Source organism: Amaranthus tricolor, chromosome 15 (genome assembly GCF_026212465.1).
Source record: "Amaranthus tricolor cultivar Red isolate AtriRed21 chromosome 15, ASM2621246v1, whole genome shotgun sequence".
NCBI lineage: Eukaryota > Viridiplantae > Streptophyta > Magnoliopsida > Caryophyllales > Amaranthaceae > Amaranthus > Amaranthus tricolor.
The window spans coordinates 1,225,592-1,296,200 of record NC_080061.1 but is presented as its reverse complement, the minus strand read 5'-3'; the positions used below and the strand labels follow the sequence as shown (position 1 = coordinate 1,296,200).

The 70,609-nt window shown below is 32.5% G+C and overlaps 9 protein-coding genes and 1 pseudogene across 18 annotated transcripts in view; 6 read left to right on the top strand and 4 right to left on the bottom strand.

Annotated features, from left to right (window-relative positions):
* Positions 1-3,680, bottom strand: part of LOC130800879 (probable inactive ATP-dependent zinc metalloprotease FTSHI 1, chloroplastic) — a 6,874-nt gene extending 3,194 nt beyond the window's left edge. Inside the window, exons 1-8 of the mRNA XM_057664598.1 lie at positions 2,842-3,680; positions 2,674-2,761; positions 1,423-1,845; positions 1,279-1,332; positions 1,125-1,190; positions 472-567; positions 267-395; positions 103-155 (exon numbers count right to left, since the gene is read on the bottom strand). Coding sequence (XP_057520581.1) covers positions 103-155; positions 267-395; positions 472-567; positions 1,125-1,190; positions 1,279-1,332; positions 1,423-1,845; positions 2,674-2,761; positions 2,842-3,548 — 1,616 coding nt within the window. The 5' untranslated portion in view covers positions 3,549-3,680. The remainder of the gene's footprint in view (positions 1-102; positions 156-266; positions 396-471; positions 568-1,124; positions 1,191-1,278; positions 1,333-1,422; positions 1,846-2,673; positions 2,762-2,841) is intronic.
* A 9,098-nt stretch (positions 3,681-12,778) lies between these two features.
* On the top strand, positions 12,779-16,348 carry LOC130800877 (E3 ubiquitin-protein ligase SINAT3-like). The gene is made up of 3 exons (XM_057664596.1): positions 12,779-13,343; positions 14,583-14,969; positions 15,559-16,348. The coding sequence occupies exons 1-3, from the start codon at positions 13,137-13,139 to the stop codon at positions 15,901-15,903; spliced, it is 939 nt and encodes a 312-aa protein (XP_057520579.1). The 5' UTR covers positions 12,779-13,136; the 3' UTR covers positions 15,904-16,348.
* Positions 16,349-17,231: 883 nt separating this feature from the next.
* LOC130800878 (PHD and RING finger domain-containing protein C126.07c-like) lies at positions 17,232-22,777 on the bottom strand. Its single transcript, XM_057664597.1, has 10 exons — positions 22,414-22,777; positions 22,119-22,234; positions 20,966-21,051; positions 20,791-20,881; positions 20,636-20,685; positions 20,493-20,562; positions 19,780-19,889; positions 18,912-18,977; positions 17,884-18,474; positions 17,232-17,713 (listed from the first exon to the last, which is right to left on the bottom strand). Exons 2-9 carry the CDS (start codon positions 22,185-22,187, stop codon positions 18,384-18,386), a joined length of 633 nt encoding a protein of 210 aa, XP_057520580.1. The 5' UTR covers positions 22,188-22,234; positions 22,414-22,777; the 3' UTR covers positions 17,232-17,713; positions 17,884-18,383.
* A 1,165-nt stretch (positions 22,778-23,942) lies between these two features.
* Positions 23,943-37,079, top strand: LOC130800873 (calcineurin B-like protein 4). 10 transcript variants are annotated; one of them, XM_057664589.1, is made up of 11 exons: positions 30,327-31,914; positions 32,064-32,225; positions 32,410-32,561; positions 32,693-32,775; positions 33,041-33,100; positions 33,851-33,959; positions 34,103-34,155; positions 34,515-34,595; positions 34,706-34,818; positions 35,473-36,117; positions 36,941-37,079. In XM_057664589.1, exons 3-10 carry the CDS (start codon positions 32,483-32,485, stop codon positions 35,531-35,533), a joined length of 639 nt encoding a protein of 212 aa, XP_057520572.1. In that variant the 5' UTR covers positions 30,327-31,914; positions 32,064-32,225; positions 32,410-32,482; the 3' UTR covers positions 35,534-36,117; positions 36,941-37,079. The 10 variants fall into 10 exon arrangements, with proteins under 10 accessions (XP_057520574.1, XP_057520575.1, XP_057520570.1 ...); XM_057664590.1 differs by lacking the exon at positions 32,064-32,225; XM_057664591.1 differs by lacking the exons at positions 32,410-32,561; positions 32,693-32,775; positions 33,041-33,100; ... (4 more) ...; positions 35,473-36,117; positions 36,941-37,079 and adding exons at positions 23,943-26,274; positions 26,722-26,804; positions 27,079-27,138; ... (2 more) ...; positions 29,765-29,845; positions 29,932-30,044 and having other exon boundaries at positions 31,831-31,914; positions 32,064-32,396.
* Positions 36,127-37,983, top strand: LOC130800876 (putative lipid-transfer protein DIR1). The gene is made up of 2 exons (XM_057664595.1): positions 36,127-37,189; positions 37,560-37,983. The coding sequence occupies exons 1-2, from the start codon at positions 36,895-36,897 to the stop codon at positions 37,577-37,579; spliced, it is 315 nt and encodes a 104-aa protein (XP_057520578.1). The 5' UTR covers positions 36,127-36,894; the 3' UTR covers positions 37,580-37,983.
* A 929-nt stretch (positions 37,984-38,912) lies between these two features.
* Positions 38,913-42,258, top strand: LOC130800875 (calcineurin B-like protein 7). Its single transcript, XM_057664593.1, has 9 exons — positions 38,913-39,196; positions 39,281-39,363; positions 39,838-39,897; positions 39,994-40,102; positions 40,444-40,496; positions 40,706-40,786; positions 41,055-41,167; positions 41,257-41,363; positions 41,765-42,258. The coding sequence occupies exons 1-8, from the start codon at positions 39,127-39,129 to the stop codon at positions 41,315-41,317; spliced, it is 630 nt and encodes a 209-aa protein (XP_057520576.1). The 5' UTR covers positions 38,913-39,126; the 3' UTR covers positions 41,318-41,363; positions 41,765-42,258.
* A 4,328-nt stretch (positions 42,259-46,586) lies between these two features.
* Positions 46,587-50,008, top strand: LOC130800872 (phosphatidylinositol 4-kinase gamma 4-like). Its single transcript, XM_057664581.1, has 2 exons — positions 46,587-48,884; positions 49,330-50,008. The coding sequence occupies exons 1-2, from the start codon at positions 47,517-47,519 to the stop codon at positions 49,705-49,707; spliced, it is 1,746 nt and encodes a 581-aa protein (XP_057520564.1). The 5' UTR covers positions 46,587-47,516; the 3' UTR covers positions 49,708-50,008.
* Positions 50,009-52,254: 2,246 nt separating this feature from the next.
* On the top strand, positions 52,255-53,378 carry LOC130800871 (uncharacterized). The gene has a single exon (XM_057664580.1). It carries the CDS (start codon positions 52,438-52,440, stop codon positions 53,200-53,202), a length of 765 nt encoding a protein of 254 aa, XP_057520563.1. The 5' UTR covers positions 52,255-52,437; the 3' UTR covers positions 53,203-53,378.
* Positions 53,379-55,358: 1,980 nt separating this feature from the next.
* LOC130800869 (GDSL esterase/lipase At4g10955-like) lies at positions 55,359-61,379 on the bottom strand (annotated as a pseudogene).
* Positions 61,380-61,523: 144 nt separating this feature from the next.
* On the bottom strand, positions 61,524-67,536 carry LOC130800868 (UDP-glucose 4-epimerase GEPI48-like). Its single transcript, XM_057664579.1, has 9 exons — positions 67,026-67,536; positions 64,969-65,018; positions 64,543-64,678; positions 64,236-64,337; positions 63,906-64,133; positions 63,630-63,708; positions 63,267-63,349; positions 62,568-62,659; positions 61,524-61,907 (listed from the first exon to the last, which is right to left on the bottom strand). Exons 1-9 carry the CDS (start codon positions 67,206-67,208, stop codon positions 61,814-61,816), a joined length of 1,047 nt encoding a protein of 348 aa, XP_057520562.1. The 5' UTR covers positions 67,209-67,536; the 3' UTR covers positions 61,524-61,813.
* Between the last annotated feature and the right edge of the window lie 3,073 nt (positions 67,537-70,609).

The window sequence follows — 70,609 nt, the reverse complement described above, 5'->3', positions numbered from 1 at the left end:
ATCCTCATATACATAAGCTTATCAATAAACATCAATGCCAAAGCCTTAATCCAAACTAGAAGGAGAAATATTTGATAACTAAAACGACATAAGAATACATACCGCGTAGCTAATGCATCAATTTCATCGATAAATATGACTGATGGCTTATTGACCTGCACAAAGAAAGTATTATTACCACAGTCCACGTGGATTCTCATACTAAGCAGAAAAGTTTTCACTAGTACATGCAGTACACATTATGAGAAACATTACACGCCTTTTACCTTGGCCCTCTTGAATAAATCCCTAATACGTGCAGAACCAACACCAACAAGAACTTCAACAAATTCTGACCCGGCCATTTGGTAAAATGGGACGCCAGCTTCACCAGCAATAGCTTTTGCAACTAGGGTCTGCCAGCCACAAGATTAAAATTTAGTCATTTAGACACTGCAAGTTTCAACAAAACGCTGAAAAATTTTCTATTACCTTTCCACAACCAGGTGGACCTTCCAAAAGGACTCCATGTGGAGGTTTTATACCCAATTTATCAAATAGCTCTGGGTTCTTCAGGTAATTCACTAACTACACATCATAAAAAGTAACTAATTCAGTAACAATTACTAGAGCTTCAGCTTACAAAATTGTCAAAAAGATGAAAATAATTGGTTGTCAAAATTAGGAGAAATTGGCCAAGCTTCAGTTTCAAAAGATATTGTAAGTAGGCATTAAGAATGATGTAAGTAGACATTTAAGATATTGAAAGTAGGCATTAAGCATACGGTAAGTAAGCATTAAGGATAAGGTGAGTAGGCATTAAGAATACGGTAAGTAGGTATTAATCTTAAATGGGCTGGACTTGAGATACGTCTCTGAAAGAGACGGCCTCTCAAGAGACTAGCTGATTCCATTAACAAAAGAGAAGACACTAAGCACAAGTGCTAGAACTACTCCCATCAACAACAAATTGAAATACGAGAGTGCGTTTGCTAATCATATTGTGCATCGTTCAGTAGACACAGAAAAAGCAACTTGGCATCGCTAATCACATTGTGAATCTATTAGGGTTTGCTAAACCCAATACAAATGATTATGCAAATGAATTCCTAACTAGCATTATAGTGCAATTCTGATTCATTTACCTCTTGAAGTTCTTCAACTGCTTCTTCAATGCCAGCAACATCAGCAAAAGTGACCCCAGTTGAACCCTACGAGAATTTTCAGTAAGTATTGAATATAAGGACATACAATTAAGAAAAATAAGATTCATAAATTACAATCTTGAAGGATACTTACATCGACTCGGGCCTGAGGCTTGGATTGTGAAAAATCTATACCTTGCCATATATCCTACATGATACACAAATCATAATAGTTAGTGTGCAAATATACCAGCTGAAATACATTTAAAACTCATTGAATATAGAGATCGTAACGTACCCACTTCCTGAAATTTTTTGGCCTTCTTGAAAGAGTAAATCGGACAAGGAGAACCATGGTCAAAAGGACCAGCAGCATTGGTCTTAGTAATGCAAGACTGGCAGATACACCACCAATAGTATAAATTTCTTTCAACTTGGTAATTATCCATCCATCACTAAAAATGTCCGACACGCCCTCTAAAATAGAAAATATGATGCCTTTGGACATTTTGAGGCAATGCTTGACTATAGGCAAGACAACGTATAAAGTGGCAACAAAGACAAAACTAGTGACTGCAAAAACAGCTGAAGCAAGGAAGCTTCCAACAACAGCCGCAGCTGCCGCCATGGCCACAGTAACCATTCCAAATTCCACCATGATTCTCCTTGATATTGAGGACGCAACAGGATTAGGATACTCGGGCACTTTTGCAATTGATGTCTGTAAAACATGGAATCAACAAGAACTCTAAAGATTCATGGAAGGCACTAATTCTGATCTGAAATTGCACCACTTGTTCAACCTAAATTCATTTGCTTCTTAAGGGGGAGAAAATAGGTAGCAAAAGGTTCAGCTCATCCAAAAACAAGTAATATATCAGTCAAAACTAAACTTTTTTGAGCATAATAGGAAATCATGCAAAAGATGTTTAATATTCGTTGAAGAAAGGAGAAAAACTAGAATATGGTGTATGAAAAAAAGAATAGGCTTTATCTCGTATTTCAGATATCACATAACAATCCACTATCCCAACAACGTTTTTATAAGGCATACAGCACTTATATTCACAAAACTGGCCAACACATGACAAAAGAAAACACTTAAAAGTTAAAACAAAAGGAACAACCTCTATATGACCTATAATAATGAGAATTTGTCATAACAAAAGTACACTACAATAGTAATATGTGATTCCATAACAAAATTCCTGAAGCCCCACGCAATAATCGCTTGCGTAACTTGATTGTTACAGCATTATCAAATCTCATAAAATTGAACCATACTAGCAGAACTAGTCTATATATGAAGCTGAAACAGATAAAAATCGAGGACTAATAGTTCCACTTACACTACATAATTTTATAAGACAGATATCACATAACCCAAGTCCATTCAGAATTTCGAAAAAATCATTAAACCATAAAAAACAGGCAGCTCATCAAACAACTTATCACTACAAGGATTTCCTGTATCAAACATGAAAACACACTGTCGAATTTTCAATAATCCAACAACCTATCTATCAAGTATAGATTCAAGAATGTCTACCGAGGTCATTTGAGTCTCTATTTCATACTGAGGACCAGTATATTCAGCCAAGACCACCTTAGCTTGATCATCACCCAACTGAATTGCCCTGCCACAAAACTGCCAAAAATTATCATCAAAATCATTTAATCTACAATCTTAAACTTGTATAAGAAAAAAGAATCTCACCATTCATTTCTATGTAAGCTCTTATCTCCAACACTTTCTTTAAGCTCAACAATAAAATCTCTCATCCCATCCTCAGATTCCAATCCATTATTCTCCTTTAAGACCAACAGTTTTACCTTATCCCTCCTCAAAAAATTCATGAACTCTTCATAACTCAATTTAGGCAAAGTTTCAAACTTTTTATCAAATTCCTCTTCTTCAGACAAATCCACCCCAAAAATTTGTTCAGGAACATAAAGTTTCCCTCTAAATTCCCTCAAAATATCCTTCAAATAAACATTACCCACCATTTTTTCACCTCCATTTTCCTCAAATTTCTCATTTACTCTTGCCTTATCCTTCAAATTTAACCTCCTTAACACCTCTAAACTTCTAAACCCAGTTTTTTTATTCTTTAATTTTTGCACTTCAGTTGAAGTATACACTTCTCCACCAACTAAAAATCTGGGTTCTACTTGACTAGGGTTTTCCTTCAAAACCCTAGTCACAAAATCTTCACTATTCGAATTTGCTGTATCCGCAATAGAATTACATGAAAATGTAGGTCTGTTACGAATTAACTTAACTCCATTTGTTAGCAGTTTCAAAGAATTTAGTTGTTGCGTGTGTTTACGAACTCGAATCAAGGGCGTGCCAGATTTGCTTAGGTTTTTGATTGGAAATGGTTGATAAACCCTAACAAATAGAAGACTATCTCGTGTGCACATAATTGGGATTGGAGATTTGAAGTGAACTGGAGTTCATCAAATTTGGATGTAAAATGCAAATTGAGTTCAATTGCTATATGATAATGCTGTGCATTCCTGAATTTACCCTTGTGTCTTACTATTTCAAGTTCCAAGTTCCAACTCATAATTTTTGTTTTAAAGAAAAAAATAATATTAATAATCTAATTTTTTACTTATTTACCGTTAATAATTTAAATTTTAAATTATTTTTTAATTAATTAACATTTATCTTTAATTAGCATATTATAGGAATATGCTGATAGCAAACTAAATTAGAGACAAATATTAAATTATTATAAAATAAAAGGTTATTTTGATAACAAATTAGGGGCAAAGGCTAAATTATTAAGAAATAATTCAAATATGTATTATGCACAGCGAATGAATAAAAGGTTGAATTATTAATATTAATTGTTCTTTTTTTTATTACAAGGCAAGTTGAAGACGATAAAAAGCTAAAGTAAAATTCGAATTCAAACTTCTGTCTAAAAATTGATATAAAATTCGATTTTTTATCTCTCCATCACACTATTTTTGTTCCATCCGCTTATGTTTTATTTTATTTTCTCAATACAAATAAAATATTTTTTTTCTTGCGTTGTAACAAAACTAAAACACACAAAATGATAAGTATAATGAATACTTTTGTTGTCCATCTCAATTTGAGGAGTATACTGTATATGTTCGTGATCAATAAATACATTTAAGAATCAATTTTTACCACATAAAGACACATTTATGAGTGTATACTTAGTTTTTATTTAATTGCACTAAAGACACTATTTATCGTTCAGTACTATTTTATGTTTTGCGACTATTAAAAAAGAAAAAAACAAAGTCATATGGGATTTTGTTTTATTCGTCTCGTCGTATATTTTCATATGAATAAATTTTTATAATTTTTAGTTGAGTATAATTTTAGGCCTAACAAAACGCATTATACTGCTTAAAAATGTGTTTAGGTGCAACTAAAAAAATGGAGGAAGTATTTTATACTTAATTTATATAAGTTAAAATAGTCATATTGAATCTTGTTGGGTACATCTCAGCATAAATCTTGTTTGGTACGTCTCAGCATAAGAATTATTAATTAATATTATTTTTTTTGTAATTTTTAGTAATGTACAATTAGATATATTAAGATTTCAACAATTATCTCGACAAATATGTCAAAACCAAAAGACACAAAGTCATTCAAACGGAGGGAGTGTGATTTGATAAAGAAAAATTGACATTAATAATCCAACTTTTCACACATCCGCTCTCAATAATCTCAATTTTGGATAATCTTTTAATAAACCTACCTTTGGTCTTAGTTTGTTGTCAACATACTAATTAAAAAATAAAAGGCTTCGCTGATAACAAACTAAGAATAGATGTTGGATTATTAAAAAATAATATAAAAATAAAATTATTTACAGCAAATAACTAAAAGTTCAAATTAATAATATCAAATTTTGTTTATTAAAAATAAAATGCTATTGGAAATCTTATGAGTGCTCAAATTATAGTAATCAACAACATTCTCAATATTAATAATAGTCTTTCCATTATTACATGGGTTTTATAATCTAAATACACATTATTTTCGTGATCTACTTACCTTCTAAAATATCACCTTTTTTACAACTTCTTATTTTTTCTTTTACTAACAATACTAGATAATCCTCGTGCATACGGCTTTTTTTGTTTTATTGTTTTTTATTATTCTAAAAAAAAAGAATTATAAATTATTCGTTATTGATTTTCAATGAAGTAATAATTGCATATAATAGCTAATATTTAATTCATTTTAAATTTTAAAAATACTATTTTATAAGTTATGAATGATGTTATTGATATTGAAACAGTCGTATTATTATGAGATTTCATTAGTCGTTTTTAGCGCCTAATTTTCCTTATATATTTATTCGTTACTAATAATAATTTAATTAGTGATGGTAGTAATTTGAAAAATCTCTACAATGGTAAGAAACTTGTTAATTCGTAAGGTGATTATAAATCGTAACAAGTAACATAAACTTTGAAGGTAAAACTTAAAGTTGAGCAACTACCCATAACAGTTCGAGAAAATTTTAATTATTACTCAAGCATATTATATAACCATGATGGGAGTAAATTAAACATTTCACACATTTCACACATGTACAACAATTTTTACCCAAACTTTAAACTATCTTAGATAAACCTTTCCTACACTATAATAGATCAAATGATGGACAAAAATCACCAAAAAAACCCCAATCAGCCATGCTAAAGCTGTCCTACTCCCCCTTATAGCCCTTTGTATACTTACATACACAAGCTAAAAACTCTACCCAAGAACCCCTTTTGTTCTACCCAAAGCTTGTGCATCATTACAAGCATGCAAGAGGCAAATATTTGAAGCAAAAACACTCTATTTTCTGAATAATTATTCAGCCATAAACCCCAACACATTGCTCCCAAATTCATCCATTAACAAACACTAGACTCCTTCAAACTTTCAATAACTAAAATACCTTCTTTTCTCATCAAATCTCCTTCAAAAACCCATCTAAAACTTCTGAAAATTTATGTTTATAAACTCAAATCTCCCATAAAAATAATCTTCATCTTAAGAGCTTTCCATAGACAGCAAACTTGAAGAAAAATCCACCAAGTATAGAGTAAATTATGTTCATTTCTTTATTCCACTAGTTTTTGTTAAAACTTGTTCATGTAAAACTTTTTTTTTACATGAATCCTTCTATAAACTAAGATCATTATAAAATGAGTATTTTATCTCTAAACTAAGAAAATCATCACTTATAAATCTATAAAAATAGGCCATAATAGAGAGTAAGAAGATGTATTTGCACAAACATATAAATTTTGTTACTTAAAGGATTCAAGTAAAATTATGAGACTTAACTAAGTATGTTACTCAACATAATAAGTATACTCCAAATATGTTAAAATCATCACAAGTATTAGTCTAACAACTCTAACTAGGGAAAGTTAAGTGCATGTTAGAAATTCAAAATTATTACTCCCTCCGTTCCTTTTTGATCTTCCACATTACTATAACGGGTAGTTTCAAAAGTTCTTCCACTTTAGAATACTTTCTATTTTTAAAAAGTTTTTATCTCACTTTTACCCCTTAAAATCCCCCTTTTCTTTTAATGTACCCATTTTCTTTTATTTATAATTATTTTCTCTCTCATACTTCCAATACAATCATTACTTCACACTACTATTTAATTAAAATAATACCCACTACAACCTCATACTTCCAATACAATCATTACTTCCCACTATTATATAATTAAAATAATACCCACTACCACCAAAGATTCTCTTTTTCTTAATCTTTGTGAAATACCCAAATAGGAAGAACAAATAGGAACGGAGGGAGTATTGATTTTTGGATGAATGCAATATATTTAGTTGAAGAGTTGGAGTTGAGACTTGAAGGGCAAGGACCCGAAGTTAAAACCACTTCTAAGAACGCGTAGGAGCTTACGGAATAATTATATAGGCTTGGAGTCGAGGTATGTCACATGGGGTGATTTTTAAGGATTTAAGAACATGTTGGGAAAGTTTGTGTATAAACTTGTTTTTTAAAAAAAAATAAATTCCCAAAGAGAAGTTCTTAAATCTTGAAAAATGATGTCAAAATGATAAATTTGAATATGGAATAATTTATTACATGTATTATTATTGTGGGCATCATGCATGTTGATTTTATAAATTATTGTATATTTAAAGGCATGTTTAACACTACTTTGTGAAAATTATTGTGATGGAAATAATTATATGAATTTGAAAATATTTGAAATTCATTTTAAAAGAAATTTTCAGTAGCTATATGTTAAGAAAATTTCTTTGATACTTTTTGTTGAGATTATTCGTTAAATTGATATTTTAATGGATTTTAAGGTGTTAAATACTCTTATTATAAAACATGGTATTAGATGAACTCTTCATCATCAAAAATAATTAATAAAAACATATTATAATGTCTCCAACAAGATTTGGCCAGAATATATTTAGTTTGGATTTTTTTTTATTATTTTTGAATAAATTGTAAAACGGTAAATTGTAAAATGGTAAAATATAAAATAATTACCAAAAAAAGACATATGGACTTGAAATTTTTATTACATACTCATATGGACAGCAGGTAAAATTGGTAAAAGCTTGGGAAGATTTCGTTGACATTTAAGGACCTTAATAATTTTTACTATGTTACTAATAATCGGTAAGTTGGAAAACGGTAAAATATAAAATAAATACTAAATGACTTCTTTTGGACATGAAAATGTTATGAGACACTTATATAAATAATAGATACATGTTTAAAAATTTATATGGATTTTAGTGACCATATATGGACTTAAATAAATTTTATTCTGTTTATCGGTAAAATAATGATATTAATTATTAAAAATACCCCACATGATTTTTAATGGTTATTTAAAATTTTATACCCCTTAAAATAGCTTCTAGAATATCATATAATTTTTATAATATTTTATTCGGACTCAAATAATTTTAAACCTATTTTATTCTATTTATCGATAAAATGTCTATACAAAATAATAAAATATCATACATGATTTTTATAAGTTCAAATGGCCTAATAAACATGTTATATGACTTTTAAAACTTTGGTATAATTTTAAAAAATAAATTATTAATTATTTACTAATTTATCAAATTAATAGAAAATATTTATTTATTATTGTTAATTAAATTTGGGTAAAAATAGACCTATATAAAAAAATTTATAATTATATTAATAACCTACCGCCTCATAGTATAAATTAAGTTTAAATTAGATGGTTTATAAATTTTAGGATTTAAGACACCATTTAAATAACGGTAAATACCCAAATTGTCGAAAATAATTGTAAGATCGTTATAAATTCACATAACCAATTATAATCTGATGGGACAACCTTAAATTCATTTTAAATAAGGTATTATAATGACTTGATTAATTTGGACCTTGTTGGAGAATTAATATGTACTTTGTAAATCAATTATCGATTTTATTACCGGCAAAACTATCTCGTATTTAAGAAAATAGCCTTATATGAAATCTTCTGTCATAATGATTTTATAGACTTATGAATCATATTCTAGTTTCTTTGAATGAATATCAAAACTCTTTTAAGTTATATTTACTTTAAGAAAGATTGAAACGAAACATTTTAATGGTTTCCTTAAAAAATCGTATCGAACTTTAATCACTTTTTGTTACGATGCATTTCCATACATGCTAGTGATGCCCCAATATTAATACAAAGGTTATGTTTAATGATATGATTATGCTAAGCATGTTTTACCTATGTGGAAAATATTATGATTTGATTTTGCTAAATGCTATTAAAATTACAAGATATATATTATGTACAGAAAATATTTTAGCCCAAATGGCGGGTACATATGCCACAACAAATGTTGTGTGCATGATTAAATGGTTCACCAATGCTGAGCGCGTATTGTTCACAATATCATTGTGTTACACTTGCCGGACATGTCGCGGACGGTAGACCGACTACCAAATGAGTCACAAGATGACTCACAAGTACCCATGTAAACTTATGATATGAGTTTGAAATTGATTTGGATCCATTGAGATCTTATGATTTATGATGAAAAATGAGAATTTGAAATGACTATAGAGCCATTGAACTGGATTTGAATAATAATATGATTTATCAAATGAAAAGGCATATTTCAAAATGAATTTACTCAAATAAAAAAAGGTTTTAATAACTTGTTTGACGGACACCAGTGTGTTTATACTCAGCCTTTTTGCTAATACTATGCTTTGTATGTTTTTCCAATGGTTTTGTTTTTAGAGTAAACCCCTCTGGCACCTCAACGGAGAATGGATATGCGAGCGGAAGATAAACCCGAGTTGGAGTATGACTCCCCTTTTGTTTAGATCTCTTTATTGTATTTGAGAGACTATTAGTTTAGATTTAGACTAATTTAAGGATGTAATTTGAACTTTAGATTTATTTCGATTTGGTTGTAATTTTTCTATATTTTGGACAGTTAAGACTTCTGTTATATTGCTTTGGTTTGGTTTAAGTATTATACTTGGATATTGGTTTGACCTTTAAGTAACCCCTTAATTGTGTTGACAAAAGTAAGCTTCCGCTTGATTAATACTAAATTCCAGTTAGTGTTTGCCTTCATAATTCGAGGCGGTTATGGATATTATTTTAATATTTACTAAGTAACCATAACAAACTATATTAAAAAAAAATTTCAATATTAATAAATTATTTTGAACATATATTAAAATGTTAAAATAAATAAAATATTTTAAATAACAATAACATTTATATACAAAAATAAATTTAAATAATAATACAAATATAAAATTAAAAATAGCTTGTCTTGTATAAGACTATTTAAATAATTGAATGTTGAGACGGATCTATGTAAGTAGCTCAATTATCTTATTGATCACTATAAGATTGTAATTGACACTTTAAGAATTTATGAATAAAAAAACATTTAAAGTAATTGTGTCTATTTAAATCAATAAATAATAAAACAAATTTAGAGTATAAAATTAAAGCAAATGTCAGATGATTGCGAAAATGAAATTGTTTGCTTTACAAATGCAAATATTCGTTTTCTTCTTTGTTTGACCTTTGATCTTTATTCACCAATTTATCTTTCCCCTTACCTCTAGATACATTAAGTTGATTATTGAAACGTTGATTGCATTAACCAATTCCAATAGTGTATTTACATATTGTTATTAAATAAACCAATTCCAATGCATTTAGGCATTGTTGAGAAAATTCACCATTTTCAATGTATTGATTATGATAATATTTATTAGAATTAATCAATACCAACGGAAAATCCAATTCCATTATATAATAGACTGACATCATCATTTTATATTGAAGGGAAAATTTTATTCCCACAAGTTTAACACCTCATAAGTTTTAAGGTAAAATAATATCAGAGTTTTTTATTTTATTTATAGGTATAAATAACATTATAAAAATGAAGAAACAATAAATATAACAAATTTAATTTCTTCATTGTTGTAGGTAAAATTAAATACACAAGAGTTAAAATACTTAAAATTTAAATTCAAATAGTACATAGTACTATAGTAGCATAGAGTAATAATATCACTCGTAGTTGTTACTCCACTGGAAGAGGACATTATCATTTAAGTATTGGTTGTGTGAGGGTCATTGGGTCATGATTCATAACTCCAATGGTGATTGGAGAAGACAAAGCCAAAAAAAATTCATTAAATAACAATATTTTCTGATAAGTTGACTCATGTGTCCCTCTCCCATTTCTTCTTACCCTGCCTGAACATTTATTACTCCATACTTCTATCTTCTATCTATTTAGTATTTAGAGCATGTAGAACATATTCAAAGGCTTAAGACATGCATTAAGACATAGACTAAGCAAAACACGTAACAAAAAAGCAAAATAGAGCTGCTCGACCCATGTTCTCGTTCGAGCACTATGTTGCTCGTTTGAGCATGTCCTCTTTGGTTAAAGAGTTTGTTCCAAAACCTTATGTTTGATGTTTTGGTGTTTTGCTTGTTCGAGCACTTTGAGATTTTCGCGTCAGAAAGTTTATGGAAAAAGATTTTGCATATGCTCGTTCGAGCACCTCAGAACAGTGCTTTTGTTCGTGAAACGAAACTTTGTTTCATGTAGTAAAGTGTTGTTATGAATGAATGTTCAGTTATCATTGATGTATGATTTTGGATGAATTTATATGTCACTTCAACTCTATAAATAAAAGTGAATGCTTGAAAATCATTTACATCTTTCAAAATCAATTTCTGACATTTTTCTTTCAACCTCTTGAAACATAGAAGAGAGTAATTAACTCTTTTATTGTTTTCTGATTTTAATCTCTACAAAAACACATAATCATTTAGTTTAATCGGTTCGTACTAAATCGGTTGATGTAATTGATTGTATATCGTTGTGAATTTTTGGTCTCATGACCCAAGTGCCTTTGTGGGGAAAATATCACAAAAGGAAAGTATCGTAGTCGCCTTCAATCTGTATCAAAATTTCTGGTGACGTTCATCGTCGCAAACTAAACTTCTCTACGGTGTTTTGTTCAATTCGTGGTTCATTAAAGTAAGGAGTCCGTTGCCATACACAAAAAAAACACTACAAACAACATATTGCATTTATAGTTTTATTACCGCATTATTATTTGTAATACTATCTACTCTAATACTTTACCCTTACCATCTTCATTTCTTATCAAAAACACTTTAAATAATTTATTTAATCAAAGAAAACAGAAATTGGTGGGTCATATGAAATGGAGTAGTAACATATAAAGAAAGACTTTATAGTATCATAATTAAGCATATTGCAAATTTATAAAAAAAACTAATTTTTTTATCTTTTTAAATTCACTTTATCATGGTCATAATTATGTATTGACTGTTATACTAAGAAATAGAGAATTATGTTACAAAATTGAGAAAGCATACAATACAAGTAAAATACTCACTTGTGTTGGCTATTTTGCTGTAGAAAATTTTTATGAAATATAAACATTACTAATAAAATAACGATTTGTCTAATTTATGCTTTATTTACCAATTTTATTTAAAGATTTTCTTATTTATTCTCTTTTTTTATACTTACTTTAATTAATGTATATATGAAATTATTATTCTCAATGACATATTTAAGAGAATAAAGTAAGCTCATAAAATAATTTAATATTCTTAACCAATGCTATTGTGACGTAGGTTAGAAAAACCCATAAAATAAAGGAATTTTTTTTGAAATATAGCAAATTTAAAAATATAAATATGATATTATAATTCAATCATCAAAATCTCTATATGAATCCTATGTACAAATGCACACAAATGCATTCGTTATTGATGATATAAATTAATTTTAAACAATATATACATAAAAATATATTAATATTTGAATTATAAAAATATTAAAAATCCTTGTGTTTCCCTTAAGTTAATCATGGTAATTTGTAAATTACTATAAAAATACAAAAGAAAAACTAATAAAAAATCAGAATAAAAAAAAAACAAAATCATTAAAATCATAAACCAATATATACTTACTACCTAAGAATAATTTACTAAATTGATAAATAATAATTATTAACCTAAGAAATCTCCTTAGTTTTATCTTGTATTAAAAAAAAAATTCATTCATTAGCCTTTGCCTTCATATAATTGGTAGGAGTACTTTCAACAAGTTTCAAGTTTCAATCAAACACCCTCTCTATTTTTTTCCATAAAATATTGAAGAAAAAACCAACAAAAGAAAGCAAAGCACCTTCCCTCTCCATCCTCCCCTTCATTACTTTCTCTCTCCTCCAACATTGAAAAACACAAAGGCTATCATCCAATATCCAGGCCGACAATACCAACCAAAACTTGTCTAATCCCAATTAATTGATTGTAAAGTTTCAATCTTTTTTCACCTCAAAATAATAATTTTTCAATCTTTTTGAGTTTTGAATTGATGGGTATATAAAATTTTCTATAATTTGGATCAGAAAAGGGAAAGTTGATACAAGGAGAGAGAGAGAAAGGAAGAATGGAGGAAGATAGGATTGAATGTATTACAACTTCTGTAGAGAGATTGTATGAAGCAGATGTCAATTACCCTCAAAATCATAATCAAAATCAATCTTCAAAATCCAGGAGAAAAGCTGCATCTCCTTTGATTTCTTCAGCAAATAGTGTTGTTGAAATCTTTGAATGTCCAGTTTGTGCTAATTCTATGTACCCTCCTATACACCAGGTTAATTTTTGTTCTTTCATCTTTTTTTAGGAATTTAATTGTTGGGATTAGATTTATTTGTTTTATTGATGTAGTAACTAAAATGTGATTTTATAATATATTTTGTGATTCATAGATTTCATTAATCAACTTTTGGGTATTAACTATTTCATTGAATTGTTATTTTTTTGGGGTATAATGTTGCTGTATTGGGTATGATTATGAAGATACTTCTATGTTTTAAGGATTTGGCTATAAGTTTTTTGGTGTTATTTATGGAAGCGAAAGAGAGATGAAAACCCATTGATTGAATGTAATCAGGGAGAAAAGTAGACTTACCAGGATTGGTATGTTGTTTTTGGTTGTAATTTGTTGTATTTATAGGCTGATAGCCTGATATATGTTGAAGTCAACTGTGATATAGTAGTTTTTGAGAATTGTGATAAAGTTGAATGGATCTCTAAAAGTTCTTTTATCTTGTATGGTTTGCAAATTTTCATGGTTTTTGTTGGATGGTTTATTGCATATTGATTATTGAGCTTATTGAGAAGATGGGTGTTATTCAAAAAATAAAGTTGAAGCAGAAGAAATGAAAATGGGCTAATGAGTTTTGACTTTCTGATGTTGGTGGGAGGAGGTATTCCACGTAGTGTGTTATATTTGTCCATTATTGGAAGAAATGAATTGCAATGAGAATGGGATTCTGATTTGGTTGTAAGTTAGTAAATCAAATGATTGGAATGAGCATGTAGGATGTGTGATTTTTCTCGTGGATTATACTTCCTTAGTCAATTTTAGTTCGCTACACAACATTAAAAAGTATAGCAAATTTAATAGTACACATGATATGAGTGAAGTTGAATGGTTTATCTTTTCTGCCACAATTCGTGACATGAGTTTCTTCCCTTTTTCAGTTTTGGTGTTTTTCTTGTGGATTATACTTCCTTTGTCTTTTTGAATTCGCCACACAACATCAAAAAGTAACGTATTGTAGCAAATTTAATGGGACATATGAGTGAAGTTGAATGGCTTATCTTTTCTTCCACAGTTCGCGACATGGGTTTCTTCCCCTTTTTCACAATTCACTACACAACCAATTGTAGTACTCTAAACAATTATCCCAAAAACGCAAGTGTTCTTTTTGTAAATCAGGCTCGATACATATATATTTTGGTAGGGATTGGTTATGATTGATGTGTTTTTCTTTTGCTAATCAAGATTAGGTTTCATGTTGCATGTTTAATGTATTTTCTGTTACAGTGCCATAATGGACACACGCTTTGTTCTGCTTGTAAAACAAGGGTTCATAATCGGTGCCCTACCTGTAGACAAGAGCTTGGAGAAATCAGATGTTTGGCATTGGAGAAGATTGCTGAGTCTCTTGAACTTCCTTGCAAATATAGCTCATTTGGTTGCTTGGAGATTTCGCCTTATTATAGCAAACTTAAGCATGAAGCTATTTGTAATTTCAGACCGTTCAGTTGCCCATATGCGGGTTATGAATGCTCAGTCGTTGGCGATATCCCTTTCCTGGTTTCCCACTTGAGAGATGATCATAAAGTAGACATGCACACTGGTTGTACATTCAATCATCGTTATGTCAAGTCTAACCCGCTTGAAGTTGACAATGCCACTTGGATGTTAACCGTAAGTAATTATAGTTTTTGTGTTTTATTAGCGCTAGTAGCTGGTATTGATTGTATGGCAAGTACATTTTCTATGCTTGGGAACATCAAGTGCTGATAATGGGAAAGTGATGTAGGAAATCGAGTAAGTCGTACTCGTAATTGCTTGATTTCTTCTATCTAAAGGCCCTTTGTTCAGTTGAGATCTTATTGTTAGATTTGGCTGCTTTTTGGCACATCCCTATGATCTCGTTCATCCAACATGGTGGTATCTGTTGAAAACTTGGAATGGAGTATCCGAGTAATGTATATGCATGTTAGCAAGTCACATATGAGTGGGATGAGCCAGCAAGATTGATTATAGAGTCTAAGACCTTGTTCTCTTCGACTTATTTTTTGAACTTTTTACTTATTCTTATTGAAATCAGATCATATCAGACCAGACCAAATCAGATTAGATCAGAACTATTTAGATCAGATCAGATAGTTAGCATAATAGCTTTTATCTTACTGTAAATAATTTTAAATGATTGATTTGCAAATTTATGTATATAAAAGAAGTTTTGACTAATGTGTTGTCTTATGTTGCTGCAACTTTCTTCCCTTTTCAGGTTTTCCATTGCTTTGGTCAATATTTCTGCTTGCATTTCGAAGCATTCCAGCTTGGCATGGCTCCAGTTTATATGGCATTTCTCCGTTTCATGGGTGATGAAACTGATGCTCGAAGGTACAGTTATAGCTTAGAAGTGGGTGGATACGGTAGAAAATCAACATGGGAAGGAACCCCACGAAGCATTCGTGATAGCCACAGGAAGGTTAGAGACAGTCATGATGGCCTCGTTATCCCTCGTAAATTAGCACTTTTTTTCTCTGGTGGAGATAGGAAAGAGCTAAAGCTTCGGATTACAGGAAGGATATGGAAGGAACAGAATCTAGAATCTGCTGCCTGCATATAAAGTCTTTCGGGGCTATGAATCAGTTTTTGCAAAATTCTGCTGTTTTTTGTATTCTGGGATATTCACATTTTCCGCGTTTGAGTATTGGCTGGGGCGAAACGTCTAGATATCTGACTGTACATGTCAGATATGTGAGTAATTATGATGTACGAAGCAATTGTGCTGACGGGAGAAACTCACACTTGGTCATGACTCACGAATGCTCGTCTTCTGAATTGTAGATGTATTAAATTTTATGCAATTACAAAAACTCGAAAAAATCGAATCAATAGATAGAGAAAATTCGGTGGCTTTGTCATAGACGGGAGTTGCTAGTCGGTTTCTGTAAAACCGGAAAATTTCTTTCCACAATTAGTGAGCTCTAATTGGAGAAAAGTTCTTCATTCTGGAGCTGCTGTGTAAAATTATACTCTTTTGTGATGTATAATGAAAAGCTTATTTAACATGAGGATATATGTTGGATTTTACATACTCTACTGTTTTAACGCCTCCTTTTATTTTGAAAAGCCGCTTGCTGTAGCTGTTTTATCTCATGCCACATTTCAGATAACTTTAAACTAAAAAGTCTATATGCTAATAATTTGTATTATTAGACTATCTAGTCATGTACAAGGCTCGTTTCAAGATGAAATCGTCTCAAAAAAGAATTTACAAATTTCATATCTTTTTTGACAGGATACACTTATAAGTTATAAGTAGTCGATGGAACAAGGCCCTTGTATTTGTTCTCATCAATGCTTTTTTGCGGTCAAATATGTTTTTTTGTTTACTTTCATAAGTATTTTGTTCCTTTTACATCACTTTCATCTACACGTAAGTATATAATTAGAAATAATTGTTTCTTTTTGTGTATATCAATATTAAGAACTTTATGTGATGCACAAATTTCTATACTAATTGTCATTAAAATCAAAAAATTTGTAATACATCACTCTTTTGATTTCATATTATAATATACTATTATAAAAATAACTTTTTAAATTATATGACTTTTATTTATGTAGAATTGTAGGCAATTATTAAGAGTTAAATTGAAATAATCTTTGTTATTACGGTTATCTATCTGATTCCTAAACACCATCTAACTAGTTTATTTATTTATTTAATTTTTTTTTCTTTTTGATTTATGGTTGATTGAAGGAAAAAGAGAGTTCTGAATTAACAAAGAAAATGAACAAAAATTAAACTTAAGATTTTTTTTAATGAGGTGGTACATACTCTAATTGAGGTAACACTAATTCTTCCAAAGTAAAGTTTTAGATAAAAGTCAATTGATGACAATACGATTATGAAATTCTATACTTTGTTCGAGTAAAATAGAGCTGAAAGAGACACAACTCACATGCATTCTTTTGTATTTATAGCTAACTATTAAGTCTATATTCTTTACTTCAGATGGAAAGGATGTAAAGAAATCCAAGCATTATGCTACATAAATAAACATGGATCCACAACCCGTCAAAAAAAATTGGACAAAGCATCTACTTACAGTTTCTTTCTCTACATGCTTGGTTAGAGATTTAGTCAATTTAACATGAAAGACAAGAACGCGATCAGGCTGATATCAATTCGTATGTACAAGAAAAAGAATAGGAGATTTGTTAAATTAGTTCACATAAATTGGAAGGAAAACTACTTATTTTCTTGTGCTTATCCGTCTCAACGAGTTGTTCAGTTCATCCAGCTGCTTCTTCACCTTCTCGGTTGGTTTTCTCCATTTTCTTCACTGTCCATCGATATTGTTCCACTGTTAATACACCGGTTTTGCAGAGTGCCTTGATGTGCTCGTTTATGGTGTATAAGCTTCAACCTACAACACGTAGTTCCAATCATTCGTTAGTGGGCCAGGCAAACACCAAGAAATGGAAAATACGCAGCCTAAACAAAGGGTCACATTGGAGCGAGTCTATGATCCTGACTAACAAGCAAGTACATTAGAATCAATCATATAAAAGGGAAAGCGAAAACTGATGATCATACCTTTTAAAGAAAAGTCAGCTTGCTCGCTTTTCTTATCAATCTTCACATCACTAATCTTCTCTTCTCCAATTTTCGTTTAGGTTCAGAAGAGTTTGACGAATTTGTCTCAGCATTAATTCCGTGAAGACAATCAAAAAACCACAATACTTGTAAACGATACCTGACATCAAAATTATTGGCACTCTACAAAGCTGAATTTTCGACTGGAACCAAATCAGATAATTGTTGGATTACCGGCTCCTTGCCTGGACCATATAGCTCTTCATATTCTCCAACCAGAAGTGTATATCCAGGAAGTGATACAGAGTCCACTTTCTTTTCTATATTAAGCTCGCACAACCAGGATCATTGAGACATCAGATCCAAGCAAATAATATAGTTAGTTTGAAGGCAGATCAGCATATATACTAATGTACATTTCCTTGAAGTCTCCTATCTACTCATTAATCATTAGCTAGACATCCAACCAGAGGTGTAACTCCAGAAAGTGGTACTCAAATTCAGCCATTCCTTTGATGAGGATCAGCATCATTTCCCAAACTATACATTTCTTTGAAGTGAGACTTCTGGTGTGCTCCATTAGCTAGACATCTACAATAAAAATAATATAAAAAGGTGTTCACTACAAAAGAACTTTGTAATAGTTTGTATACAGAGCTAAGTAGAACACAGTCATGATCAGAATTGTCAACTATAAAAATGATTAAGTACTATATTACCTGCAACAAAAATTAAGGTCTCGTTTGTCAATTTTGAGAAGTTGCATATAGCAACATTTTCAAGGGCTTTTAGCGCTCAATATGCACAAATGCATGTATACCCTCATCAAAATATGAATTAAAAAATACACCAATGTCTTTTTCTGTCGACTTATATTTCATCGGTCAAAGCTCAACAACAAATTTCCAAACGTTTTAAAAAGTTTCAAATAGCTAGTTAAAAAGCTTATTTCATAAATTTATAAAATCAAGCATCACACTCAAAAACATAACATTTGACAGTTAGAGGGATTTGTATTTCACAATTACCTAGGGCACAACCATGAATCAACACTTGTGCCTTCGGGTTCAAATCCGACACAAAAAGCATGATACCTGCCATAACATGAGAGCAAACATCAGACGTAGTTTTGGGCTTTCCAACATGAAAGCAGATGCTAAACAGAAGCTTAAAACAATAAGAAGCTCCACACACAAAAAAAAAAAACAAAAAAAAAACATTACAAGTTTTGACAAAAGAGACAGACAATTAGAGACAGTGTAGCAAATAAAAAAAGACACATGAGTACCAATAATCCAATACCATTCATAGTGCAAAATATCGGTGTCGTATCACGGCATAGTGACTGCATAGTAGAGGTTTTTGAAATTACCATTATCGTAATATAGGTGATAACCACAAAATCAAGTGCACTGACTGCAAGTGGTTTTGCGACTGTCAGCACAATGGCGTACATATCCGAGCTTTTGCACTATCATTAATACATTAATGAATGCACACTACATTTACAACTTCAGCACCAATAGTGAACATCAGATAACAGTATAACACTCAACAAAACTCCAATCCTACCACCAAAAAGTGACAATTACAAACTACACAGAATTAGGTGCTTTATAAGCCAAATCACAAATGTAAACGTAAGAAATTGCAAAATATTTCCTTCAAGAAAAGGCAAAAAGCTTTACTATGAAAATTTTGTTCCTCATGGACCATGCATAATACAGGACAGCAGCAACTAGAAAATATTCAGTTTTGATGCATGGCATCGAAATTCATAAAATGACAGTAGAGCGTAGAAAAAATATGTACAAGAAACCAGGAAAACTGCAAAAACATAGATGGTTAATAAGTAATATGTAACACGATACCAAGCCTCATAAGTTGAGAAGGTACCATGTATCACACGAATCGCAAGCAATGGAAGTATCATGAGTTATTGTTTCTTCATAAGTCACTGAACCACTCCGTATTTTGCAGCCATCTCCACCCAAACAAGTCACTGCCTACACACAGAGAGCAAAGGAATCAGGCAAGTCATCCCATAAGGAGTTTCATCTTTTCCAGTGCGAGCAGAATTCAACCTATCTGTCCACAAAAATGTAGCTCATACATAAGATAAAGTAAAAACGTGTAGAAGGTTTATTGCAAATATATCACTAAACTAAATCAAGCGGTCCTACTTCATTGACTAAGGAAACTAGCAATACAATGCAGAGTTTATGGAGAGTATTTAGAAGAAACAAACAATATTATAGGAAAGTGTGTACCCTCACTTTGACATTGAAGTTGAAGTAGCATATTATTCTTTATGATTACACCTAAGCCAAACAACAATATCAACAATGCCAAAGCCTTAATCCTAACAGTTTCTAATTTTTCATGTCATTTCCACTCCAATTATCTAAGTCATTTTCAGCGCACCTCTTCCTTCCCTAAGTTCTTCAAAATTCAGACCTTTAACTTTTCTAACTAGTGCATTTTTTAGTTTTTCTCTATGCATGGTCAAATCAATATAGGCCACAAATGCATTCAAAAATTCATCCATCACCATAAAAGTAAACAATTGAAATCAGGTAATGCATGTTAGTTGATAAGAGAACAATTACATTTTCATCAATGTAATATGATGGAAAGGAAAGTGTGTTGTCCTTCCCTTCAACACGCCAGTCACCATCTCTGCGATAAACCACACCTGTTATTTGTCATTCATAATATAAACCGTCACCACAAAGCTAAATCAACTAGAAACCTGAAATCTGAGTCATCATCATTTTTGTTGCTGTCAATTGTGTCAAACACCTATATTCATACAAGTAAACATGTTTAGACTTTGCTTAACCTCTGAGGTCTGTGTACAAAAATCAAATAGTATCTATTCACCAAGACAAGAAGCAAACAACTCACTGGAACACAAGTGATCAATTGAAATTCGCTCTGACACAATGGGCAAAGATTTATGATAGAAGCCCAGTTCTCAATGCAGACAAAACAAAACCTGAAATCAGAATAAATCACACATCTTAGAGCCAAATTGATAGTCAACAAAAATCACCTCAGAAAAGCATCAAAGCTACCACACCAATGCTGACAGCAGTCCAGAACTCCCTGATCAATGACAACATCCATGCATATCCCACATCTTTCACCTTCAGTGCCCAGATTATCCTGCAAACAACCAACAATGGAGTACCTCAAAAATCAAGTAATCCCATAGAACACCTCAAATAATACTCATAAAATGCGGACATTACAATTCTATTCTTTATATATGCTAACAGCAGATCTTATAATCCATAGGTTACAAAAAGATTAATTTATATAAAACCCCATAGACAGTCATATCAAAAACCAATGCCCAACATTTTTGACCCACCGTAGAAAGAAAAGCCAAATGAGAATAACACATATGCTTGTACTCAACCTAAGGGAACCTAAAGCACATCCCTCTATGTCATGACTCATGAGAAGCCGCTCAACTCCCCAAGTAGGGAACAAGTACCCCAAATATCTAGATGTCCTATAGGCCCCTTACTAGTGAAAAACGTCTACATCAACAGAAGTTTCACACTTCTACTTATCATGCCACATAAAATGGTTTTAATTTCTCCCCTCCAAGTATATTCAAGCAAAAATCAACTTGTAATTGTCTACATAATGCCAAAGCATCAGGGAGAAAAAAAAGAAAAACATGAGGAATTACATAAATATTTACAAACCTTTCACCAATTTCAACATATCTCCATTTTCGTATACACAATATCAGCATATCAAAAGTAAAATTCCCTACATATCTATTTGCATACCCGTTGCAAATTAATATTGTATAGAGACATAAAAACTCATGCATATGGCATTTTAGGCAACATTTCGCATTAGCATATACGTCTTTTGCTCAAGATGAATGAGCCAAACATTTTACACAAGTTTGTTCTAATTAATTCCATCTTAATTTACTCCACCATTCTCTAGTTTCTACATATCTCCAGATAAAAGCTGGTACATTCAAACAACCACGAATTATCCACTAAGCGAACTGCAGCTCAACTCCTTTTCGATGACTCACCTTAAAACATTTCAAATTCGTAGAACTCACATTATCAAGACATTCACTAGTCAACGCGTGGCTCGATTTCTCACCGATTATTCATCAAGATACAAAATCAGCCTAATCACATCATTTAAATTTTTACTAAAATAATCAAAGCAATTCATAATCGTAGAGTTAAGCTTACATATTCAGCATCAACTTCAACCGTATCTTCTTCTGACTGTACATTCCTCTGGAATAATCCAACCTCCATAATCTCCACCTCTAAAACAGTACAACTTCAGCTCAAAATCCAACTTCCTGCAATCCAACACACATCAAAACCATAAACTTTCGTGAATAAAATAAAATTCACACAATCAAAACCACCGAAAACAAGGAATCAAATAATATAATATTTCCGAACACAAAGAATCATTTCAGATCAATTCAATTAAAAAAAAAAACCTGAAATTAAAATAGCGATAGAGAACAAATACCAGAATCATTTCAGTTCATGATTTAGATGAGAAAATTCAAAATTCAAAATTCAAAATTCAAAATAAAAAATTGAATATTGAAAGGTGGATTTGTTGATGAGGTATTGGAAGTAGTGGTTCCGGAGGAATTGGGATTTAAGAGAAATGTGAGAATTAGTTAAAAGAGGAGTAAATGGTGAGGAGTGTGTACAACAAAAAAAGTAGGCAGAAACGGTGCCAAATTGGCAGGAGGATGGGTGGAATGTGGAAGGATGGGATGCCTGCCACTTGCCAGTTGCCATTGTTCAATGCTTAGACTTGGAATTTTGAAAAGTTAAGCGGGGCCCATTTTGGCGACTAAAGAGAAAGAAAGAGGGGGGAGTGGACATGTTTGGTACGTGGGAATTTGGAATTGGGTTAATGGTCATGTTCTTTTTGTTTTGTTTTTTTGTATAAAGGTCGGGGAACTAACAGCCACATACCTATGCTTTGTCTTTTCAATTCAACTATACTACTCCGTCTCCGTCCCTCATACTCCATTTCTTTCTTTAAATCTAATTCTTCATTTTTAAATTATAACTAATCAATTTTATTTATTTTAAGATCGGTGTAGACCACAAACTCGTATAATACACGGATTTTTTTAGCCTCAAGGTATAAAATATATGATCTTAAAAAATAAAGCCAAATATATTATGCATTAGAAACACTCGATCTGACTGTTACATATACTTTATAAATTAATTCTGTAGTTTTGGATATTGACAACATTTATGCCGTATATTATAGTCTATAATTTAATCAATTTAATAGTAAATAAAAATGCTAGTCATAGATTTTTTAATTGTATAGATATTGGTCAAGATAAAATATTTTTCCACTTTTCTTTAGTCAATAAATAAATTTTATTTGTCAAACTCTCTCTAATTGTGACACTTGAAATTTCTAAGCTTTTAGTATGCCATGTCAATTTTCTTTAGCCAATAAATAAGTTTCATTTGATAAACTCTTTTAATTGTGGTACTTGAAATTTTCAAACTTTTTAGTATAATGTATGATTATATGTGATCATCTTAAGACTATAAATATAATTGAGTCAACGCAATAAAAATAATCTCACCGTAGAACTATCTCATTCAAGAATTTGTTTTAAGATATTGTAAGTAGGCGTTAAAGATACAGTAAGTAAGCATTAATTATACTGTAAGTATACATTTAAGGATACTGTAAGTATACATTTAAGGATACTGTAAGTATACATTTAAGGATACTGTAAGTTGACATTAAGAATAAAGTAAGTAGACATAAGGATACTGCAAGTAGACATTTAAGAATACCGTAAGTATGCATTTAAAAATACGGTAAGTATGCATTATGGATATTATAAGTACGCTTTAAAGATACAGTAAATAGACATTAAAGATGATAATAGTAGGTATAAAGGATAGTGTAAGTAGACATTAAAAATACAAAATATGATAGGTATACATTAAATTTGAATAAAGTGAATCTGATAGAAAGACGTATACTCCCTGTACTAATTTTCTTTTTTTTTCCCTTTCTTTTCTTCCTTTTACAAACAAGATGTATCATCTCTTTTTTTTATTTCTTTTCTTTCTTATTTTGTTATCTAAAACAATGTTACTCTCCCCTTTAAACTTGGGATTTGATTCATCCAAATCAAAGAAATGTTCCACATACTCCATGTAAGTCAATTGTAAACAAAAATCAAGGTCAAATCCAACACCAGGATGCTTCCCAAATTTGCGTCACAACAGCACTGTTGGCAACAACAATTGCTGCAATACCCACATCATATGCTTATTTTCACTGCACAAATGGCGTGTCAAATATCGTATATTAATTTCGACTTGTTCAAACGTAGAAAATTGCAAAATTGGAAAGCAAAATCCCTACCTTTTCAGTTCACGTGAAGGCCATTTTGCACATAAATACTGGGTCTGATAGATTGTTGATTAGTCAGAAAAGGGACCAAGTATGCCCTCACAGTGTTTGATTAAATGTCCCAAAGAAAAATACTTTATCCAGTACAAACCTGCCGCTCTTTTGTTTGTTTTTCAATACTTTATTTATAAGGTATGATTCAAGGGAGGCTCTTTCTTGGTTGAAGTTTTAAGATATTGAATTATTATACTTTTTTGAGTATTTGATTTGATTATCTTATGATAGGAATAGTATTATATGATAATAAACTTAAAAGGGTAAGATTTTAGTTTTTTAATGTTGATTGTTGATTATGAAACCATTTCTTTAAGGACAAGTTCATGTTCTTGGGATGCAAATATTTGAATACTGGATTTAAATATTGTTATTCATGGATTAAAAAATGGTACCCTACAAACTTACTTTGATTTTAATACTAATTTAGTTGTGTGTACTCCTAGTCTTTGAAAATATGCAATGTAGGTTACCAGGGAACACATTTGAAAGAATTTTCATATTTTATTCAAGTAGAGTTTATGCATTAGGACCACATTGGGCTTCGTTTGACTTAAGGGGAAATGTTTTGCACCGACTTAATTGTTCATACAAAATGTGTGCTAATCAAGTATAGGACTATCATTAATTTCCCTTATGAAATCTTTCAAATTGTGGCTAGTCTCATTCATGGAATAGCTGATGAAGAATACTTCTTTTGAACATACATTCATTCACCAAACAAGGCCTAGTTTCCAATTTGATCTACTAAATTATCTGTTTTGTGAGAAGGAAATATGCTATGATTCACACAATCACTAGGTAGCTTGAACATGGACCAATAAGTGGAGTTCTGTACATGAGTCTTGACTGTGGACATGGACTATGTAAGACAGGTGTGTTAGACGGTGATGGTGGGTTTCTAACTAGGTAAATAATGCATACTTTTGAGTTGTGACTATTGACGTTGAACTATTTACGCCTCGTTTGGTTAATGACACTAATTGGTAGTAATTGGAATGATTTGTAGTATAAATTTTCATAATATGTAACATGCTATTCCCATAATAATGAATCTATGATCATAAAAAAAAAATTCTTCACAATTTTCCTTTACTACCTAATGCCACATATTTAAATGATAATGCATTAGAATGAATTTGGTAAAGAAAATGAGATTATTGAAGGAGAATATGCATGACCATTTCAAGAGATATTCCTACCAAATTTACACTAACTTTTCAAAACCATTCCGACCATTTAGTATCGATTACTAAACAGGCCATTAACGTAGGTGTGGTATGACTGGTGGCATCTAACTAGGTTAAGACTGCATGTGACAGCTAAAAGCTAGAATACACCCGAGGGAGTGCGTTGTTCTTCTTTCGTAGGCCTAAAGGCTGAACTTGCATCGCACAAATGAACGTTAGCTTCTACGTTGACATTGTCATAAATCATAATGTGTTTAATTAAACTTTCCACCAGTAGTAACTAAAAAGTTGTATGCATTGTAAAATCATGGTTGACGTACTATAGTTCTGGCACCTTGTAGAATAATGGGAATTGCAGTTGGGTTAGTTCGAATTATTTTCACAATCTGGTCCATCAGAACTTTGAAAACAGACAGCTCAAAAAATACAATAGATTAATATGGAGAAGATATCGTGTACAACTAGGTACACGAAGTGGGTATCAATATAGTTAGTCTTATCCTTTCAACTAATTTATTGCTGACATATTGGCAACATAAAATAGCTATTACAAAAGGTCTATCAATCATATAATGGGAGCTGGGAAGTCAGGAATCAGGAGTGCAGATTCAAATCTGACCATCTGTGGGCATCAAAGGTTCCATTTTCTTCATGGGTTGCATGTATTCAAAAAGCAATAATGAGAAAATCCTTGAGTACTGTAATTGTGCTATTCTTGCTTCTGAAACATCTTGTAAGTTCTATAATTATCTCAATCCTTCATATATATGTAGTACTGTTGACCAAAGAGGTTATACTCATGTTTGAGGAAAATGTCACCATGGAGAAAAGTTCCCTCTCCAGCTCTTTCAGGAGTCACTAAATATCAGGAAAGGGTAGTATGCTGAAGAGTAAATTTTTCCCTATAAGTCAAAGTATCTGAAAATCCGATCGGCTTTCATGCACGTGTTTGAAAGATAAAACTGATAAGAGTATGATAGAAATAACATAACTGGGGCTACAACCATCAGCTTACGCTTTTGGTTGTAGCCCCATGATATGCTATACCCTATCAAGAAGTAGTGATCGACTAATAATTCTTGTTTTATCTGTTTGGGTGCTTTGGAACGATTACATACTCCTTTTAGTAAATTGCTGATGAAAATAGTAAAGATCTTTGCTTTTCTCCATTGTGTTTCAGTTTCTGTGAATGAAGTTGAGGCTTTACATGTTCTTTACAGAAGACTTAGCAGTTCAGTTGTTGGAGAAGGCCTGATTAACAAGGTATGTGATTATTCACTTGTCCTTTTTTTCATACCTTTTTCTGAATCACATATTGTTTACAAAGGTAGTTATCATTGCTTATTTCGTTTACATATCTTTTCAATCCTAAAAGAAACTTTTTCTCCTCTAAGTTTGATCTAATTTTGCATAGCATATAAGTGCAGAAATTTGTTTTGAAAACGATTAGAAATTGGTGTGATATACAATATAGTTCTTGAATTCTATAGGATTTGTTGTTAGAAGCCCTATTTATGGACTAGCATTCTTTTTGCAGAAAGAATTTCAGCGGGCTTTGCTTGGGAACTGTAAGCAACAAAATCTTTTCGTAGATAGGGTATGTTTTTTATTCCTAAAACGTTGTTTTGTTGATGAATGATCTTGTATTGTTTATGCTACTTCTTTAGTTAATTGATGCAATGCTACTTCCGAAAGTACTTGCATGATAATTATTTGCCAACTTTACAAAGTACTAGCATTGACTAAGGAATCAGGAAATGGGGATGTGGAAGAAAGTGTATAAAAGAAAATTAATTTAATGAAGTCAACAACTAAATAATGGTAACAAGTATATCACAGAACCTACAGCCATGAAAAGATGTGGAAGAAAATAAGCCCATGAAACTGAAATCGAGAACTTTGATTTCATCATCTACTAAGTTCCCTTAACTGAAGCTAAGATTTCACGAGCCACTGGAATGTGAGCTTAGTTTTCTCATTGAGGTCACTCTAAGATGTGGTTTTTGTAATTGAGATGACATCTCCTATCTCCCACTTTCACTAAGTATGACCATGTGGAAAGGTTAGTTTTGCCGCCCAATGGATTCTAAGAAGGGAAGTTTTACATCATAAGAAAATTCTGCATGGAGTTATATATTAAGCAAGCTAAATGCATATATACAGCGATCTTCTGATCTTTTGATAGTTGAGAATGTAGGTATGCATGCTAGTCACGATAAAATATGTTTTAATTGTGAGCTTACATCTATGAGTGTAATAGTTCTATTCATAGCATAGTGCAAAAATTTTGGTAATGATTGTGATCGTGGTAACGACATGGTGATGCAGTAACGGGAGTGATGTGGTTATTGGCTTATCGCAACGCTAAAGATCGGCTAGAAGCATGAGATATCTCTTGAAAGAGTGCAAAACGCGGTTTTTTACACCTTTAAAATACGGGACCAATTCTTTTTTTTAAAACCTTTACAACGTGACGATGCGATGTAATGCAGCCTTGTTTTTTTCACTATATTCTTAGGTTGAATATTGCTATTTCCGAATGTACTCCCTCTATTTCTTCTTATTCTTTGCACTTTTTGACTCTTGTCGTCTAGCGTTCTATAAGAACTTAATTTAACTTTAATTTTTCCTTATTATGTGTTGATATAGGTTTGAAAATACTACTTCATGAATTTATATTTTGAGAAGTGAGATAAAAAGATTAATTATATTAAAAAAACAACATTCATGAAGTAGTAAAATTTTTAATAGTTTGACCATGAAAGTCAAGGTGTAAAGAAACTAAAAAAAACCCAAAAAATGAAAATGGAGACACAAAAAGAGTAATTTTTAAGCATATTTTATGTATCAATAAGAGTTGTAATTGTAACTACAATGTTGTACCTATTAATATCGGGTTCTTTTTGCTAATAATCCTGCATACTGTACCAGCTCACTGCTTATGATACCTACTGAAGTTTTATAAGTTAACTGGCTATTAAAATAAGTGCTGACTGCCTTTAGTAACCTTCTATTATCACTGGTCATTATATGTTTTCAGTTTTCCACTCATGAACTACTTGATGCTGTCCGGATTCTTAATAAGTGGTTACTTGTTACTTAGGAGTATCAAGGAAGTAAAATGTTTATCTTTTAACAGTGGGGACTGAATTAAACATAACAGAAATATTTTTCTTGGTTAAAGAGGTTCTTAAGCCCCTCTTTTCTTAAACGATGTACAACATACATTGTTAGGGAACTTCCGAACCTAATTTTGCAGATAAATAGTTAAATTTAAAGTTCCCGACCACTTTTATTTCCACTAATCAAGTTAGAGTTATATCAAACACTTTATTCATGGCATGAGTGTCATTGCAGGTTTTCAACTTATTTGATCTCAAGAATAATGGAGTGATTAGTTTTGAAGACTTTGTCCGGTCATTGAGTATTTTCCACCCAAGCACTCCTGAGGCGGACAAAATTGCTTGTATGAATGTGATAACACAGTCTATGCTTCTAATATTTCATAGTTGATATCATGCAAACTTGTATTTTGAAACACACCATTATTTAGAAATCACAAGGGTAGATGTGTTTACTGATGCGACACTTCTCTGTTTAGGAGCTATAGGGTCCTTTTCTATAATCAGAAGTTATTCTTCAATCATCAGCTAATAATCATTAATTATTTTGCTTATTTTTTACAGAATTTTTATATCAACTAATGTAGCTGAAATCATTTTGGCAGTTGCCTTCAATTTTTTTGATGTAAGGAACACTGGTTACATTGAGCGCGAAGAGGTACACAATGTTAAAAACTTGCAATTACTATACTATATTGTTAAATTACTATCATAGGTTTAATCCAATTGCAATTGGATAACCAATAAAAGAGGATGATACAGTTACCTAGTGAGCTTTAAGTTAATCTTATGGACAAATAATAAAGAAATAGCTTCAGGATTCATCATTAACCAAATCACGTCTTTCCCATTTTTATACTCTTTGTATTTATATTCTTTATATTAATATGCCTCTTTGGATCAGTGTAACATGATTCGTCGGTTAATTCGCTTTTGAATTTGTGATTCGCTCAAAATGACCATAAAATAACCCAAATCTTGACCATAATTCGTTTTTTTGATTCGTGATTCGCAAGGACATTAGTGAATCATGTGTGATGTGACAGTGCTTTAGATACATGTTTTTTGACTTTATGTTTTTGTGCTATTTGGACTCTCTAGTTGAAGAAATTGCTCCTGGCGATTTTTGAAGAACTAAATGTGACCCTTTCAGACAATCTGGTTGAAGCAATATTAGAGAAGGTAACCGACCAGTATGCAGTCTCTATCTTTCTTTTACTATTTTGAATGCTGTGTTCTTATTAATGTGTCTGTGCATGTCTCAACAGACTTTTGCGGAAGTTGATCTTAAAAACGATGGAAAGATTGATGTAGAAGAATGGAAAGAATTCATGTCGAGGAACTCATTTCTCATGAAGAACATGACACTTCCTTACTTAAAGTGAGTTCTGAACTTCTGATATCTCATTCCTTTTGGTATCAGTTAATTGGTTACTTGTTACCATATTCCTACACTATCCTGGTTCATTAGCCATAGTAAATCATCAGTTTTACTAATCATGCTAAATATTATACTTTCAGGGAGTTGACAACTTCATTCCCAAGTTTTTTCATTAATAGTGAGGTCCACGATTCAGTTTTACGCGTAAAGGATGTTTGTAGCTCAAATGGGAGTTCTTCCTCCAAAAACCAATATAATCAATATTTGACCCAATTGATGTGATCTGTTGCAAAGGATTAACTTCATCTATACAATGTAATCAACTGTGCGCATCAGAATGTTATTTTTGAGAAAATTTTAGATCATATATCCTACAGTATTTGCTCCATATGTACAATGTTCGGATTTAACCCCCCAAAAAATGATTGGCCTTACAAATCATGTGTGCTTGTCAATTTGTGCTCCTTATGTAATAAGTTTGGCTTTTAAATGTTTCAGATAATGTTCTGAACTTGATGCTCGCATATTTTACCATCAGATTTGAATGTCTACCTAGTGAAGTAACCATGTTGTGTTCGAAACGATTTGTTTGCATTAGCCAGTTATTAATTTTACTGAACCATTAAAGCCGTCCTTGGGGTTCTTGAGATAGCTAATATGTGAGGCAAATGATGTGGTTTTTGGAAGTCATAAGGTGGACTGGTTTCTTAAAAGATAGTGACAGTCATCTAATATACTCAACCAATTCGAAAGGCAAGAGAACATTGGCCATGAACTGTCTCGTAGTGAATCAGGTATTACTTATTGGGCTTAGAATGCTGTATTTTGATGCATAAGCTAGTTGATCAAAAGAAGCCAAGAGGCTTATAAAGCTCAGTTCCTATGTGGAACATTGAAGGGAAGGAATCAGATTATTTGGGTTCCGATGATTGATATCCATTTTATATGGCTTTTGGTTTTGGCTTACTTGGGGTAAAATTCTAAAGACCTTTAAGTTGCTTCTGAATCGATTAGATGTATTTGAAAGTAACTGAAGAAGATATCCCGATTCCCTACACGAGTGTAAGGTTTCAGTTTTGCATATAGTTTAGCTTTGGAAATTTAAACGGTAAACTCCTTGTTCAATATCAAAATGAGATGTGACCTCAATGAAACCCAAAGAATCAACTTGGATTTGGCGCTGGTTTTATTCAAAATGGGTTACAATTTGGGATGTAATGAAGCATTTTATCAAAGTGTTAAGCTGGAAAGTCCATTAAAGTGTTCTCACTGTTAGGGGCCATCAAGTTATATAGTGCCTTAAGTGCATATTCAACTCTGTTTAGACTACCTTGTCCATTCATTGCAAGGAACTTTGATTTTACGACTTGATCTCCTTATCTGATTTGGTGCGTTTTCCCAACTTATTTTCAGTTGAACTCTATTATGTTCAGATTTTCAATTCAGCTAGTTTATCACTTTGACCCTCATATTTCACTCTTCATTCAACTTTTCACGCAGCTTAGTTCGACTGCTTCAATTCAGCTCAACTCCAATCAGTTGAGTTTAGTTAAGTGGTTTTCAGAAGTAGTGCACAGACCAATAGGGGCTGAATGCATGAGACTTGGGATCTTTCCCTGGCGTGCCGTGTGCCATATGCCAGGAAAGTCTCATGGCATGGGTGACGTCGCTTTCTTCAATCACCTTTGAAGTTTGCCAATTATATTTTATATAACCTTAGCACTAACTTGCAGGCATGGTGTCCTAGGCTCTTCCACTATGTCAAGTTTTCTAATTATTTCCACAGTTATCGCTGGCGGAGCTTGAAGGCGTTTCGGTGTTGCACTAATGATTAGGCTATTGGACAAAAAAGTTCTTATTTTTCTCCAAGGTATGTACTAGTAATGCTGAGGCTTAAACTTTTAGAATAACCGCCTTTTTGTTTTCATTTTGTAAACACGTCAGTAAACATCGTATCTGCGTTGATTGTGGCAAATGTCATCATTCTAGGATCATATGGGTTATTTTCTTGCAATATAGGGAGATGGCTGCCATGATCACAATCTTGTAATTAGTCTCATGATTTGGAATATTCCTTTCCTATGGTGGAACGGAAGCAAGGACTACATTAAATTATAAATTATCTTGAACATCAGAACATGTGGACTCTGCAGATAAGTACTAGAAAAAACATTTAAAAAGGTTTATATTTTTTAAATTTACACTTTGATTATAATTCACTTATTCAAATGCATGTTTAATTAAGTGATCAATAATTATCATTGCTTTTGAAGTCAACCAATTGAACTTTTTGAAAAAAGCTAGCTCTGAAAGGAACTTTTTTTTTTTTTTTTTTTTTTTTTTTTTTTTTTTGTTTCTGGTACAGGTTCATTTGGTACCATCTCTTGTACCTGCCATAATTTGTGTAGCAGTTTTAGACCAAGACTTTGACTGCTCTAATGGGTGGCAAGTTCTCAAAGAAACGAAGGAACAATCTTAAATATAACGACTCTGCTCGTCTTGCTGCTATGACAATGTGTATGATTTGTGTGTTGAGATACCAGAAAGTTCAAAATTTCAATCTGAATGAATTTTCTGATGATCCCAATATTATTTGCTTTTTCTTTAATTCATGTACCCATTTGTGTGCTTCATAATGTCTTTTGCAGTTTCTGTAAATGAAGTGGAAGCCTTGTATGTACTTTACAAGAGACTGGGCAGTTGTATAGTTGACGATGGCCTTATACATAAGGTATTACGTAAATGTCTGGAAAACAAAATTGTCTTACTTTTTGCATTATTTAGGTTTACAGTCCGTCTTGTATGAGACCGTCTCACGGTGAGAGGACCTCAAAACAAGAAGCCCATAAGCTAAAAGTTTCTATTATTGGGGTATTTAACCCAAGTATGAGACATGTCTCACGGTGAGACCGACTCATACAAGAATTTGAGTAAGGATTATTGTCTCTTAAATGAATGTCATCTAACCTCCCCTCCTGAACTTGCTTTGTAAACAGGAAGAATTTCAACATGCACTTCTAGGTAAAAACAGGAAGCCAAATCTCTTTGTGGATAGGGTAGGTGTCTCGTTCATTTGACAAATTGATTATGCTAATGACATTGGGGTTGATTCACATCTTTGCTATGACTGAAATTCCTATCGAGTAATCAGTAATCCTAACTTTTAGCACATTCCTTATTTCGATGAGTCTAAAGAATTATAGTTTTTGGGTTTTGGATTATAATGGACTATATCAAAATGACTCGTTTAATCATATGCACTTCATACATAAGTGAAATTGTAGCCTCTTTGCTATTAAGGGTACAAGGGCGAAGCAAAAATTGAAAAAATTTTTGAAGGCCTATGCAATTTAAAAAATTATGTTATTTTTCTAACAACTTTGTATCTTTAGACACTAAATATATACTACGTGATTTAATATTGAGGCCCCTAATTTTTCGGGGCCATGTGCTGTCCAACGTACTGAACATGCTTAGAACCTCTCCTGCAAGGGTAAGGTTGCGTAAATCCAACCCCCAAGCCCTGTAGGTGGGAGTCATTTAATGACGTTGGGGTAGTGAAATGATGTACTAATTCCAACTTTAAACTTCAAAGGTCATGTTTTGAACTCTCCTTGTTTACTGCTGTTGAGATATGCATTTTTGCATTGTGCCATTTCTATGTTGCTTCTATGGTTCTATCTGTTTTTCCATCACCTGTAAGGCTGTAACATAGGACTCATGATAATAAAGTTTGAATTTGTAGCGGTCAATTAGAAGCTGATGGAATGTTTCTTCTGCTTTCATTGACTGAATCTTTTTCACAGGTTTTCAATTTGTTTGATCTCAAGCGTAATGGGGTGATTGAATTTGAAGAATTTGTCCAGTCGTTGAGTGTTTTTCATCCTAACACTCCTAAATCAGACAAAATTTCATGTATGCAGTAAAATTGTGAACTCTTTCGGTTTGCAGATGTTTAGTAAACTTCTCAAATATCTTTCAGTTTGGCTTCCCCTTTTGTTGTGTCTGCTAGAAGACTTCTCTGTAAACACTGATGCAAAGAGCTTATACTAATGCAGTTGTATTCAAATTGTACGATCTGCGACACACTGGTTATATTGAACGTGAAGAGGTCATTATCGTGCTTATTCTTTATTGCAATTCATCTTGACGTTGAGAATCTTAGCTTTTGTTTATGCCCCCTATCAATATGATCTTTGTTGGTTAACAGTGAAACTATGCGCCTTTACACCAATGCCCGCTAATTACAAACTCGTTATTGACCTGCCCGCTAATGACCCGTTAAAATTTGACCCGTACCATTGACCCATTGGGTCGACCCGCCCTGTTAAACACCTCTAGCTAACACCCATGTTAATGATTCGCTTACTCATAAAAAGGGGCATAGTTTCACAAATAACCAACTTCTAAATTTGTTGGTGACATGATACTTGTTGATCTTTATCTTATAATCCCAGTGATCATTCATAGGTGAAGGAAATGCTACTGGCTATTCTAAAAGAATCAGATTTGATACTGTCAGAGGATGTTGTTGAAGCAATAATAGAAAAGGTGTTTTACTTGTACACAATCTTTGTTTCTTTTTAAACTAATTCAAATTTAATTTTATATAATGATATGTTGTAGGAAATAAGAAATTTATTTTTGAATTATATTTTCAGACCTTTACTGAAGCTGATTCAAAACATGATGGGCGTATTGATCAAGACGAATGGAAGATGTTTGTTGAAAAAAACCCTTCATTGCTGAAATTTATGACCCTTCCGTATCTAAAGTGCGTAAACTCAACCATGAAGCTTATTTTTGTTCATTATTATTTCTTATCTATATAAAGCTGCCAACGTTGTTAGCTATGGGTCAATCGAAAATAACCTTTGTAATGGCTGATAACTGGTAGCTGATAGTTGATTACATGATTTGACCAACTGTTTTTATTAACTGGTTTAACCAGCGGATTTTGAATCCGCTGCTATAAGCAGTTTGTTCAAAAACAGCTTATTCATAATAATAAGTTGTTTCAACTAGCTAATTTACCAATTATTAGCATTGAATGGTTTAACCACCAACCCTCAATTTGTATCAAAATAAGCTAACTCAATGCTAGTTTGCCAAACAACCCCAAGGATAAGGTTGCGCGCATCAGACCTATCACTTATTGAGTTGGAGCAATAAAATGTTGTACTATTAATTCTAAGTGGCACTCTTTGGCATGCTAGACCCAAATCCGAAGAACTGAAAGTAGGGTGATAAGTGCATTTTTAGTTATGGTATTCGTTACTACAAGCTTCCACTTATTATATAAAGCTAGTAGTTTTATGTAAGTTCAAACATTTGAATAATTGATCACAGTACAATTGTACCTTCAACAATGTAAGTCTATTTGTAGTTTCCGAAACTAAATCTTAAAAACTTTTCTTTCTTTTTCTAGGGATGTTAGTGCCGCATTTCCAAGTTTCCTTGTTCATACCGAAGTCCCAGATTCTGCATGAAGTTCTATATGAATGGCCTAAATGAATCTACCAGCAGTTATTCGAGATGGTAGAAAATTAGTTTTTTTTGGCGGCGAATTATCTGTGACGCCGATTATATTATGTAGAGGAGAATATCTGAAGCCAAGGTTAAATCAATGGCAGAGTATTCTTTTGTTTAGTATTATACAGAGAAAATGTCCTCAGGAATGTAAAGGTATTGGTGCAGTACGTCCAGATTTGTTTTGTAGAATATTGTTGACATACTCTCCAAGATAGCTGCATTTTACTTGGAAAGAGGCTCTCTTTGTTGAAACTCGCCTCCTTATCCTCTGTGCTTCTATTTTGGTTCGGAAAATTAATATACTGTTCTTGACTCGTTGCTTGTATGGAATCTGACTCTCGTTTTAGGAGACGATCACCTGGTGTTTTTTGAAGGTCACACTTTCAGGTAACCTTGTTGGAGCTATGTTCAAGAAGGTGTTTTATGCTAAGCCTGCCTTAGCCACTCAACACAGACCGATTTACTGTTGGAGTATGGATTGCTGGTAAAGGCTTCTGAAGCAATTGGATTAGCATCTGATCAAGGTTGCAGTCTATGGAAGGTATTTTAAATTGTTACTGTTAGTAGATAGTACATCCTCTGGTCCTAAATTGGTGCAAAACTCGACCGATGAAGCTCATGTAATCGGTCACATATTGAGACTATTTAGGGACGGAGGAAGTATCAAATTATTGGAAAAATTGTTCAGAAATAATCCTACGTATTGCCCATCTGCTTTAAATAATCCCAACTATTGATTATTTCTAAATAATTCTACATTTGCATATTTTTTGCTGACAATACCTCTTGTCACAACTTAAGTCGGCTATTGTAGGTACTTACCACTAAAAAGGATTAAGGTTAGATCAACGAAAAAGCATTAGGAGGAATAAGAATGAGTGTTACAACTAATAGATATTTATAGTAGCCGGTTAATATGTAGAAAGGGGTGTTGTTAGCAAAAAGTATACAAAGGTTGGATTATTTAAAAATAATCATTGATAGGGATTATTCACAGCAGATAGGCAATACGTGGAATTATTCAGGATAATTTTGTCCTGAATTATATGTACAAATGCTTGATTTCGATTCTGTTTTATGCTACAATTACTGTTGTAAAGAAATGAACTTGTTTTTAAGTATGACTTTGAAGACATAGAATTAGATTTTCAAACTGTTCCACAAAATAAAGGCATTGTATATGTGAATAGAGTCATGAAAAAAAGGCAGATGTGAGTTAGGAAGGAAATGCAGATTGGCATGAGTCCATTTTATTGCAGATATATGTACAAAGTCATGTTACACTCTATGTGTATTATATTTCTAATCTTATTATATCATGAAGACTTTTACTTGTTTGATAGCCATGGTGTTAATCATGACAGTTATGGTAGATCAGAGCCGAGGGCACAGCTGTGACAGCACGTTCTTCTCGTCACTTGTGCAGCTGATTCCGTGCAGACGAGCAGTCTCTCCGTTTAGCCCAACCCCGCCAAGTATGGCATGCTGCAACGCGGTTAAAGCCTTGGGACAACCTTGTTTATGTGTGCTTGTCAAGGGTCCTTCGGTTTCTGGTGTTGATCGTGGGATGACCTTGCAACTTCCTGAGAAGTGTGCTACCAATTTTGATCCATGTTAGACTTTCTTTCTTTTCTTTACCTTCCTGAATTTTTAGTGTTTTACCGCATAAAAACATCAAAGGTTAGTCAGAAACAACTTCTCTGTTATTACAAAAGTAAAATAGTGTACATGCGACTTTTCGAATCTGCCTTAATAAAGCTCACGAATATTAAAATTTTGTTGCATCACAAAATCATCAAATGATGATGTGCTTTGTGTTCGATAGTAAGTTCCATTATTCAAACGGTATTACGTAGCTTAATTTTACTTAGGTGAGATTAATTTGTAAAATTATTTTGATTATTTCTAATTGATCATTAATAGAAAATACTATCTGTGAAAAAGTCAAAATATTAATATGTGCTACATATTTTTCTGTTGCAGGTGAATTAACAAGGAAGTAAAATTAGACAAGAAAAAAGTTATGAAGATACATTCAGTAACAAATAATAAAGATCCTCCCTATAAAATAATATAAAGATCCTTAGGTTTTATGGGATATGAGAAGGTTGCCAATAAGGGGGGAAAGTAGGAATTATTTAGTCATCTTATCTTATTTAGTACTAAAAGTAAGGTGGTGGATATAAAGGAGATGAACTTGATCATCAACTATAACCTAGTTTAAGACTTGTAATTATTTAATTTTCACATCCTCTTGTGAAATTAATGAAAATACTTTAGAAAATGTTAACTTCTAGATTCAGATTTGACTTTAAAATTCTTTTCGATTTTGACTTTATGTTAAAATCTAACATAATAACCAACTAAACCAAAAAGATGTTAAAGCCCTCACCCTTCTTACATAACACCCTTTTGACCTAAAAGTGCATATGCAACACATGTATTTTTTACATTATGCTAAGTATTTCACTTAAAAAAGATAACTCTTAAACTCCTCACACAAAAATCCTTTGAGTGAAAAGTATGAATAAATTATTAATTAAAAGTGCATTAAGATTTAAATTCATAATCTTCTATTACGTTGACCCAGTTTGATAACTAAAATTAGACAAGATCAAAGATTTCAGACAATATAAGGATTCTTTTTCCTCAACTTGCTCCAATAACATGGCAAACAGGAGAAATGGAGAATATATCCAAAGCATAATCTAGAAAAGAGTCCATTATTTATGAAAATATGATATATCAACTTTTGAAGATGTCTTGTGCAACCACGGCATCCACCTCCACCCTTCCAACAGAATTTACTTGTTTGGACATTACAACAAAAGCTAAACCTTTATTAGAAGAAAGTCTAGCTCTTAGAATTAGTGGTAAAATATGTACCGTAGTATAAGGTGGGTCGAGCGCTATCTCTGAAAATATGCTGAACTAATTTGACCGTCATCCTTCTTCTATATGTACAATTTAATATTTTATATAATTTTATTCAAATAACCTAAGCAAGTTCGAAGCTAAATTCTTCCTTATTAATGGACTGTATAAATTTTTACCCTACATAGTAACCAAAAGTCTAAACAAATACATCAATTTTACCATGATTACATCAATTTACTATGCCCAAGAGTCTACTTAGAAAAGGGAAAAAGATGTTCAAGTAAAAAAAATGTTAAGTAAAGCAATTCTTTACTATACTCGTAGAATTTCTTACTTATATTCATAAGATTTAGTATAACCCAATCTTTAAACCTAACTATTAATTTAAGCTTTTGGTTTAAATAGTTTCTTAACATAAATATTATTAAAAGTCCAAACTATGAGTTCAAATCTCATTCACCTCTCCATATCTTTTAGCTAGCTAGACAAAATTAGCCAAATCGTTTTACATATCTTTACTGTTTTGAGGTGTCTGATTCCTATTAGTTGTAACAGTATAATTATAACTTATAAATACTCCATAAATACATTTGTAATTTTAAACATGTTTTCGCTTGAATTTTTTTAGAAGTTTATTTATCTGTTAACTAATCTTTCCTAAGCATAAACAAACATGGGTTGTTGTTGCACAAAGCAGAGGAGCAAATGTGAAGATTCAGCTGTTTTAGCAGCTAATACTCATTGTAAGCTATTAATATGCTTTGTATTGATATAAATATTTGATCATTTATGTTGCTCCTATGTTGGATTTTTGGATCAATTTGCAGTCAATGTGACTGAAGTGGAGAACTTGTATGAGTTATTCAAAAGATTAAGCAGTTCTGTTGTTGATGATGGCTTCATCACCAAGGTTAGACTATCATATCTCAACTATTTTTATTTTTTTTTTTGTTATTTATTTTCAGATTAGGAGTAGAAAATGAAACCAGGAAAATAGAAAGATGAAACTCGAGACTCAAAAATAGAGTGAGAAAGACCGAAGATGAAACACGATGCCAATTGCCAACACCACCATTCCAATACCCGACTTCCTCCTATGATGGGGTTTGAGGGTTGGATTTATGCAACCTTACTCTATTAGTGATAATAAAGAAATTGTTTCTGATTGATCTTTGGTAGCAAACATCATCTGTAACTCCACATAAACAAAAATTGCACGTGATTTAATGAGTTGTTTTACAATAGTCCTTTATAATCCGAAATAAATACAGAAGGAGAATTCATGTAGACGACCTCCAGTGATCCATTGGTTCATGTAGCCAAACCAATCTGTTGTGATTGAAGTTCTAAAGGTACTTGCTACTTAAGCTATTCTTTCTTGCAGGAAGAATTCCAAATTGGATTGTTCAGAAACAAAAGAAAAGAAACTCTTTTTGCTGATAGGGTAACACATTTCTAAGTCTCAGCTAGTTTTTGACTAGAAAAAAGTACATTTTCCAATTACTTCAAAACATATAAACTTTTCCTCTATATTTAACAGATATTCAATCAGTTTGATTCAAAACATGATGGACGTATAGATTTCGAAGAGTTTATACAAGCGTTAAGTATCTTCCATCCGAATGCACTCTTAACAGAAAAAGCTTCCTGTAGGGTACTCAATACCTATCTCCATTAATCAATTAAGTTACGGGGGTGTTTGGTAAACATCTAATAGTTGCTAGTAGCTAGTAGCTAGTAGCTAATTAACCTAATTACATTAGTTGATTTGACCAGTTGATTTTATTGACTAGTTAGATCAGTTGATTTTGCTGGTTCAACCAGCTAAGTTACCAAACACTAGTATTGTATGATTTCACCACCTAACCCTGTATCTATATCAAAATAAGCTAAAATTGCCTAATAAGTTATTTTGCCAAACACCCAATATTTATTCCAAGTCCAAAGCATTTTATGACAGGTTTCTGATGCCTTGTTTCTGATCTATCAGTTGCATTTCAGCTGTATGATATTTGGGAAACTGGTTATATCGAGCCTGACGAGGTTTGTTACTGTTAATTTTCTTCGTATCAGCAAGCACATTCTTGCACAGTTATGTTACTTGGACTTTTCACGGAATTCTACACCAAAACATAAGAAATTTTTGTATTAAATAGCCATGACGAGAATAATAGTCTGAGTAACATATCCTGCATGCTGCAAGCATCATATGCAGTGCACCACCAGTGTTCTTATGACAAATTGTGTGACAGGTTAGAGTGATGCTTTTAGCTCTTCTTGATGAGTCTGATCTGATCCTTTCAGACGACATTATCCAATTAATAATCGACAAGGTAACTGATAGAGTGTTTAACCACTCATTACGCTTTAACAATCAGCTTAAACTTTTGATTGAGTTGATTTGGTATCAGAGGGCTACTTAACTCATCCACCCTCATTAAAAATGGAATATTTAGAGCCTGGTCTAAAGACAGCCTCTGTAGTCCAGAGCTTTGATGTGAGGGCGTGATACTATATAAAACGTATTTTGAGGCCTCAATCATTAGTTTAAACTACTTTTAACCATTTGATCAGATATTAACCGTTTGTTTCTATCGATAGACATTTGAAGAAGCCGATTTTAAATGTGATGGGAAGATCGATCCAGAAGAGTGGGAGGCATTTGTAGCAAGATTTCCTTCCATTTTGAAGAATATGACTATTCCATATTTGAAGTAATAGTTTTATCAGACAAGTTTTTCTTTTTCTGAGAATTCATATGAATTTGACAGCCAGAAATCATTTTATATGACCATCTTTGCAGGGATATCCCAACAGAATTTCCAAGTTTTGTGCAGAGGAAAGATACACAAGAAGAAGAATAGACAACATTTTCATCTATCAATGTTGAAATAATTGCTTAACTAGAGTGTAAGTATAAAACTTAACCTCTAATGTTACTAAGATCGCAAGATTCGAAGTAACTTTGATGAACCGATTGAATTTCAATGATTTAGACAATGTTTAAAGGAAATAAAAAACAATGCAAAAAAAAAAAGACACAAAGATTTAAGGAGGTTCACCCAATAATAGCTACGTCTTCCGTGGTGTCTTGTTTATATAATAACAATTGAAAAATACAACTCTTACAATGAAGTATTATAAATGATGTAAGAGAATGCAAAGGCTATGTGTTTAGGCTTGGAGTTTGTGTTTGATGTTTTTGGATGAGCAAATGAGCTCATTATTTATAGTGCTAATTGCATTAAAGAATAGTACACATTTAAAGTTAAGGATTAATGCATAATTGAGTTGCTTGTGGACTTGAACAGACGAAGAACGAATCTTATGTTGCACCCTGGAAGACCTGCTCGTTCAAGCTCATGCAATGCTCGTTTGAGCAGATGGATCAGAATCTCACTGTTTAATGTGCACAGGTCTGCTCGTTCGAGCTCTTACCCACTCGTTCAAGCATCCATTCAACTTCACATTCTGTCTCCTCTGAACTCAAGGCTCGTTCAAGGCATAAAACCAGTCACACATAAGACTCTTAAACTTCGGCATTCATCATGACTTGTAACACATTCTTTATTGCATAAGTTTAGGACACAACTTAATTCCTCCATTAATTATCACACTTTAAACACCACATTCAATCACCATTTCAAAACACCAACTTAAATCACCCATTAATCATCCACATAGGATTTCATCCCGTGAGTCACACATGAATGCACACTTGAATTTGTGCACTCAAGTCACACCATTAAATCTCAACAAATGTAATTATATATATATATATATATATATATATATATATATATATATAGAATTAAATAAAAAGAATTTTAAAATGAGAATGATGAGAAGGATTTTTGTTTGATTTTGTTTTGTTACTATTTATACAAAAATGGATACTATGTTATAAATTAAGAACATTTTAAAAATTATTTCATAGTTACTGAATTCTTCTGCTTATGCTCTTAATCCATAAATTGTGTATCTCATCACTATTTTGTATTCCATAATCTTATTATTGTATCTAAATGGGATTATTACCACTTGATACCATCTCTAATTTGGTTATGAAAACTGTAAACGATGATGTATTAGAGTTCGAACAATGTGTTTTAAACTCTAATATTGCCAAGATCGAGTGTATGAAGTTTAATGACAAACAAATTACGCTATCAATGATATCGACGTTTGAAGGAGAAAGTAAAGCAATAAAAAACGACACAAAGATTTAACGAGGTTCACCCAACTTAGGCTACGTCCTCCGGTGTGTAGTATCTCTTATATTATCAAAGGAGTTCAAAGAACTCTCAAATATGGAGAATTACAATAGAGAAGAGATATAGGCTAGTGTTTGGCTTGGGTGTATTTTGTGGATGTTCATCAATTACAATGTGAATGAGAGCTCTCTATTTATAGGAGAGATCACACTAAGTAACATTAAGTTATTAAAGCTATGAATAAATGATAATGAAACATCCCCAAGAACTTGAAGAGTCAAAAACAGCATCTTAGGAGCATCAGAGACATCGCTCGACCAAAGCAGAGGCTCGCTCGGTCGAGCAGACTACAGGAAGTTTCTGGTTGCATTCTGTCTGCTCGCTCGACTCATTCTGAAGCTCGCTCGGTCGAGCGAGCTGGTCGAGCGGCACTTCAGAGGGCTTCTAACAGTATTCCTCGACTTGCATAGTTGAGCATCTTGAATTGAACATTTGAACTTCTTCATTAAGTCCCATAACTCCCTTGATTAACTCATTAATTCATACTTTAATCATCATCATAAACCACAAATATTAAGACACACCCATTTATGACATACTTATGGGATTCCATCCCAAGAGTCACCACATGAATGCACACACCACTTGTGCACTCAAGTCACACCAATCATAACAAAAACTTTATCCATTTTTGACACATACTTTGAAGCAACTCAACTCTTTATATTGTTAAGGAACCAACTCAATCGAAAGCTTAAACTTATGCTTAATATCTCAAGAATTGTTATATGACTAACGTGCACCCTCACGCGAGAGCACTTAGGCTAAAAGTGAGGTATCATGACATACCCTCTTCATACCTGGTGCTAAATTATCCAGTTTAAACGAGGGGTAGTTGAGATTCGAACATGTGACCTCTTATCACGCTGGCTTCTGATACCATATCAAAGAACCAATTCAACCAAAAGCTTATACTTATTATTGAAGCTCCAAGATATATTATATAGTCTAACACATACATTAGAAAGAACGCTACATACAAAAGTCCAACAACTCATTTTTTTTTCAACTTTTGTCAAATGACTTGTGAAATATATAGGAGTGTAATGTAATACTTAATATTATGTACGCTCTTCGATTTATTAATTCAATCCTAAATATAATTTATTAATTCAATCCTAAATATGAATGGTCGACTCCTTGGCTAAGCAGGTGGACATTGCTCGTGCAATGGGACCTTCCGTAAATGTTGTTTGCGGCCTCCACAAGTCCCACCTCTCCGGTTTTCATGTCATGTTGGGCCAAAGTTCGAGTCGGTCCAAATTGTACCTAAGGTGTGCAATGTTTGGGTCACTCACGTGTTAGCTTGACCCGATTCCATTTTTATCCATGATCTACTCCTATAAAACATGCAGCAAGATTCATATTAGCTCAAATCACAAATCTCATTAGAAAGAAAATAGGTTTCAACATCAAAATCAATACTTTTAGTGAATCATATACCTATTAGTGCAACTAATCAATATCCGCAATTTAATTAACCTAGATCATAACCTAAATTATCTATGTAATGTAGGTCCAACAACTTTTTGTAAGTTCAATTACATTCTGCCCATGGTCGGTTTGGATTCAAATCAATAAATGAGCTTTTGTTATTATTTAATTTATCCCATTGTCGAATTGATTGTGCTCGTCTCTTTTGGTGGATGATATTAAGTTCATTTGGACATTTTACGTCTAGTTTCAACTTTCAATACTTATATTTCTTAGATATTGTTATTGATAGTGACATATTACAGGTATAATTATAACACCTTGACAAGATGAATAAAATAAAATTCCATATAATTTTGTTTTTTTTTCCCGTATAATAATCACATTAAGTAAAATATCATAGAAAGATAAGCATTGCAAAAATTGGCTAGTCTACGATGATAGAAGTGGAAGGTGATCCAGAAACTGGCCTATCCCGAAAAAAACAACAACTCATAACGATATACAAAGAGTGATTATTCGGTCACAAATTAAAAAACCCTACAAATAGATATTTCAGTATAAAGTCTTATATATATATATATATTTGATCTACGCTATTTTAATGTGGAATTACATAAATTATACATTGCTCCACTAGTGACGGAGGTCACAACGGAACTATCAACAGATTTATTCCGTTTCCATCAAACCGTTATAATTTAATTAATAATCAATGATAATTATCACTTTCATGATGCAGGCTATAATAATAATAATAATAATAATAATAATAATAATAATAATTCTATTATAAGGCGGAATCTGAATTGTCATTTTCAGTGAACTGGTAAACGACGAAGTCGTGCCCAATACATACATGATGGGTTACACTTTCTTCTGCAAATTCGATTACAAATGTTTCATTTGGAACCAATAAAGGCCCATAGATTTTTCAGATGATTAATATAGATTGATTAATGGATTAAGAGGCCGGTTATTCATATCTCCCCTTGAAATGCCTAGATTTTGCATTTGTGTTCACATTGTTGACTTTTTATCAACTATATTTTCCATAAATATTCTCATTTGATTGTGACATGTTGTATAGGTAAATATTACTATAAGTAGCAAGTATAATAGAACGGAGGTAGTAAAATTACTAAGTCATTTCTTTTTTGATCACCCAAGATCTTACCGAAAAAGTGTTGTAGTTTGTGTGTATTGATTAAGAATTTAAAAAAAATTACAAGCACCAAAATGAAGATTATAAGTCTATAACAAACCTATTACAAGTACTAAGAAAATAAACCTACTAAGAAATAATAAACTTGCACAAGTACTAAGAAAATAAACCTACTAAAAAATAATAAACTTGCACTTGAACTTTCACTAAAACAAAGATCTTTGAAAAACATTATCTTGTTTTCCTATTCTGCCTACTTGGTGCTTAGTCTTGAACTTGCAATACATTTTTGAGATACAACAGTTTAGGTCTAAGTATAAGCCCTATATACCTAGACTATGTGAACGTCACTTTCCAAAATACAAGTGATGAGTCTCTGCTAAAAAGCGAGGACTCGTCGCTTACCTTCTGACTTGTGCACGCTTTTTTTTTTCTTTTTAACTTATTTGTTCCACTGTTTTCACACCACTTTGTTATGACCTTTTATATACTCATTATGCTCGTAATGTCTAACGGAAAGTAGTATTTGGGAGATAAAACTTGATCCTTGAATAAGTTATTATTTATTATTTATTATAATTTAGCTAAGATAAATATTATATTTCACGTGACAAGGTTTTTGATCATGCTTATTTTAGTCTATATATTCCTTTTCTTCACAAAATTAATTTTTATCTCACTTAAAAGAAGGTATTAGCCTATTAAATGGTATTTTTATCGGTAGCCTGCATGAAAGGCAGTATTAGCTTAGCCTATTAAGTGGTAATGAAAATGTTTGAAAAAGAAAACTTGTTTGAGGTGAGATCTCTATTTCCATGTAAATAATGTGTACAACATTTTGTGTAAATTAAAACTAAAACACATCTAGCCTGTTAGAATATAACAACTAAAGTCCTACCGACACAAAATTATAAGCATGATATTTTAACATTTTTTGAATTACAATGTGCAGCGATCCTAGTAACATCATAAGTCCGCTATTTTATAATCAATTTTAAGGAAAACTAAAACAAATATAAAAAGAAATTTATATTGAGACCTATAACACAATACAATATGACATACATTGTACGCATCTTTGTGTCATGTCAAATTTTATTATTTAAAATGACTAACTCAACACGACACAACTTATTAATATTTGTGGCTTACTTAGACACAACATCTCAATCACATAGCTATCTTTGACACGGCCCACAATACAAATTCCATACTCAATCATACACTAGTCGTTAGTCCTAATATATATTTTTATGACATCTCTTATATTTCAGGCTTCATCTCTTGTTCCTCACTCATCAAAACTCCACAAAGTGTCAAATACAAAACCCAACGGCTACCAATGCGCTCTTCCCTCTGTTTCCATTCTAATTCTATTCTTGGCGACTTTTTCATGCAATCTCTAACCCTAAAAAATCTCACTTCAAATCACCACTCAAAAACTACAAAAATGGTGAAAATTCTAATCTTAGATAATTTACCTGTTTCTTATTTATTTGCTGATTAATTGCCATCTGTGCATCTCTCATTTCCCTCTTTAACATCACAATTTCCTTTATTTCTTCCTTGATTCTTCCCTATTCCTGGTGAGAATCCGCGTATAACATAATACTTATTTTCTTTAAAAGTTTTTATTTTTTCTTTGCTAATTTGTGTTCTATGAATGAATGTTATTGAACAACTGATTATGTGAGCTTGTGAAGTTGTTTTGTGATTTGGGGTTTTCAGGAATATATATTTTGATTCTGGGTTGATTCAATTTTTTATGTTTGATCAAAGGAAAGATAGGTAATTAAAGGTTAAAGATTGAATCTTTAAGTTTTGTAAGAAAAAACTTCCTTACAATTCCATGAAGCTTTGAGCTTTGCCCTTGTATGCATAAACCCTTTTATTTGTATTCTTCCTTTTTTTGATTTTTTCAATTTGTAATTTATTTGAGGACTTTTATTTATTAGGGTTTTTTTTATTATTGTTTTCGTTTGTTTCTTTTGTCAATCTTTAAGGATATTAGCTAATCCATTTACAGTCTTGACAACTGAATTGGTTGTTCTAGGCTAAATTGTGCTAGGGCTGTATATATATGTATACACCCTAAAAAAATATAAGAAAAAGAAAGACATCAACAAAAAGAAAGAAAAAAGGGGGGGTGGGGGTAAGTTTGGGGTGTATTCTTAAGGGGGATTCAAGGAAATGTCTGCTGGTATTGTTGTTGCCTTGAGTCCCATTTTTGAAGAAAAACTGCATTTTCCTGGTCATTTTGATAACTGTGTGGTTTTGCACAAAAATGAATCAATCTTGTTATATATAAGTGTGGCTGGGTCTTTGATTCCGATTCGAGTCCTAGAATCCGATTCGATTGCATCTGTAAAACTCAGGATTCAAACATGTAAAGGGTTTGTAGTTAAGAAACAAAAACTTGTGTATGGAGGTAGGGAATTGGCTAGGAAGGATTCCCTTGTTAAGGACTATGGAGTCAATGGTGGGGATGTCCTACATTTAGTCCTTAAGCTTTGTGATCTCTTAGCCATTACCGTTAGCACGGGTGGGAAGGAATTTGAGTTACAAGTCGATAGGTATCGAAATGTCGGGTATCTTAGGCAAAGAATATTTAAGGAAGGAAAAGGATTTGTGGATATAAAGGATCAAGAACTGTTTTTCCAAGGAGAGAAGCTTGATGATCAGAGGCTAATTAATGATATTTCAAAGAATAATGATGGTGTAATTCATTTGTTTGTTAAGAAATCAGCCAAAGTTAGGGCTATCCCGATTGAAAAAGATGTCGAACTTTCGGTTGTGGCATCGGATATTAGGCCAAGTGATAAGAGGGATAAATGTGAGAAACAATCTAGTGAGATATGTGCTGTATCTAGGAAGCTTCCTGATAAAGATTTTTGGTTAGAACCCGTCATAGTTAATCCCAATATTCAGTTGTCATCGGTAATATGGGATATGATTAACATGGCACGTGATGGTTTGGATAAGGGTAACCTTCCGATTAGATCCACCGAAGGTACGGGAGGAGCCTATTTCATGCTAGATCCCTCGGGTCATAAAATTTTAGCTGTATTTAAGCCCATTGACGAGGAGCCTAACGCTGCCAACAATCCAAATGATCTTCCTATCTCAGATGACGGGGAAGGGTTGAAAAAGGGAACGAGAGTAGGGGAAGGCGCATTGAGAGAAGTTGCAGCTTACCTTATTGATCATCCTAAGAATGGGCCTCGTTCATCGTGCCATGATGTGATCGGATTTTCGGGGGTGCCCCCTACTGCCATGGTGCGGTGTTTGCACAAGGGATTCAATCACCCAGAAGGTTACGATGGCACATTGAATAATCTAAAGATCGGATCATTCCAAATGTTTAGGGAAAACGATGGTAATTGCGAGGATATTAGTCCTCGGGCTTTCCCCGTGAAAGAAGTTCACAAGGTCAGCGTTCTTGACATCAGATTGGCCAACGCAGACCGACATGCTGGGAATATTCTTTTCAAGAAAAACTCCGAAGATGGCCAATTTGAGCTTATCCCAATTGATCATGGCTACTGTCTGCCTGACACTGTGAGAATTTTTTCTTCTGTTATCTTATTATCGCCTTTCTCGAGCATTTTCATTGCTTCTAGTTCTAGATGTAGGTTTAGGTGCTTAGAAGCATCTTACTTGAATAATCTACAACTTAAAAGTACAATTGAAGTCACTTCTTTGAATTCTAATGCATTACCGTATTATGGGTAGTCGTGTTTGAGTACTAAAATAGCTAGTATGAATCATATGAACCTATATATATTATGAAATTCGATATTCGAGAATTCTAGGTTATCAAAAGGGTTGAGGGTTCTCCTTTTCACCCGTGTGACAGAAATCTGATTCTCACTACCTACAATAAGACTTGATTCCCTCTTCCTCTTGTCTGTAGCGATTTTCGAGCCTACCCCGAAAACGAAAAATAAAAATTTGATATTCGTTGAGTGTTATTAATTTACCTATCGTTTCTCTCTTGTGGCAGTTTGAGGATTGCACATTTGATTGGTTATACTGGCCACAGGCCCGTGAACCCTTCTCATCCGAGACAATTAACTACATAAAATCACTTGATGCTGAAAACGACCTCAATTGGTTGAAACTCCATGGTTGGGATGTACCCATCGAGGCTGCCCGTACATTACGCATCTCGACAATGTTGTTAAAGAAGGGAGCTGAAAAGGGTTTGACCCCTTTCATCATTGGAAACATCATGTGCCGGGAAACCCTGAACGACCCATCCTTGATTGAACAAATTGTTAGCGAAGCACATCAGTCTCTTCTTCCTGGGATGAGTGAAGAAGATTTTCTCGAAGCCATTTCCCGTATCATTGATTTCTATCTAGCCAAGATGAATGTATAAACATATAGTCATCTTTACATATTATGTTTCTTTAATTGTATTTTTTTGTATAGCAAAAATCGAAGCAGTCCAGTTTCGGTGGGACTGATAGTAACCAGCTCTTTATGGAAATGACCTCACATTGCTTCTGTTCATTGAAGCATGAATAAGACCTTTACCGGGCCAACATCTTTTAGGTCTGCTTATGTAACGATACGCAGCAGTTCCTGTATATCAATGAAAAATCTTTATTTCCTCATTAATCTTGTGCTTCAATGGAATGTAGTCAGACTTTAATGTGGTTTATTGCTGCTAACTAACTTGCATTCTGCTGGCTTAATCTGGCACATTCTAGTTATCATCCATCTTACTAATATTTCATGCATAAATGGGATAGAAAGCTCAATTAAGTGGTGAAAGTTTAACTTTACGACTTCAATTGTATGGGATCAAACCCGACTAGCTTATCCTTGGTTTGTGCAGCTGATTCGGGTGGACCAGCAAGATATTGGGGTTTTGGCTTAGAAAATAGTGGACCTGCCTTTTGTGTATTACTCTCTCCGTCTGTTAGAAATTTGACCCATTTGAATAAAAAAAAACTCACATAAAATAGTCAAAGTGGGCAAACTTATTGAGACGGAATAGAAGCAATTAAAGGGATTAATATTCTACGTTATGTATTAAGTTAACTTGAATTGTGAATTGAATCTTATCTTAGTTAGAGTATGTAAACTATTCTTATAAGAAACCTAAGTTCGATTTTCACTATTGACTTTCACTTTTCTTCCCTCAACCTATTTGTACCCCCTAGGACAAAAAAATGTTAACTTGGGTTGATTAAGCATATCAAACTATAGAAAATTTGAAAAAAAATAAGATTATTTAACTTTATTCCAAAAATAAGCTTCGTAAAAACTTTATTCTCAAAATAAGCGTCCGTACATTCAAACCCAGGCTTGGTGTAATGTCGCTGTTACTAACAGCGAAATAAAAAAAAAATTAGTAAAGTCTCAAGTCGCTGTTAGTAACAACGACTTTAAGGTTGACTGGTCAACTCCTTAATCTCGTAGGTTGAAATGAAGAAGTAACTGATAAAACGCATTAAGTCGCTGTTAGTAACAGCAACTTAAGGCTTTACTAATTTTTTTTTTTTTTTTTTAGTTCGCTGTTAGTAACAGCGACATTACATCAAACCTAGGTTTGAATGTACGAACGCTTATTTTGAGAATAAAATTTTCACGAAGCTTGTTTTTGGAATAAAGTTGTTAAATAATCTTATTTTTTTAAAATTTTCTCAAACTATAGTGGTTGGGCTTATCAGTGAGTTGGCCTTATTGGGCTTCCGTACCCTTTAGTTATACTTTTAAGTTTCATTATGAGACAACATTTTTTTTGTTATCTCATCAAAAATTCAATTTAACTCTTTATCTCAGAAATACATTTGTTCAATATATTAAATATTTTTCTCTCACTAATATTACTAACAATTTAAAAGCATAAAAAAAAAGAACTTAGATGAAAGACAAAAAAATAAAAGCAACAAAAATCGAATCTAAAACGTTTTAAAAAAAAATAATACATATTCTAACTAAGATAAAATACAAATTTCATGGAATAAATAACCACTTAATTATTGTAATATAAGAGAATCTCATCGAATAATTAAGTGCGCATGATGATGTAAATGCATTATTATAGACAATAAATTAGCATCGAGTCCCTCTTTATATGGAAAAGTCCATGTGTGTGAGGATGTCCACCAAAACCATCTTGAACAAGAGTAACATATTTTTCGATGCTCAAGGTTGTCTTGTTCTCTTCTCAATATTTATAGACACAATATTGCCTTTTAGCTTCAATTTCAATAATATTTTTCTATTTTGTTTGCATTACTTTGCATTTTTAAAATAAAAATAACCCCTTCATTCAGCTTAAAATGGAAAAATCACATTATTTTTTTAGTTTTGCTAAACAGATTTTTGTTAATAGTTGTTACTACTAATTTTTAAATATCTTTAAATAGTACTAATTAAGTTGGTCAGAACATATTTAAAGGTACTTCAGTTATCCATGTGATCTTAGGATATTTTTGTGTCTTTTATTGTTTGCCTAGTCATGGCAACTCAAAAAGACTTCTATATATGTTGTCTCTTCATTTTCACCCTATAAACTTTTTATATGCCCCAAAACGTAAATAAACTTTAAAATGAAATTTTTACCATCTATCTTTGACGTTAACTCAAGAATTTCTAAACCTCTTTCCACATTTCTCATGAGTCCTTGAAAAATATTTGTGGATAAATAGACGCCTGTATTCAAGTTAAATTTAATCATATAATTATATTTGTGTTTGTTAAAACGTGCTTAATAGTTCTACAAATTATTATATAGTCTTCTTTTTGAAAAAGAGTGAATATAATATGTCTGTTATCTTTTCTTTAGAGAATGTATTTTTTATAAGAGAATGTAAAACAATATTACAACATACCCCTCCATAAAACCCCAAAGACACATTTTACACTTTCTTTCAAAATTTCTTGATTGTATTGCACTTGGACTCCTTCATCAAAGCACAAAACCCAATAAAACCAAAAACAAAAGTCACTCTTTCACACATTACTTGGCTCACCCAACCCCACATTCCCCTCTACTTTTGACTTTGACATCCATTGTTTCCCTCCCAAATTCATTTCTTCACTTCTCTACTCTCTCCAACATACTCTTCAATACCCAAAACCATCATTTCCATCCATGAACAACAACAAACCTCCATTTCATCATCACCACAACAACCACCACCCACATCCTCCACCACCACATAACCGCCCTAACTACCCTCAACCACCACCACATAACCGCCCTAACTACCCTCAACCACCACCACATAACCGCCCTAACTACTCACAACCACCACCCTATAACCGCCGTCAACCACCAAAACCTCCCAAATCAACTCTTTCATCATGTATTGTAGCAACCATTTTCCTCCTTTTTCTCATAATCCTCATCTTCATACTATACTTCTCTCTTTTCAAACCCAAAAACCCATCCATATCCATAACCGCCGTTACACTCCCTTCCTTCACTCTCTCCACCAACTCCTCCACAGTCAGTTTCACCTTCTCCCTCTACGCCGCCGTTAAAAACCCTAACCGCGCCGTATTTACCCACTTCGACAGCTCACTTCAACTTCTCTACTTAGGTAATCAAGTCGGGTTTATGTTCATACCCGCCGGAAAAATCGAGCCGGGTAAAACGGAGCTTATGGCGGCGACTTTCTCCATTCAAGAGTTTCCGATCTCGAAAGGGAATGTTCCGACGACTGCGATGAGTATTGGGCCGCCAGTGAGTGATGGAATAGAGAGAGTAAAACCGGCAATGGAGGTTGAAATGAAGATGGAAATGGTGGGGAGAATTAGGGTTTTATGGTTTTTTAGTCATCATGTTGAAACAGTTTCGGATTGTCGGGTTGAGATTACTATCTATGATGGGTCTGTGCTTGGTTTCCATTGTTAGCTCACGTTAAGTTTTTTTTTTTTTTACATTTTATTTTTTTTTTATTTTTTTGGAGTATTTGAAGAATACTTTTTGGGATCTGTGTGAGGACTGAAGACTGAGAAGGAATTTTTTCATTGAACAAGTAGTGTAGTGGCGGAATTTTTTTTTAAGTTGGATTTTAATTGTAAAAAGATTTACTAGTTCTTATTATAATTAGTAGATAAATTTCTGACATTTTCTCAAATATATATATATATATATATATATATATAGATTTATATATATACACACACGAGGGATCCATTGAAAAGAGGTTGAAAATGAGAAGGGTAAGAAGAACTCTACACCCTTGATTTTATTAAAATAAAAAAAATCTATGGTCACGATTGAGCCAAAAGCTCATAATTATAAAAGTAACTATGTTACACAGAAAGATAACTATGAAATAATTTTTAAAATGTTCTTAATTAACATAGTATCTTGGTTACTATATATATAATATATATATATATATATATATATATATATATATATATATATATATATTATATAGTAACCAAACAAAACCAAATAAAAATCCTTCTCATCCTTTTCATTTTAAAATCATTTTTATTTGATCATATATATATATATATATATATATATATATATATATATATGATATTGGATTTATACGTAAACAATTAATTCAAATTAGTTCACTCTGCATTTAAAAAAAACCACTCTAATTTTCAAATGATTTTCGCTCTTTAAAATTAGAATTTTCTTAATTGGAAAAAAATAATACGTTTTCAAGTAAAGTTTGTTTTTCACTTTTCTTGCCTCAATTATTTTTGGGTGTTGCTATTTTTTGTTGATTAAAGGATAGGCCATAGATAATGAGAGATCGGTAAGAATCCAACCAACACTACACTTTAGCTGGAGTTGTTTGTCTTCATGACACTACTATCAACTGTTTTCTATTGTCAATTTAGTATACTAGTAAGTAGTAAGTATCTAAATTACAATTATTCAACATCCCACATTTATTGGCACGTAATCTATCCCACAAATCCCATACATATATTTAAAAGTGTTTAAATGGGTTAAAATTAATTCAATACGAAAATATTTCAAATCAATTTAAAATTGACCCTATCATAAAATAAAATTATACTCAAAAAAGTAATCTTACTCGAGATATAAAATTCAAAATCTAACCATAATTCAAATAAACAACCCTACACACATTCGTGCTCGATTGTAAACACCACTAACTACTGTTGTCTATTACCCCTGAGGCCAATAATGATGTGTGTTTCAAGGGATAAAGGAAAAGGATGCATAATAATGAGACATGTTTTTGAATTGCAACTTTTACTCTATCGCTTTGAATTAGTAGCAAAGAAAAATATGGTGTTTTTTTAAAATGTAAATATTTAACAATAAATGAAAAGAGATAAAAAATATCGTGTGAATAAAATTATAAGAAGAGTTAAAATGTATAAAATAAATTAAAATAAATGATTGAGCATTGTCTAAAAATAAAATTAATGCAAAATGAGGATAACGGAGTATGATACTCTATGAGTTGATTTTGCTTTCTTTATTTGATTGTTTCCATTGCCCGGCCCCTCTTTCTTACACTCCCTTGCTTTCTATTCTTTTCTTGCTTTGTTTATGAATCATGCTTTTCTCCCTTAAATACTTTTTTTCCTTGCCTCCTAAGCTATTTGTCTATTTGAGTAGTCATTAGTGAATGTAAAAAAGTGGTTAACAAAATATTCACATATGAGAACTTAGCCCAATAATATGAACAAGCTATTTGTCTTCAAATAATATGAACTTCATTCAATCACGATAAAACCTGATATGAACTTTATTTAATCACGATAAAACCTGATATGATATGAACTTTATTCAATCACGATAAAACCTTATATGATTTGATTCCATCCGCCCTAGTACTCTCCGAATTATAACAAAATCCAATCCAAGTTGAAACCAATTCAAACTTGGTAATGATTTTGCGTAGATCCAAATCCAAGATGACTTAGATCCTACCTGAGTCAAACCTTTGAGTTTATAAGACATGAGTTGAGCCCCATTGAGTAACATAATGTGCATCGCAAGGATGACCGTAAGAAGTTATCTAGACGCGGAAAATATATATATAGATAGCATAAAACACCGAATTTTTCTAGATAAGCGTAATAAGACACCCGTAATTCATCAAAATAAGACAAATATAAAAAGAAAAGAACAACCAACTGTCTCTTCTCTTTGTGGTAGGTAACATAAAACACAACCACTTCACTACTCTAAAAATCTGAACTCCCAAGTCAATATATCAATAAATGCAGTTTCAAATAGAAGTACAATACAAGAAAGGCGACGAAAATGGCTCCAAAATTAACTGTACAGATAAGCGTGGGTCTTAAAGTTAACCTGTGACTCGGGTTGCCACCATTGCATGAGCAGCAGCCATGTTGATCGTTAAGTAGGCGGAAGGAAGTAGATGAATTGGCTCTGCCTCATTGTTTCCCATAGCAGACATCAATAGACCTCCGAGAGAATGTTGAGTTGCCAGTTTTTCGATCTGTCCCACCTCGAGCTTCTCCATCTTTTCCCGGTGCTGAAAGTACCCGATGTATTCTGCACATATATGATCACCGGGATGCACGTATAGGTTTGGGACCCACGAAGCTATTGATGAGAAAGTCTCCATCGAACGATCTTTTTGCTTAGGCTGTTTTACAGCCTTGGCAAAGGCAAGTCCTGCTGTTATTACACTGCTCGCAACACGAAGCCCATGTTTCACAGTCTCGTTCTTTATTTGTTCTATCGGAGCTGAAATGAACGGTGGGTTAAATAGAAAAGTTTCAACGAAGGTTCCCATCACGGCCATCTCTTTTCCAGCGAGAATGCCCATGGCTGCCCCAAGGGAATGGCCCGCTAACCACACGTTGCGACCTTGAGACGAGGCAACCACGTCTCTTACTGCTTGGATGGCAATTCTCGAACGAGTTGTTTTGTGGAGTCCTTTTCGTACTATATGGAGATCCAACTCAATGTCTCGTGTTAGACTATCCCGACTGTTTAAAGTACCTCTGAAGGTGATAACAGAATGTGGGATTTCTTTAGTTACATGATCTGATCAGGATGTTTTCAGTTCATATTCATAAATGGCTCCGAATATAGAGTGATCAACATCATCAACAAGTTGTCGAATAAGTCGAAAATTAAAGAACTCCCACCAAGGGGGAGCAAGAGCATTGTCCGCATCACGCTTTTCTTGGCGATCTCGCTCAAGGATATAGACCCCAGCAACAAGAGATGCGGCAACAGACCTCCGGTGGTGTTCATTATCCCTGGATGTAGTCCATTAAAATATTAAATTCGGATCCAGAACAACGACAATTCAAAGCCTTAACACAAATTCTTGTGAAAGACGGTCTCTTTGAGAGACCATCTCTAATTGAGCTGACCCATAAAGGAAAATGTAGAGTATGTTACTCGGTGAGCATTAAGGATACGGTAAGTAGGCATTAAAGCTAATGTAAGTAGGCAACTAGGCATTAAGAATACAATAAGTTGATATTAAGCTTTAATAGGCTGGCTTGAAAGACGTCTTCTTAGGAGACCGGCTAAAGCCATAATCCACAGAGAACCTAAGGCCAATGTTCAGTAAAAACTTTCAAGATCAATCTCTTTCCCAACCATAATCACTACCCTCATTTGTTACTACCAACAATGAAACGACCCCTAAGTTTATAACGAATCATATTGCTTGGCGACATTGCCAACTAAGAAAACTAGAGTTTAGTATACATGATGCCATGGCAAGCTCCAAGCTCAAAAAAAGGTGTCCAATGTGCAATGGCAGTCTAAAAGAATAGTCATGAAGACAGAGATCTTACCAATCAACAACTGTAAGGTGCATTGGTCCAGCAGAGTGAAAATTCTCCCTATCACACACAGCAGCCATCACAAGTTTATGGACTACTTCTGTTTGATAACCTTTGACTCACTGCAATGAAATAAACAGAACGGGGTTAAAAGCAGCCTCAGATATATCCACCGCCAGTCGCCAAGAGACTTTGCACAAACAAAATTCGTTGATTTCAGAAAGCGGCAACATTTGCACAATACAAAGAATAGATCACAATTGAATTTTCATTTTTCAATTTTTATCATAAATTCATAACAATGAATGCAAAGAAATACACGAGTAATTTGAATGGTCAATTCATCATAGACACTTGGATATATCGAGGGAATACGGGGAGAGATCATAAACTAAATTGAGAATACAAATTCACAAATCAGAATTTGCATGCATAAGCGTTTTAAACATTCATGTCAATCAAAAGTCGCTTGCGTTGTGCAGCTGATAGAATTTTATAAACAATATGCACAAGCATCAAGAACTCGATTTATTATTGCATATTAAGATCTTGAATCAGAGATTGATCGAGGGATTTTTTTTTTGTCATTAAGGGAAGTGTTACCAATAAGCAATGAGCCAAGAATACAAAAAGTGGATGCATGATGTGGCTAAGTGTAAGACAGTCTCTTTTGTTTTTGGTTGATCGGTACTGTAGGCTCCGATACCATGATAAATTAGTTTACTGCACACAAGCCCCATGAGATTCTATCCTAAAACCAATTGGTAATAGAAGAAGAAGCTCATCAAACTTATATGTTAGTCAACCTCTTTTATGTGGATCATAAGTTATTTTCCAACAAAAATATGTACACTCATAAATCTAAGCATTGGCAATTTCGCAACTCCTTTCTTTCTATAGTGATTTTAAAAGTTCAACATTCTAATTCATACAATAGTGCTTGTTAAACGGACGTCACGTAAAACTTGCTGTTTAATATTCATAGGTAAGAGTCCTACTGATAAAATTTCAGCACAAATAAAAATTGTCCTTAATTTAGTATTCATAGGTAAAATATCCATCCAAATAAAGCTGAAATCTTTCATTTTCATTCATATTCTATACCCCATTGTTACAAACAAATTCTACAAAAGTCCAAAAACAAGTGAAGAAGAATCTAAGCAGGTGAATAAATTGAAAGAAGCCAGACAACATAAAATCATTTGCTCTCAGCCATTTCACATTATAGCATGTCCATAATCAGGCATGTTCCCAAATACAAGTAAATTCTTAATAATAATTAATTAATTAGAAATCTTAGTTAACAATTATAATTAAAAGGAGCCCAGTAAGCATCTTTCAAACTCAAAGTTCCCCCAAAACCAACATCGTTTTTAATATGATTCCAGATATGATCAATCAAGAGTTCCAATGAGATCCGGTGCATATGTTGGCATGATCCCACCCTTTTCTTATCCAAGGACCCAATCAATAAACCCCAACCCAAATTTCTTCACTAAAGTTTTGAACTTTCTAAGCAAAAACACAATCATAAAATAAATGAGGAACAAACCATTCTCTTACATAAACTTATATTTGAAATACAATGTTCTAAATCACATTAAATCATTAAGAAAGATACAATCAAAGATCAAACACATACAAATTAAATGTACCCTTTTGCACAAATTGAACTATTACCTTCAAATGGGATCTAATTAACAATAATAGCATGAAAAAAGAGGGGAAATGAGTAGAAGAATGTACCTTTTTAATGGAATATTAAAACCAACAACAATAATGTTGATTACATTCAACACCATCATACAAAAGCTTTCATTTTTAATTCTCTTATAACAAAAAAATACGGGTGAGAACTGAGATGTCCTTTTTTGCAAAATGGGTTGAGGGTTTTTGTTCTTGATTAATGGAGAGAAGAGAAAATATGCAAAGAATAGATCCCAATTCCCAGGTTTCTATCGGAAGTGATTTATGTGTGTAGTCGTGTAGACAATTACAAAACTGTGTCGTTTTTGGAGTCATCAAGTGAATTTGAAGCCACGTTTTTTGCCATGGTGGAATTATGAATCTTGAATCACGGCCTTTCTTTTGTCTTTAATTAAGCTTTTTCTCAAATAACCCAATTACTGAATAACAGTTCATTATTCATTGGCATGGAGTATTTGATTTGTCATGTTTTAATCGTGTAGTTAAGATTTTCGGTAGAAACTAGAAAAGGCACTAGTATGACACTAAATCAACTAGAATTTGTTAATTTTGATTTTGAGTCTATATGTTGTATCTTGAAAACAGATATATGATGTAGTTTTTGAAGTGAATTTTAATTTTAAATGTTTATTTGACTAATTTTAGGAGATTTAATATAGGAATTTTAATACTTAATGTAATATATGAATTGTATGAAGGATTGTAATTATGAAATTCGTGTCATGTTGGGTAACTATGAGTTGTGCTGTAATGAGTTATGTATCTGATGTGTTAAATTCTGAAAAGTCAAATGATAATGTGTTGTGACGTAATGTGCTTGTAATCTTCAAAGAATGACTAGTGAACAACTAATGTATGTAAGTCAAGTCATGTCGTGTCGTGTCGTGTCATGTCGCGTTGTGTCGTGTTATGGACCATAACACAAATTTCTTTCAAAAAGTTTTTTCTCAAAATTGATTAGAAATTGACAATATACCTTGCTATTTAAAAAAAATGGTGAACATAATTTGCCAGTTAGCGAAATGTGCTGGACTATGAAAAGGATGTGCCCGTGGCACACTGTGTTGGTTTGGCTTGATTGTTCTCCTGACCTTCTCGCCATATATTTGAACCTAAGGCTATTAAGGATATGAAACTTATTTAGTAACAAGCTCAAACTAAATCATGCCTCGCCCAATTAAGAAAAAAATCAATATCCAATTCAGAAGAATTGATCAACACGCTTACCATGTGAAAGACTAATAATAGAACATTGCAAAGTACAGAGCATAGATGTACAAAATGAAACAAGCAAACGGGAATTAGAGCAATCAAGGATCCATGGATCATTAACACATTAATGTTGACATGTGGAGTATATCACATTACATTATTTCAATTTCAAAGAATCATAGATTTATATTTACGGTTTATCCACCTACTTTTTTTTTTTTAAGTGATGAACTTTATATTACATTATTACAAGGGCATAGCATAGATTACGCTTATACCTCATGAAATCAAATGAGTTATAATCATTAGTTTAAACTCATTTGTTTCTAACAATCATGAAATCAAATGCGTAACAATCTTATTTAAGAATGTTAAAATTCACTTGAGGATAAAAAAGATCTAGACTTAGATATTAAAATGACAAAAAAAATCGAAATGAAAGAAGAAAAAAATCTATATGAACAACCACTAAAATTAATACATTAATTGATATAACTATTCTCAATTCTTTAGGATTAAAACTCTGACATTATTATTGTAAACCTTTCCTGAAAATTATATTTTTATATTTCAATAATGACATGAAGTTAGTTACTATACATGATAAACCGAAAAAATATGATAAACCGAAAGAATATGAGTTGAGAATAGCCAATTGTTATGAAATTATGGGATAATAATGGGCTCGTTCTTTGCATGTTGGAGTATATACTTCAATATGTTATTAACTTATTATCATAGCAAATAGGAGTACATCACATTTTCCTACCAAACCCATGTCATAACTCACAGATTAGAGGAGAACAACGCAGTAAGTAGTCCGTTATTGTGTCAGACAAATAAGCAAATCATAACCTTATAAGTTATAAACTATAATCATCTTTGAATAATTTAAAAACTAGGTAAAATGAATTAATAAATGAAGAAAACTGGCATATTCTTCTTCATGTATCCCTTCTAATAAAACAAAACAAAACTCCCCTACTCTTTCTTCCTAACGATGAGATTCAATTCTCACCACCTATATAAAGGAACAATTTTTCCTCTCTTATTGCCGGTAGACGGTAGGGGATTAACCCTACCTAATAAAACAAAACTAAAAGAAAAACAAACTTTTATGCACAAGCAAATTACCTGATCTATATTACATAATTCAAATAATGAAATATCTTGTAAAACAATTAAACCGACCAGTAAAGAATCATTATAATACCAATAAAGAATAATCATAATTCACTAAAACTAAAAAATAACCAGTCAAAAAAATTAAATATATCATAACAAAAAGGTGCCTAATCAAAGAATAAAACCCTAAATTTGATTTGTACCATAATCTGATCCTACAATAAATCCTAAAAAATACAAAAATTAAGGTATCCAAGTTGTTGCTTCAAAACAAGTTGTAATAGCTTCAGGATGACATGGAAAAGAAAGCGACTAATCCTGAAGCAATGAACTTTCTAGCAATAGGAAAGATTGAAGAATTCCCAACGCAAAACAACTTGCAGTATTTTCAGCCAAAATGATAGCACATGAAAAATAATTGATCTTCTCAATAGAATATACCCTTTCTTTTTTCCCCTTTTATATATTACCTATTAATTAGATAAATACATGTCAATGCCCATTTACACTAACATCAATGGGTATTATATTTTTCCATATAAATCAATTTTTATTTTGATGCTATATATTCCTAAAGTTAGGCTGGATGAATGCAGTATAGTGGTGTAGCAACAGGTGGTAAGCTGTACCAAATGGGATAAGATTGTACATGTGTGTAATTTTATTTTTCTGTCGTCTGTGCTGTGCTGATGAGTCTATCAGTCTTCCTTATCAGGTGAGCCGTAACCGTAAGGATTCTTGCTAGCCCAGTTCCATTGATCACGACACATCTCATCAATTCCGTATTTGGCCCTGGCAAAAACGCAAAAGTTTCGCAATGTTTATGTTATTTGGTAGTTATAACTTATAACAATGTCAAAAGTCTAATCTCAACAAAATGGAGTCGACTACATAAACCAGAATATATCAACATTCATAAGATCTTGTTATCTTGTCTAGTTGTCTTACATACCATATCATTTGAAAAGGTGACATTTGTTGGAGAAAATAACTTTCAAATTAGAAATCAAGTGACTCAGGCGTTGTCCATTCAATGGAGCAAAGACTTATAGTTTATATTGGTTAGGGTTTATAATGGACTAGTAATTGGCTATTTAAACCATGTGTAACTTCTAAGACTCGAGTTTTGTTTTAGTTAGAGCAAGTACCACCTCCCCAGAGCAAGGTCCTGGGTTGGATCCTCACCTAGCCATCCCCTTCAGCCCTTCCCTTAGCCTACCCTATAATCTAGAAAAAATTCATAAGCACCTTCTTATTTATGTGAAGTTTCAGTTGTTGTCTGCTATTAAGGATCAATCGGAATCAACATCTATGTTATTTACGAGCTGATACATGACCCCTCCAAACACCAAACCCCTGCGAGTCACTTAATGATACTTGGATAATCAAATATTGTGTTGTAAAGAAACTTAGATGGTGAGTATCAATATATCCGTCAGAGGTAGAACTTACTTCCAATTTAGTTCCCGTTCTGCTTTCTCTGTTGAGGCGTATACAATCTCAGCATCACCAGGGCGTCTTTCAGCCATTACAAGAGGAATTTTCTGAAAAGATAGCAGTAGTTAGTTCACAAAAGGGTTCAAAGTAACAAAGAGGAAAAGAAAATCCTGTAACAAGACTACAATCAAGTGCAAAGATATTTAGGGACCAGAACTGATATAGACAAAAATGAGTACAACCCCGTTAAAATTAACACATAGAAGAAAGCACTACTAATTACTACAGGTGAAACAGAACCGAAATAAACTTCCTAGCCTTTGCAGAAGCGATAAGTTAATCCTAAACAATGAATTCTACATGAAGTAATCAAAAAAAAAGCTAAAAAGCAGGACAGCGAAAACTGCTACTACATCCATGGCAACCGAAGTTTAGGTGAGCTAAGTCTACAAGTTGACAATTTCAGTATAAAATGGAGAAAGTAGTGCCCGTAAAAAACTTCAATTGTGATGTATTAAAGGATTCAACAACCCAATCACTGCTACAACACAGAAGAATAGGAGTCCATCCAGAAAAACAGAGCAAAAGACCCAGATTAGAAGACCATAAAAATATTTTTTGTGTACGCTTCCATTAATATACACGGCTTCATTTTTTGTCCACAGAAAAACACAGGCAACCCTAAAAGGAGTAAAAGGCTCGAGCAGTCTTTACCTTTCCAGATGCTTTCTCAAATGCAGCTACCATCTCCAATACTGTTGTACCCTTTCCAGTTCCCAAATTGTAGACTTCACAAGCTGCAAATAGTTTCCTTGTTTTTCAGCACTTTACAAGTCTAAAAAAACTCACTACGCTATTTCTATAAAGTGGAGTTTCTTTAATAACTTGAGCCATCAGAACTAACTGAAATGTCAGGCGGGAATTATGACTCATCAGAGGGCAACAAATTGTGGCTTAAAGGCTCAAAGATACCAGCATAGATTAGAAAGACTGCAGTCTAATAGATGAAACTACAAAATAGATGTTCAAGAGTCCAACTAAAAACATTTCACTTTGGGAGTTTTAACACATACTAACCTATATTTGCATCAAAAAGCTTCTTCAGTGCCGCTATGTGTCCATCAGCCAAATCAACAACATGAATGTAGTCACGAACCTAGTATACATCATTAATAAGAAACATAAATCATGGTATCCTAAATTGTACAGAACTTTAAAAATCCTGGCATACAATATACTATAGTGCAGAATGAAGGCCATAAAAGCAGACAGAAATGAAACTTTTAAAGGATTCATATGCAAACACAAAAAGGATTCAGAACAGCAGCATAACATAATTCCTGAATAACATACCCCGGTGCCATCTCTAGTCTTGTAATCAGTCCCATACACCATTAAGTGAGGCCTTCTTCCAACAGCAACTTGCTGCACAAAAGGCATTAGGTTGTTTGGAACTCCACGAGGATCTTCACCAATATGCCCACTAGGGTGAGCACCCACTGGATTAAAGTATCTTAGAAGAATAATTTTCCACTCAGCATCAGAGCGCTGGACATCGCGGCATATTTCTTCAATAAAGAGCTGCATTAAAGAAGCACACCGGAAAAAAGTTTAATCAGCATAAAGTCTGGCATTTTGCAGAATCAACCAAATAGGATACTCCTGTTCATACTCTTAACACACCTTGGTTCGACCATATGGATTTGCTGCAGATAATGGAAACTCCTCAGTGCAAGGCACTTCTTTAGGCCAGCCATACACAGTTGCTGACGAGGAGAAGACAAGCTGAAACATGTTCAAAAAGTAGAATAAGCAGTAAATTTACAATGAAGATTACGCACATATCTTAAAACATAATAAGCATTCTAAAACAAATTGATTGTTTCAATGGATTACTGCAAAGGTTCATCGAAGAACTTCAAACATGTATGTAAATCTATTCTAGGCAATATGACAGAATTCATTCCAATAAGAATAGAGAAAATTATACCGTCTTGCATCCATTAGCAGACATGACTTCCAGTAGGTTAACTGTACCAATGATGTTGTTATTGTAATAAAGCAATGGTTTCTGAACACTTTCACCCACTGCTTTCAATCCAGCAAAGTGAATGACAGCATCAAATCTGAAACAGGGAAAAGAAGATTACATAAGTTAACGGTGTAATAAGTTTCGATCATTGTAAATTAGAGGACCTCAATATATATGGCAGGAGGTGAAACTAAGGGTTCAAGGCTCCAAGACAACTTTTTCTGGAAACCTAAGTGCTCTCAATGGAGGCAAAAGTTCAAACCGTATATTAGACCACGCACATTGGCTAGCCCATAATAAAGAGAGAATAATTTGAAAAGAGAGAAATCTTGAATGTAGGAAAGAACAAGAAAGATGGTTCTAAAAGTAAAACAGTATCCTTACTTTGTTGAAGAAAAGAGTTTCTGAACAGCTGGTTTGTCCCGAAGATCCATCTGTACAGAGTAGTAAAAACTCAAATAAATGTCTTTGTGTGGAGAAGATTACCAGAAGAAAATAATAGACATAAAATCATAGCCAGCAAAATGTAGGTCGGAAAAAGCTTGATGCGCTCAAACAAAAGCATCATATAGCAAAGCAAAGCACAACAAAATAAGTTGAAATGTGTGGAGTACTTCTAGCATTTAAAATTAATTATATTTGAGTCAACACAAAAGTATTTATTGGGAAGTTCACCTTTACTTCAGTTACCAGTGATCCTTTAATCAATTACTGGCACTTAAAGGAAATCAAATTCCACAAGTACATCACATGGAGTGTTGATGAGACATAAGTGCAAAAATTTTGCATCTGGTAAGGACCAGCAATCAGCATCTGGACCTACATGACTACATAACTGGATACGTATATGGGCAGTGAACACTACAAATTAGACACTTGTTTTGAAACAAAGGATGCAAGCTTTAAATTAAAATAATGGAGCCCAGGAGCGAGGCATAGGGTATAAAATTTAATATTACATTGATTTTACAAAAAAAGTAATATTACCACAGGCTTTAGTCCTTACATAATTTAAGAGAAACGATATATAAAGAAAAATTTCAACAATTTTCTTAATTTTTGAAATATTACTTCCACCAGTATAACTAAATTATTTTCTTCCCTAAAATTTCTTGCCTGATGTTAGATGTCCTAATAGTTATTAGAGGGGAATATAGATAGTATACAGTATACACTAAAACCTCCTCTGCATAAAGCACCAAGTCACCAACAGTGCTTGACAAGGTTAATCTTGGAGACTTGGACTATTAATTTCTTAAAAGATACACCAGTTTTCCACATTTGCATATATAGTAATTTTACAATATTTCATACTTTCCCATTTTGACTAACTTATTATTCCGAGTTTGACTTTGTAAATTTCATAATACAAAATTTACAAAATCATGCTAATCTGTGCCTTTGATTCTCTCTCTAAACAATACTAGTAGTGTAGTATTTAGAAAAAATAAGTAAAATTCAGCAAATAAACGAGTAAAAGTTAATTTTCTTCGATAAAAATATATACTTTTCGGAAGAAAAAAGTGAAAATCAGTAAAAATAAATACAATTCAACAAAAGTAAATTCAAATTAATAGGCGAAAAAACACAGAACTTAAGATTTAATGTATTTCTAACATAATACTATTAGTATTGAGAATTAATCACATGTCTATCACTTTTATACTCATTTGAAAGAACAATAACTTTTTTTTGGTCTATTATTGGGATTGAAAATTTATTATAGTAATGTACAACTTAGGCACTTAGCTTAATATAAGCAAATCATAAGCCTGTAGTGTAGCATTACTTAAAATTCATAATTTCATAAAAATACGTAGGTGACAACTAAATAAAGCCGAAGGCCAACCTACGAATCTTCGAATGGAGAAATTTAAATTAAATTAAATTAAGAAAGCCAGCGTGTTTAGAACTAAAATAATATTATTGCCTAAATTAATCACAAATGGTCACGGAAGAGCTTTTCTCCAATAATATTGTAGTAGATTAGTAGTAATAACAGGCGAACAGCATTTCAATGCAATGGAAGAATTTATTCCTCACACCTCACAAAAAAGCCAATTTTCTTCCAACCGCAAAAGCATAAAAATCAAACAACGTGACAACAATGATTAAAGAGATCACATGCTTCTTCACCTCTCCAACAATAACTAACCAAAATTAAAAATAAAAAAAAATAAAACCAAATTCAAACCCTCCAAAACAGAACAATGACGAAATTAACTCGAAACGTCGCCATAAAAATCCACGACTACAAATAACAGTAAAGAAATAAAATTCAATTAAACAACTCCACAATTCTAGAATTCATACGATCCACCGACTCATCAACAAACCAAAACTAAATCAAAAATCAATCAAATTCCACAATTCAAACGCGCATGATTCAATAGTTAAAACTCAAAATTGCAATTAAAAATTGAAAGAAAATAATCAATTACCTTATGAAAAGAGAGATTAGAGGAGAACTCGGAAGCAAGTTCTTTGACTCGGTGGATAGCGAGTTCCGACGAGTTATCAAGGTTATCAATAACGACGACTTTATAACCGCCGAGCAAAAGCTGAAGAGTTGTGTGACTACCTATGTATCCGGCTCCTCCGGTGACCAGAATGTTTCTCGCCATTTTTATAGATTTTTTCAGATAACGCGTGCAGCCGAGAATGGAAACTACCTATAATTCGTTCTAGAAAGATCCAAAATTTGAGAAGGAAAGATAGAGGGAGGGAGGGAATGCCACAGAGATGAAATTGAAATTTGGAAATAAGGAGAAATAAAGGTGATAGGGAGATAAATCATAAAAGGGTGAGGTGAGGAGAGTATATATAACAGAACATTCCCCTCCCCGCAGGCTACAAGGGGGCACAGTTTTTGTGTGGGGGTTGTTGTTGATGGATGGGATCCCAATGGGTAAAGAAGTTTGGGAGAAGTCAAAAACGGGTAAATAGGACTATGTGATATAATGATAGAAGAAAAGTTAGATGGTTGGCTTTGTTGTTTTTGGATTGTTTATATTAAAATTTAAGTAGGAATTGTATAGTATTTAAATATTTATGTATTCATTTATAATTATTGTTAAATAATTACTATGAGTAATAAATAAAAAATATTCTTTATTTTTATAAAAAAATGAGTGATATCTTTTTTATCTGTCTTATAAATATGTAATTATTAGAAACAATAGTAAAGATAGGCTCCAATCGTATTATGCTTATTGTAGACGGTGACTGAACATGTCAATAATAGGGCGGAATGCGCCTAAGTGTGTCAGGGGTAGGGAAGGTTTCACCTAAGTGTGTCGTAGGTGGGGTTGCTCGTGTTATTCGAGGTGGAGCACCAAAACACACGGTTTAGCATGTTAAAGTGTCTTGTTGTGTTGTGTTTGTCTCATATTATATGTTATTTAAATAAATAACTGTTAAAACTGAATAGTTCATTCAAAATAATTAATGTACCACCCCCACCTTGTCATTGTAGGGTTTGTAGGCTGACTCCACATACGAATACGAATATATTTCATCGCACTTTATATTTATTGTTGGTGTTTACCCTTCAAATGAAATTGTATCTTGTGTTCTTGTTAATATGGATAGAACTATCAATTCATTTTATGTAATCAAATTAGATAGCAAAATGATACTTCTATCAAATTGACTTTACAGCTCTGATTAGTTGTTGGTATTAAATAATGAAATGATAATGAAAAATTAATGTAAATTTAGTAGAAAACTGTTTTGACAAGTTTATAAGTCATGCTTAGAGATGTTTAAAATTGACCTAATTAATCAAAAACCAAAAAACCATATATAAAATCAAAAATTATATTGTCAAGATATTTAGATATACTCAAAACAGATACTCAAAACTAGTTCAAACACTCGAATTATCGTCTACATAATTCTACTTTAATTACACTATTTTTTTCACAAAGTTTATTTCAAATAATTATCATTTAAAGATGTAATATTAGATGGTAATTAAAATGAGTAAAAAGAATTTATAATTACAGTTTCATCACTAATTCACTATGGAAATAAATTGGTATATTTCATTTATAATTTACTCTATAAATTAATTCATTCGGTCTTCTAGGAAACCATTTCTATAAGAGACGTCTTTTAGGCCCAACCCATTAAAGCTTAATGTCTATTTTTCGTATCTTTAATGCCTACTTACACTAGCATTAATGTCTACTTACCATATCCTTAATATTTACTTACAATATCCATGATGCCTATTTAGTATCCTTAATGCATACTTACATTATCCATAAATGCTTATTTATCGTATCTTTAATGCCTACTTACAATATCCCTAATTTTCACTAGGTAGAGCGTGCAATATTTACAATATTTTTAAAGTCAACTTGTAATATTCTTAATATCCATCGAGCAACTTATTCTATAATTTTTTTTATAGACCGATTCAATTAAAAATGGGCTCTAAAAAAAATACTAGTTTAAAGTCGGTTGGTAGTTAGAAAAACGGAAGAGCAACAACCGAACAGGTAAGCCACGTGGAAGGATGATTGTAAATAAAACAGGGTGATCCATTTTAATCCCCGGGGCCCGGATCCCTCTTTGACCAAACGACGCAGTTTGCTTTGCATTGATGTTAAAGTGCCAAACTCATTACACTTGGTAGTCGATACACGTAATCACCTTCTCCTTTATTGAATGTGGACTTTTTTCAACTTTACTTCAGCATTTCCACAAAGTGACCATTCTAGCTTTCGCCTAATATCAAGGATCCATCTCCATTTTACAAGATTTGAAGTGAATGTGTAACAAATTTTGATAGATAGTATTTGATAAATAATATTAGATTTTTATTTTGATTTTATGCTTTTGGTAGATTTAAAAAGTCAAAAAACGTGTTTAAATTATAAAAAGAAAAGATTCTGAGCATTTTTAACATGTTCAATGGATCTCAAAAAGTTGGTTTCTTAATATAAATTTTCGTAGTACATATCAAGTGTTAAAAGATACAAAATTGTTAACAAAATATCATAATTTTTATAAATTGCACAAGTCTATCAAAGAGTTTTTCAATTTTTACTCTGCCGCTAATAATTATAAGCCAAAATGACAAAATTAAATTTGTTGGCTTACTTTTTCTTTAATAAACAGTCACAAACAATATAATTCGACTAAACATATTCATAAGTAGCTTACTTATCCAATTAGTTTAAAATTGATAAAAAACTAACAGCTAACAGTTCAGAGGCAATATCAAATTACCAAAAATTCCTATTTCTTATGAGGAATTATTCCAAACAAATAGGTTAAAACTTTAAAAATCATTGTTGAATAAATTGTTTGCATCAATGAATTAATAATAATTAAACTAAACTATAATTATAGTACCTATCAACTATTAAGTACTTGAATTTTACCACTAAGTCGACTACTAATATATATATATATATATATATATATATATATATATATATATATATATATATATATATATCCTGCTCATAGGGATATGAGCAGGGTCTGGGGAGGTAAGAAAGACGGTAATCTATACTCATAAAGAAGGATGCGATTAAATAGTCTCCGGACTCAAAATCGATTCTCCAAAGAACTACATCCTACATTTATTTACAAGCCTGCACCATAAGTTTGACACACACACATATATATAGGGTCGAGTACTAGTGCGAACTGTGATTAAGAGTGAACTGTGTAAACTTTTTTATTTTTTGGCAAAAACGCGTTACTTAATTTTTTTCCTTGATTTTTATGGTTGAAAAGTAACACGTTTTTGCCAAAAAGAAACATCTTTCAAAAGTGTTACTTTTACATCAAAAAATGTTACTTTGCAACCATAAAATTTCACACAAATTAGTAACACGTTTTTCCCAAAAAATTACAAGGTTTGCACAGTTCACGCTTAAGCCCAGTTTGCATATATATATATATATATATATATATATATATATATATATATATATATATATATATATATATATATATATATATATATATATATATATATATATATATATATATATATATATATATA

Excerpts from the sequence above, each read along its gene's own strand:
- LOC130800871 (XM_057664580.1), top strand. The coding sequence starts at position 52,438 with ATGAACAACAACAAACCTCCATTTCATCATCACCACAACAACCACCAC.
- LOC130800875 (XM_057664593.1), top strand. The coding sequence starts at position 39,127 with ATGGGTTGTTGTTGCACAAAGCAGAGGAGCAAATGTGAAGATTCAGCT. Across the intron at positions 39,197-39,280 it reads TTTAGCAGCTAATACTCATT|TCAATGTGACTGAAGTGGAG; the intron begins GTAAGCTATTAA and ends ATCAATTTGCAG. Across the intron at positions 39,898-39,993 it reads AAACTCTTTTTGCTGATAGG|ATATTCAATCAGTTTGATTC; the intron begins GTAACACATTTC and ends TATATTTAACAG.
- LOC130800878 (XM_057664597.1), bottom strand. The coding sequence starts at position 22,187 with ATGGAGGTTGGATTATTCCAGAGGAATGTACAGTCAGAAGAAGATACG. Across the intron at positions 21,052-22,118 it reads TTGAAGTTGATGCTGAATAT|GATAATCTGGGCACTGAAGG; the intron begins GTAAGCTTAACT and ends GGTTGTTTGCAG. Across the intron at positions 20,882-20,965 it reads CTGGACTGCTGTCAGCATTG|GTTTTGTTTTGTCTGCATTG; the intron begins GTGTGGTAGCTT and ends TTCTGATTTCAG.
- LOC130800872 (XM_057664581.1), top strand. The coding sequence starts at position 47,517 with ATGTCTGCTGGTATTGTTGTTGCCTTGAGTCCCATTTTTGAAGAAAAA. Across the intron at positions 48,885-49,329 it reads GCTACTGTCTGCCTGACACT|TTTGAGGATTGCACATTTGA; the intron begins GTGAGAATTTTT and ends CTCTTGTGGCAG.
- LOC130800873 (XM_057664586.1), top strand. The coding sequence starts at position 26,193 with ATGGGTTGCATGTATTCAAAAAGCAATAATGAGAAAATCCTTGAGTAC. Across the intron at positions 26,805-27,078 it reads GAGAAGGCCTGATTAACAAG|AAAGAATTTCAGCGGGCTTT; the intron begins GTATGTGATTAT and ends TTCTTTTTGCAG. Across the intron at positions 29,846-29,931 it reads TTGAAGCAATATTAGAGAAG|ACTTTTGCGGAAGTTGATCT; the intron begins GTAACCGACCAG and ends ATGTCTCAACAG.
- LOC130800876 (XM_057664595.1), top strand. The coding sequence starts at position 36,895 with ATGAAGACTTTTACTTGTTTGATAGCCATGGTGTTAATCATGACAGTT. Across the intron at positions 37,190-37,559 it reads TGCTACCAATTTTGATCCAT|GTGAATTAACAAGGAAGTAA; the intron begins GTTAGACTTTCT and ends TTTCTGTTGCAG.
- LOC130800868 (XM_057664579.1), bottom strand. The coding sequence starts at position 67,208 with ATGGCGAGAAACATTCTGGTCACCGGAGGAGCCGGATACATAGGTAGT. Across the intron at positions 63,709-63,905 it reads AGACTAGAGATGGCACCGGG|GTTCGTGACTACATTCATGT; the intron begins GTATGTTATTCA and ends GATGTATACTAG. Across the intron at positions 61,908-62,567 it reads GAACGGGAACTAAATTGGAA|GGCCAAATACGGAATTGATG; the intron begins GTAAGTTCTACC and ends CGTTTTTGCCAG.
- LOC130800877 (XM_057664596.1), top strand. The coding sequence starts at position 13,137 with ATGGAGGAAGATAGGATTGAATGTATTACAACTTCTGTAGAGAGATTG. Across the intron at positions 13,344-14,582 it reads TGTACCCTCCTATACACCAG|TGCCATAATGGACACACGCT; the intron begins GTTAATTTTTGT and ends TTTCTGTTACAG. Across the intron at positions 14,970-15,558 it reads ATGCCACTTGGATGTTAACC|GTTTTCCATTGCTTTGGTCA; the intron begins GTAAGTAATTAT and ends TTCCCTTTTCAG.